The following is a 59,143-nucleotide window of genomic DNA, read 5'->3' as shown; positions in this document are numbered from 1 at the left end:
TTTTTTAACTCTTAATTGTCCTCACAAATTTTTTTCAACTCTTGGTTGCCCCCACATGAGCAAAGTCCTGGCTTCGCCTTGAATACGTCTCAATCTCGGACGAGTTTTAAAACCATGGTCAGGGTCCTCTTCTCCCGGCTAAATTTTTAATAATATTTAATGATATTTATATATATATTTTTTTAAACATCAAAATAGATACGAATAACCTTAAAAAAAAAAAAAAAAAAAAAAAGATTCTTGTGTGGTAATGAGGCAAAAGTGCACACTCGACGAGGTCCATTACATCTCCTTTCCCAAACCCATCAAATTTTCACTAACTTTCAGGGATGCGGGGGAATCTCTGATTTGGTGCATATGGCAGCTCTCTTACGCCCATTACATCATGCACGTGGGAGTGTGTGGGACCCACCCCACCAACTTGTCTCTTGGTTGATGTTCCCCCACGCACACGTGGGACCCATTCGATCGTCCGATAGTTATCGCGGACTATGGAGAGTCAGTAGCTTAGCCATTAAGAAAGCTCCGTCAGAGGCGCATAGTTTGAGAAACGCAGGAAAAAAAAGGTGTCGATGGTGTAATTCAGGGAGTTGAATTTGTAATTTTACTCACGTCTCCATTTCATAACACGTGTTAATTTGTAATTTTTAACAAAAAAATTCTTGAATATCTGCCAAATAATTATCGAATCCGAACTTGGTCACAATATGTGGAATCTTCAAAAAGTACAGGATCTATTTCCGTTAATGAAACGGTCGTTTAGTTGATCAAGTTGAAGACCTACGTATTGAACGGTTAGGATGTGGTTAGTCTAACATATGGGCCCACTACTTTGGTGGGTCCGAAGATTTTTTGACAGATTTAAAACGGTTGATGACGCAACATTTATTATATCTAACTGTTTATTAAATCTAGTCTTCAAATTCAAACTCATCCACCGCATTTCAATAATCAAAAATCTCTTTATTATCTTTTGTTTGTCTGTTTGTCTAATGTGTAGGATTCGCACTTTAACATGCTTTTGTTTCCATTTGTGGTGATAACTTTGGACAAAAGTTTAGAGAGTTACGATTGTCCTTCCAACTTTTACTAACGCCACATCAACAGTGTGTAATTCTTTGATTTACATAAGAATTAGTGTGGTATTAGTATGGTATTAGTAAAAGTTAGTGTAAGAATAGTAGTTCTCAAAGTTTATCACTTTTTTACCCTTTTTTATTGCAAATCATATACAAAACACAAGTGGTTCTTCTTGAAACTCTGATTCTCAAATACTCTCTATCAGAAATTCACTTTTCTTTTCTTAGATGAAGCATTATTCGCTATTATGTTCAAAAGTATAAACACAATAAATATACAATTATTAAAAATACATTAATTACTTAATACCAATAAGTGAAAATATTGACCAATAATTATTTGATCATGGTTAGTTGAAAGTTATGTCATTGATAAAAGGGTAAATTACCATTTTGTGAGCTGAACATGATGAAATTCCCATTCTAGTGCACTATTCATTTTAATTCTGAAAAAATGCCAAGCGAGATCGCAGGTTTTTTAAAGTGACTCTCTCATTGATAAAAAGTAACGAGATCACATATTTTCTTTTTCTCTTCTTTTTTTCTTTGAAAAGTGACAATCTCATTATTTTATAAAAGCAATGTTCTCGCTACTTTAAAAACCTACTATCTTATTAGGCATGTTTTCAAAATTAAACTGAATAGTGTGTCAGAACGGGAATTATGTCAAAAGTTGTTCACACTTTGGTAATTATCTCTCAATAAAAATAACAATATTGGTGATACTAGTTTAACCATAACAATGGTACACAAGCTATGTTAGATAAATAAGAGATGCAAAAGTGTCAACCACAACGAAATACAACAATGACTAAGTTATTGTCTCAAGATATATTTTTTAACATGGTGCTCTCACGTTTTTGTTAATATTTGACATATTGGTTGTGTTTTTAGATTGAAAAGACGTCTCTTGACCCTTGTCTTCATTGAGAGACTAGAAATTCAGATAAAAAACAAATATGGTCTTGATCCAAGGTTTTGAAAATAGGTGGTTGTTGAATTCCCAAATTTAAAATCAAGATTTAATGATGAAAAATAACTTTATATTTTTTTTCCTTAAAGTGGGGATCCACGTCATAAAATTCAGATTGATGTTGTTAATTTGTTACTTAACACACTATGAAATGGATCCTAACTGTGTCAATTTTTTAATCAAAAAACATGATCTAATGCCACAAAGTCATTAAAGAAAAAAATTCAAGCATTTTGAAAAAAATAAAATCGAAAACAAAAATGTTAATTTTCACTGTAGACACCCCCAATTTGAACGGTCTCTCACACAAAATGACCCAAAAAATAAATTTGAATATGTTAAAAATAAATTTTCCAAGAGATCAAAGGAATTTTGGATAGAGGTTGAAGGTGAAAAAATTTAGGTCATTTCCTAGTAGCCTTTAGGAGTAAATTGAGGTCAAGGGATGTGTCATTAGATTGACACAGAAAGTATTGAAGGCGCAGCCAGGATTTTCTCTATGAGAGGGTAATAAGACCTTTATAGATTTAAATATATATATATGCTATTGGCACTCCAACTTTTACTTATTACACTCTAATTTCTTAAATTATTTATCACCCTCAATTATAGATTAAAAACACAGTCTTCAAACATTACCAAGATTTGACACAAATTATAATCTAAACATTAGAAAATATTTCATTCAAACAATTTTAATAATTATTTACGATTACAATTAAGATTCATATAAAATCTTAAATCCAAAAAATAAAAATATAATAAATAATAATAATAATAAAAATCTTGTTGGAGTAACATTGAAATGTACATCGATTCTGTCATTCTGATGTGGTGGTACACATAATAATGGGGACAGGTCCAAAAATTCATACATCCCCAACAATAACAAAATAAATAAATATCTAACCTAACCTACCCTACTAGACTAATAGTCATAGCTACTCTCTTGTTTAGGGTATGTGTAAACCAAGAAGACACGACTCCCGTCCCACAGAGAAGGGTTGAAAATTGAAATGGATGTGTGAGTTTGTTTTCTACGAAAGACACATGAGGTTGTATTTGAGTGGTATTATTATATTTCTTATTCAACGGTAGCTGCGAGCCTGCAATTCTCCTATAAATTATTAAATATTAAAACTTTTTGTTGTTTCTATTTATTTTTAATATTTAAAAGCTGTGTTGAGTGGTCTTTTTCAACATTGGCTGCGATTCTTTTATCTACTTTACTACATCATCATATCATATTAAAGGAAAGAAAAAATTATTTTTTTCATACACCATTCTTTATTAATATTAAGTATCTTAATATTCTTAAGTGTAGAGTTGGTGAGTCCCACACCTTTCCATTTCTTTTTTATAAACTTATTTTCAAAAGTCATTGTTAATATAATTATAAATATATAAATATTAGACTAATAATAATGTTTGAAAGAAGATAGTTTTGAAGATCAACACATCCTAAACATGGTTTCATATCTCTATTTGCCATCTCGTCTCGTTCATGGACAAGTCCAAGTTGTCTCAAATATAAATCATTTAACTTAATTTATAATTATTTATTCATATATATATGGAAAATGTTCAGCACCCTAAGTTTTACCACACACTTTAACAAACGTTTTTTGTCCTACATGGGTTAGAAGTTTTGGAATGGGCTGATTTTTGGTGAGGATGATCTCTATGATTAGAAGATCATCCTCCCCAAAAATCAGCCCATTCCGAAATGTTTAGCCCCATGTTTACAAGTTGAAAAATCGTGGATCGTCCATTTTTTGTAAATCATTTTTGATGGGGTTAGAAGTTTTGGAATGAGCTGATTTTTGGTGAGGATGATCTCCTCACCATAGAGATCATCCTCACCAAAAATCAGCTCATTCCGAAACTTCTAACCCATGTAGGACAAAACGCGTTTGTTAAAGTGTGTGGTAAAACTTAGGGTGCCGAACGGGACCCTAAATATATATATATATTATATATATATATATATGAAAATAATTATAATTTATTTTACAAAATAAGGTAGATTATAAGATATTTTATCATAATATTATATTTTATTTAAATTTAAAAAATAATAATTATTAATTAAAATATACAAAATCCCGCTAATCTGATCTTAGATAAGATTTTCAAAATCTTGTTTGAGTTATCTCATTCATCTTGAGAGATTCTATATAGTTGAGATGCCATGTCTATTCGTCTCGGACGAGATTTCAAACAATGGTCCTAAATTATTTTCTTTGCCAATATATACATAGTTATATTTATATTAAAATAATTATTTGATTAACATAATTTTTTTTTTAATACTCGAGATGTACTAATTTGAGATTTATGTTAATACTAGATAAATAGGATTAGTCTGATTTCGTATAATTTATACTCATGCCGTTGAATAAATCTTAATAAATCCTACACTATTTGCCTCGTATTCTCCGAACATTAACATATTTTCTATTACTCCATTAGCTTATCATCCTTATCCTTTTCAATGAAAGACAAAATAGAATTCATTTTTTGGAATTAAATGTAGAAACCATCTGCATTTTGGGAGATTACTAGCATCTTACCAAGTTTTGGAATCATTATATGCATTTTTTGCTAAATAAGCGAGGTTGGTAGATGGTAATTAGAATCATATTATGTATGTGAGTCATTCTAAACTACCCTACAACATTGCGCTCGACACTCAATTGACATGGCAAATATGCATAGAACTATAGATTATTTTTTTCCTTGAGATACAAGGAAAAAAATCAATGGTCCCTTGCGCACTACCACATTAGTTCAACATTTTCTCCTTATATATCAATCATGTTAGTGGGACATTTACAACTGATAACTATTTTTACATAAACTTGGACACTACTTATTTTATGAGATCCAATGTCATCTAACAGTATTATCGAAAATATTAAAAAATGAATAACATCCGGGTGATTGTGAAAAATAATTGTTAATTTTAGATGTCCAACAATGTTTTAGAGAGAGAGAGAGAGAGAGAGAGAGAGAGAATGTCTGTAGGGCTTAAAATAGTACGGATTTTATTCGAAATCCAAGTGATTTGAATCTGAATTTAACGAGTTTGATTTCATCAAGTGTATTCAAATTAAAATATGATTCGGATATGGATTGATGTCCCTTGACCTAAGTTGGATACAATTTCATCCCTATGTCCATCAAAATTTGAATGATATATTACTTTACAAGATATATTCTTATTTTTTTAAATCATTTTTTCATCAACTAACAACGATTGAGTGTAATGGTCAAGGCTTTTCTTTAGAATAGAGATATTTTGAGTTTAATTTTAGTAATTTTATTTTGAATAATCTTAAATGATTTGACGTTATTCAACCCGAATCAATAAATTTGATTAAATTGAATTCAAATATAATTTTTAATAAAAGTGAAATGATTCGAATATAATCTTAGTCGGTATGATCCGAGCCCTATGTCTACGTGTCCACCAAACAAAATCAATGATACAAATTGATGTTAGTATGGCTTACAATAATGATTACTTATAACAAGTCTAGGCTTAAGTCGAGCCGAGCCAAGCCAAGCCTTCTATTAGTGTGGTAAAAGAAACCACTTTTACAAACCACCTTTTCTCTTTTTTTTTTTTCAATTTCCTTTTCCATCTCTTTTCAAAAGTAATTTAAAGAAGGAAAGTAACTTTTTTCTTGCCTCTCTTTATTTTCTTTCTCAAAAGCTATTGAAAGAAAAGTTATTTGTTGCTTCAAAATTTTGATAGAACCCCCTTGGAACACACATGGTTTATTTATTTATTTATTTTTCTATCACACCCTTACTATATAAATTCAATAAGGATAAGTAATATTTATAATTATGTGTACACCACCACATCAGAATGTACAATCGATGTACATTTTCTATCAATATTTGGGATATCTTTTTGGTACGTCATGTCTAATTTAAAGAAGAGGGTTCTACCAAAATTTTGAAGCGGGCTGCCCACTTCAAAGTTTTTTCTTTGAAAGAAGAAACCTAACGTTTTTTGTTTTTTCCTCCCTCTCATATGGTCAGGTTCTACATGAATCACTCATTAATCTCTAGAGCCAAAGTAGTACATACGAAAATAAAAATCAGGAGGCCATTGAACATTAAAAAAAAAATTATTTGCATACTTTTACCCACAAATTGTTTTTTCCTCTCTTTAGCGAGTTTTCCCTATAGTGCTTTTAGACAATTAGGAGAATTCTTTGTCAGCTAAAACGAAAAAAATAGGCAGTTGAAAATTTGTTTAACATTGGAGGTGCACTGATTGTCCATTTAAAAAGTATTGGATCATAAGAAAAAAACATTTTTTTCAATTTTTTTTATTAAATAAGATCTAAGACCTAAACACTAGAGAGGGTTGTCGTCTAATTTTTTTCACTCTGTTTTTTCGGATACTAATGATTTTGCGGAGGCTCATTTAGGTATTAATGGTCGAGAGAATTGGCTGCTTTTTGCTGAACGAATCCGTAATTAAAAAGAATTCTTATCCGTCCCAAACACTAAAGTTCCAAAATCGGAACGTGTTCGACATAAATTTAGCCGTGCAAAGGCTTTTCCAAACGGAGCATTAGTGGGACTGGAAGAGCTAGAGTTGGGCCAAGGCATGTGGGTCCCATCTCTTGGGCATGTGCAATGCATGCACATCACACGCAGCGAGTAAGTGAGGGTGCATCCTCGCGAATGGCCCTACATAATTATTCCTCATATTGAGTATCAAACTCATAACCTACTGATTTTCATTGCTTATCAATTCAAAATTGCCATTGAGCCAACTCTTTGAAGTTAATCTTTACTATAATAATGAGAAAAGGTGGAGTATAAGTGGTTTGACACTAAAATTTGGATCTCACAAATGCCCACACCTTTACATTTTAACTTATTTTGATAATATATATATAAAAAAAAAAAAAAACAAACAAACTAGTAATTAGTTTTCAAAATTATAAAAATATTCTTATATTAGGACTTAAAATGATATAGATTTTTATCTAAAATCCGAGTGATCCGAATCCGAATTTAGTGGGTTTGGTTTCTTCAAGTATATCTGAATTAAAATATAGTTCAGATATGAGTTGATGTCCCTTGACTCGAGTCGGATTTAGGTCGAATATGACTCCATCCTTATATCCGCCAAGATCCGAATTATATATTACTTTGCAAATTGTGTTGTTATATTTTTAAATCATCTTTTATCAACCAACAATGTTTAGATGTAGTTATCGAGGCATCTCTTCAAAATGGAGAGGTCTTGAGTTCCATAGCAATTTTATTTGAAAGAATCTTAAACGAATTAACATTATCCTATCCGATCAATCCAAATCAATGAATTCTGTTGGATCGAATCTGGATATAATTTTAATGAAAGGAAAACAGTTCGAATATGATCTTAATTAGTATAATTCAAGTCGGATTTGGATCCGAATAAAAAATCGGATATAAATATGGACACACTCATATTCAGACCTGACCCGACTTGTTTAAGCCCTATCCTTATTACAATGTAATCTTTAAAAATAAATAATTAATTAATATTAATATTTCAAATTACAAATAAACCCTTAAGATAGATACATGTGCGTTTGTTGTACATGAATTCACATAGCCTGAAAGCAGCATATTTAGGGAGTTGTATAACCAAATAGTAAGAAGTTGACATTGTCTTGACAGACGTACACTGGGAATATACAGCTTTTGATTGATTTGTTATTTGTTTATTAAAATTTACAATTTGTTTAATAATGTGTTGAAGATAAGGGCGTAGAAATGATGTGGTTTGGATGGAAGACGCAATTGTTCCACATCTTAACTTCATGAAATGACTCATCTAAAATTATCCAGAGACCATGATAAATCCAAAGTAAAATAAACTTGACTTCATCACGCCCCTTGACCTAGGTCTTCTCGAAAAGACTTCATCTTCAATCTCTAGTAAAAAATCACTTGATTTTCTCCCAAAAAGCATGTCAGATTTAACCTTCTTGTAAAGTTTTTAATTGTCATCTTCCACCTTAAGATTTCATTTTCTTCCATTCAAACCTTAACAATAAAATAGGGTTTTTGGGTAGAAAAAAAATTCAAGGGTTTCTACAAGATATTGAAGATGGGGTAAAAATTTGTACTTTCCCTCTTCAACCTTCACACCTAAATACAAGATATAATTTTTGGTAGAAAAATTAAGGGTTTTCTATAAGGTTGAAGAAAATGTTCTAGGAGAAAAATCAAGGGATTTTGGTTAAGAGGTTGAAAACAAGGAAATTTAGCTCATTTTACATTAGAATCTCAAATTAAACCTAACTTTGCAAACACCGGGAGATAGGTAGCTCAAATATTGAACAAAATGTGGAAGGGTATGTCTAAATCATCCTATTAAGTCCCAAGAGAGTGCTCAATCCACACATTTATCTAATACAACTGCCTCACTTATTCTACCAAAAGAAACCCCAAAACATAACCAATCTTTTGAATCCATTGTAGACATTTCCATCGTGGAATTAAGCCAATGGCATAGTAACATAAATTTGTAATTAGGAACTTGGGGATTAATGTAAACATAGATTATCTTACAAATGATTATAAACCAATAATAGAGTACATATTATACACCCTTAATTTGGATTCTCATTGAACATCCAAATATAACACTCACCAAATTAAATTGTACATTATCCATTAGCCCTATGATATGCGCACAGCTGAGTACAAGATTACTAAGTCATAGTCCCAACCTAAAGAAGAGATTGCAACAATACTATGTTTGTTATATTTAAATTTTTGTAATGTTTCGATGCTCAGCGGATCAAAATTTCCAAGCTGGAAATGAATAAGATACGCAAATTGTATTATATGTTAGTTATGAAGCATGTATAAATGAAACAGGACTACAAGGATCTATTACAAAACTGATAAGAAAATAGTAAAAAGTAAAAAATCTGTATGTCAGCACCTGATTTAAATTATCCCGAACAATACAACAATTTTTAAGGGACCAAGCATTTTTATTAATAAAAAGTTGGGATACTGACCTGTACACAATTCTTCCTAGGTCACTTCATTTTAACATGTCAAAGTGAGACATACTTTGATGTTTCGCCTACATGTCGCATAAGTGTCGCACCATGTTGAGTACCTGACGGCCATCAAGTGTTGGTACAGCAAACATTACAAAAGTAGAGGAAACAAATGCTTGAAGTTGCGACTACACCAAACCCATGTCAGTTCACAGTATTTTGAGGTCAGGATGAACAGCTTCAAAAGTCCAATGTGTTTATCTTGCCATCTTCCTTGGCTACACTTCTTCCTGTCTGTGAACTGTTAATTTATAACCGACACAAGAAACTAAGACAACATTAAGTGATGAGTGAAGAAGAAATGATGTCTGGTTTGAGACGAATCTCTTAGTCTTACCTATGCAACTGCTGAATGAGAATTCGGTTATTGTCGCTATTCTTCGGAAGCATATCTTCTGATGTTTCCATGTGTTCTAGAACCAATGTTTGAGTATCAAAATGCATGGAAGATGCAGCCATGATTTTCATTTTATTCTTTTCCAAAGCACAAGGTTGGGTCAGACAATGCAAAATAGAAAAATCGAACCTAGAAAACATGTACCATTTTATGTTGGCAAACATCAAACAAGTTGTAAACCACTATTTAAAGTGATCTGGCACAGCTCTAATTTCAATAGATGTAATTCTATAGGAATCACGATTATGACTGATTAGATAAGACAGTTTTCAGTTTGAGTGCTTTTTGGGGTATAGAAGAGCTTCGAGAAACTGTGTGGCTTTCAGTGAAAAACAGCTAGTGTGGACATTTGGCCATATATTTTTTGGACATTAATGTAAAACACTAGTGGTATTCTGGGAGTATTTAAGTCAATAACTTAAAAAATCATTGATGTTTAAAATAAAAAATAAAACATTTTTTATATTGCTTTTGGATTCCACAAATACCAGAAGCCAAAAGTGGACAGCTTTAGCTTCTGGCCCACAATTGGATTTTGACTTTTAAAGAAATCAGAAAGCCGAGTGCATACCAACAATAATTTTCAAGTGAAAAGTACTTTTAAGGGGTGGGATTCCAAAAGGCGAACTGTGAGACTCATGATGTTAGAATACGCAAAACCATCCACTATGGTGGCACGTGAGCTACAATAGTACTGTATCCAGCCTCTTTGACCAAACATAGTAGTGTGGCTAAGAAGAATACCTGACGGGTTCCTTGAGTGATGAATGTGTAATTGTTGTTGAGGTAATATCTCTTCCCTGTAAATTTCCTTCACAGTACAAGTAAAACACATGATGTTACTCATGACCCTGAATGACAGTATTCAAAATGTTGGATTTAAACCTACCTCAGAAGTTGTGTACAGCTGAAAGGGTCTTTGGTGAACCTGAATTTGTGAGTCCAAACCATATGACGTATCTGGAATAGTGATATTTGTCATACTAGGCAGCGCGCCTGTTCCCATGTTCATATGTTCCAGCATTCCATTTCCCTCGTTGAAGCCCATTTGAACCTGAGGCAGATGTAGAGGTTCCAGTCCTCCAGGCAGGTATGTAGGATGCAAACCCAAACCATTCCTCATTGATAACATCTGTGAAATAATCAACAATCAAATGGGACAAGAGAGAAAAAAATGAATTGGCTTCCAATAAACAAGACAAAGGCTTTGGAATATATTTACAGTAAATGTATAGGTACGGGTAGCTCAAGCTTGGTGTAGAGAAATCGATACAAGAACAATAAATAAAGAAAAGTAAAGCAAGATGCAATCACACACAAAACACGGAGATTTTTACATGGTTCTCTCAAGATTGAGGTACGATCAAACCGATTCCACTATGAAGAGAAAATTCGCAGTTACAGATTACACCCTTCCACAAAAAATAGACATGTACCCCTCCCCCCAAGGAAAACCTAACTAGAGTTTTACATCATAACAGTGAAATAACGAAAATACCCTTGTGAAAATTTCTTTTGGAACACTCACCTTCCGGGAAAAGGGGCCAGTACCCCAACGAGCTCAACGGGCGAGACACGTTGCTTGATTAACAGTACCTCCTTATTGACCAGTACCATCAGGCTCCACAAGCCACAACACTAGGTATGTGGGATCAGGTACCAAGTGTCCAACCCATTTACTTATAAAAATCTTGATACGGGGTTATGGCCATGTAAACACCATAAAACATGAAAGTAATTTGAGATAAAAAACAAAATGCACAAGATGAAAAAGGAATTCAAAGGGAGGGATTTTGATGATTAACAACAGATAAATATGAAAAGAAAAAAAAAAAAAAACTAAATAAGAAAAAAAGAATTTAAAGAGTGTACCGACATTCCCCAATATAACAAAAATTTGGTAGTCCCCACAATTGGCATGTGTTGTCAACTAAGCAAAACAAGCAAGAATTAAAAGAGGAACAAGCAGAGCTTACTGAAAACAAAAAAGAGGGCGTGGTGGAAGCAGGGACAATGGATGCTCTATTAAACTGTGTTTTAAATAAACTGTCTTGAAGCAAATGCACAAGTCTTGGTCTCAAGGCAGAAGGCTCGGCAGGTTCGTAAGGGACTTATTCCTCAACCATCCGAGGCTTAAACCTTGAAGCACGAAACATGAGGCAAAGATGAGACTAAGTCCTGACTGTGCAAACATGTATTGTTTACATTTGTCTTTTCCGTTCTTTCCCCAAACACTCTTGCCAGTGATCTTCAACCACAAAAGAACCCCATTTAAGATGTTTTAAACATCTTCTTCCTCACTTATACAAGAAAATCTGACGAGTGGACGGGTATCTTCAGTTATAAATACTTACATGTACTGCATTTCTATGCTTAGAGAGGAACCAAAATGCTTTTTTTAAGCCTGAAATGAGCTGAATAATGAACTCCTTCCCACTGATTGTTCCATCTTTCCCCAAATATAACCCTCCCATTAATCTCTTATGCCAAAACAACCCTAATGAAGCTGAGTAAAATCATCTTCTTACTCTTACTTATATTAGAAAATATGACAAGGATAGTTTACTAGCTTTTCCATGTTATTATGTTTCTATGGTATACATTTAATTGTGAAGTCTAAACTCATAATAACTTGATCTTTATGTACAAAAGGATAAAGATTTCTTACATTGAAATAGACGAGCTCTCAAAGTCATGTTTACTTGATTTATAACTGAAGATACCCAGTCCACTCGTCAGATTTTACGTATCATTCGTGATTTAATCGCGAAGTTCATAAAAGTCACGTATTATTAAAAAAGTCGTGATTAAATCAGTGAAGGAAAAAAGTCACATTTTAATTGCGACTTTTTCAATAAGTTGGAGACTTTGGTGACTATATTTTGGGCTCCCTGACAGATATTCATGTTATCTGATTGCAGTGAAAATCAGGAAATTGTGAAAAACTTCTCTCTTTATGCAGGCAAACTAGAGCTCTGATGGCCAAGATCTGGAAGGAATCCTGGTACCCCCTCCCCCCCATGGAATATTACTAGACAGAAATAGTGGATAACCGTGATAATATGCAGGATTGGACTAAGTCGACATGTTGCAAACCAACCTCTGATGGCCAATGTAATACCCAAATACTATTACGCTGTGAAATCAGAAAAAAGACGGCAAGATGATCATCTCCCCAACCTCAAGACTTTCAAGATCAAATTATTTGGCAGCCGAATTCTATTGGGACCTTCACCGAGAAATCTGCATGGAAACTGCCTGACTCAATTGGTAGAACATCATTTGTGATGAGATTTATCCCTAATCAAGCTATCAGTGCTTAGTTAGGCTCTAAGAGCAAATTGGTTGGACAACACGATCAAGTGAGAATTGGCAACTATTCCAATATATATAGCAATGCAAGATAAAATGCCAAGGTTCTCTTTTCAAAGTGCAGATAACCAGTATGAATTAGCAAGTTCACGTCTTCCAACTGGTGGCAAGCATCTCTATTCTAAGTGCAGTTCTTATAATCAAATATGGTCCTCACCCTCTCCATTTTTCAGTTTTTTGAAAGAAAAATAAGGGGCTGGAGTGAAAAGTTCAATTGCTGAAAGTAGCTTTTTTGTGTTTGATTTATCATACATGGACTGCATTGAATAGAATTTTCCATCAATACAACTGTACAAAACTAGCATTCTTAAAATTAATATTGTGGGCAATTTTTTAGGTAGCATATTCCCAGAGATTTGAATCGCAATTAATGTTGTCTTCTCCGACAAATTTTAACACTTTCGGTCTCCTTCTCCCTTCTCTGATGCATTGTCAAACCTCTAGTTGTCTTCTCTGACTGCTTAACTTGCAAAGACATCCGTGTGGTGTCAGCCAAAGGGGTCGCTATTAATGTCTTCTTCTCCAACAAACTTTAACACTTCCATTCGTCTTCTTTGATGCACTGTTGAAGTTGTGATGTCAGCCAAGGGGCCTCATACGATCAAGTTAGTAACTTGAGAGTTGCATAGCAAAGAGAGAAAGTGTAAGAAAGTATAATGCTAAGTCTCAGAGTTAGAGTCTTGGTCCCCCGAATGGAGGAGGCTCTTCTATTTTATAGAGATAAGTCAATTACATTAAATGATGAGGCATTAAGTTTGAAATTTAACCACTACTCCACTAGTCCATGACATCTTGGATTAATTGTATTAATGATCCAGTCTTGGTACTTGCAACTAATAACGGGATTGGTCTTAACTTTGTAATTGTCCTAACTTGAGAGTGACCCAGTTTCCCGAGTTCACTCAATCAAGTTATGCTCTTACGGTATCTTTGGGTTAGGTGCAATTGATTGTACTTGAGTTAAATGAATTGGGATCAATTCCTCTTAACTTCCTTAGAGATTTCCACTTGGGTGGTCTCAAGTTGGCTCAATGAAGTCACCCCTCGTTTGAGCTTCGGTCAATGCACTTTATCACTTAGTAATTGATACCCTAAAGATAGTGTATAGTTGGAGAGGGCTTATCCCATGTCTTGATGGGGATGAGAAGAGAAGTTATTGTAAGAAATGAGAGAGAGAGAGCATGGGTCAAACCATAGATGAGAGAGAGAATGGTTAAGGTAGTATGATGGCCGAGCCAAAGGGGTGAGAGAGAAAAGATAGGGTTAGAGCTTCTTACCCATGCATAGAGAGTTTGACCACTTCAAGAGGGTCGAGCCACCTATCCATGGGATAGAGGGATCAACTACCATGTAAGAGTTGAACCTCCTATAACATGGATCGGAGGTTGACCTCTTGGTTTGGCCCTCTTGAATGGGCTTGAGTTTGATTTGTTCGTATTGGACTCGGGTAGGATCTCTTCGTATCTCAAGGAATTGCTTTCCATTTCTAGGATTGTTTTGTTAATCTTGGGGAATTGTCAAATTTGATTCCTATAATGCCCCTCTTAGGATCTTGATCTTGATGAGATCCAAAGTTCTAAGAATAACTCTCATTCCTTGGGATTACCAAAAGTAAAATTGTTGCACTACCATGTAGTCGTCAGTTGGTAGACTTGACTGAGGTTGGAGGCCTGTTTCGTTCTTTTGTCCTTATGGTTGTAAGTAATTGGTTGGCCGATTGGTCCTCATTTAATTCATTTGTTAAATAGGATACCGATGCACGCTTGGCACTTTGTTGACTTTTTGATTAGAGGGTTGTCTTCATGCCAAGTCTGCTAATATGGAATTTGAACTCCTAATCATGAAATTGCCATCTTGCCAAACCTTTGCATTGGAAAATGGTTCCATGCAACCCAGATTAGGTGAAAATTTAATTCTTGATCGTAGACTTGGCATCATGCCAATCCTTCGAGTAAGAGATGGCCCCATGCAACTCAGATCATGTGGAAAACAGATTTTTGATTGTAGACTTAGTGTCATGTTAGCACTTCAAGTTGGGAAATATCCCCATGCAACCCTGATAATTTGGAATTCGGATTCCTGGTAGTAGGCTTGGCGTCATACTTCTACAAGTTGGGAGATGCCCTTATGCAACTTGGATGATGTGGAATTTGGTTTTTTGATTGTAAACTTAGCATTATGCAGACCTTTCAACTTGGGAGGTGGCTCCATGCAACTCGGCCGAGATGGAATGTTGGCTTGTTGCCTTGCCAACTCCTTGAGCTAAGTTGCCCTACGTGACTATTAATCACTTTGAAATTCTTCTACCTTAGTATGACATGGGGGCCATAAATGGTTCTTAGTTTTTGAGGACTTAAAACAGTAAAGAGTAAGGATGAATAATCCATCTTTACTTGATTGTAATTGATTTCGTTCACTCTGAGTGTGCTTGAAGATTCATTTCGTCAAAGTGTTGAGGGGATGGAACTTTGAGCCTCATACTATTTAGGCTTCTCATTTCACTTGTCTTTTGTCTTTGTATTGAGCTTCTACATCCTCTTTTGACTTGGCCAGGTTAATTCATTTGAGGCTTGTAACACCACAGTTGGTGTTTGATTGGCTCTTCCTATGCTCCTTTAATTTTGAATATTTTTCCGCTCTCAACAAGAGGTCTTCCATATTTTTTAGCTTGTTTTTACCAAGGATTCGTAAAGCTTTGAGTTTGTTGGCAAACATCTGCGATTTGCAATGCTGGTTGTGAGTTCATCATAATTATTGATCTAGAACAACTTCCTCTGGAAGCGTTGTGCATAGTCTCTTATAGATTCTCCATCCTTCTTGAGATTGAATAAAAAGTCAACATCATTCTAATAATGTCGGTTGAATATAAATTATGCTAGGAATGACATGTAGAGGCTAGAGAAGCTATAGATATCTTAGGTGAGATGCAGTAGAACTAAGATAGTGCAACTCCATGCAAGTTTGACGGAAATACTCGACAAAGAAGAGTATATCTTCCTTCTTCTAGTGCCATGAATTTTCTATAATGGTACAAATGCTCCATTGGATCACTGGTACCATTGTAGGGGTTGAACTTAGGTATAGAATACATTCTTGGCATGTCTTCGGTCTAATGACATTTGTGAATGGAGAATCCTTTAAATCCTTGACTACTAAATGAGCAAGTTGCTCCCCTAACTTTCCTCTTCCAAAAGACATTATAACGTTTAGTATTGGCACTGATTGTTTGCTTTTCTGGTGATTAGGTGTAGCTGCCTTTGTTTTTTTTCCTCTACAGCTTGTTTATTGTTTAGGACTGTTTTTTGTGGAACTTGCCTATCCTCATGTTGAGGAATATTAACATGAGTAACATAATTTTAAAGGGGATGAACCTCTTTTTGGACAAGAACCTCAGTCGCTCCTAGAGCATGTTTTGACTTGAGAACATGGTTTGTAACCTCGCATTTTCTTTCCTTAGGGTGGTTACAACAATGTGTTGTTCTTGCATCCAATGTCATTGCTCCCATAGAGCTTGAAGAACTTCTTGAGTTATGGGTAGGTTGGAGGCATTGGCCATAGTTTTTTACTGGTGGGAACGATGGATTTTTCTAATAATTTCCACCAAAAAGTGTGGGCATTTTTTAGATTGCACACCCCTTGAGATTTGAGTTGCAATTAATGACGTCTTCTCTGCCAAACTTTAAGACTTTCAATCGTTTCTCTAATGCACTGTTGAACCTCTAGTTGTCTTCTCTGTTTGCTTAATCTGTAAACACATTAGTGTGGTGCTGGCCAAAGGGTAGCAATTAATGTCGTCTTCTTTGACAAACTCTTAACATTTTCGGTTATCTTCTCCAATGCACAGTCAAACCTGCAAAGACATCATTGTGATGCTAGCCAAAAGGCCTTCGACAATCAAGTTAGTAACTTGAGAGTAGTAGAGCAAATAGAGAAAGTATAATGATAAGTCTCAAGGTTTTAGTGTTGGTCCCCCAAATGGAGGGGGCTCTTATCTGTTATATAGCTAAGTCAATCGCATTAAATCATGAGCATTAATCTTCAAATGTAACTACACCTCCACTAGTCCATGATGTCATGGATTAATGGGATTAATGATCCACTCCCCTTTGTATCCACAACTGGTAAGGGAAGTATTATTAACTTTGAAACTGTCCTAACTTGAGAGTAATTCAATTTACCTTTGGTCTAGGTGTACTTGATTGTACATGTGTTAAATCTCATTCATTGAAGATTGCCACTTGGGTGGTCTACTTTAATGTAGCCTCTTATTTCGAGTTGACTCGACTAGTGTCACCCCCTGTATGAGCTTGGATCGATGCACTTTATCACTTGATACATGATACCATAAAGACAATGTATAAATGGAGAGGGTTTATAACATGCCTTAATAGGGATGAGAAAAGAAATTATTGTAAGAAAGAAAAGATAGGGCATGTGTCGAGTATTGTGTTATTTGCCTCCGCTAACAAGTATCACGTGTTCATGTATCGCTCCCTAGTTCGACCCATGACCCTCTTATATTCATAGTTGCGCCTTCCCAATCAATTCGGTCTTTTGGGGTAAATGGTTTGTCAACATGGTTTCAGAACGCTACGTTCATATAAGTCATGGGTTTGAGTCTCCTTGAGGGAATTTTCCACCCTTATGGGTGAGGGGGAGTTTTGAGTATTGTGTTATCCATCTCCGTTCCCAGGTGTCATGTGCTCACATATCGTGCCCAAGTTCGACTCGTGACCCTCTCATATTCATAGTTGTATTTTCCTCATCAGATCGGTCTTTTGGGGTAAATGGTTTGTTAATAGAGAGCATGAGTAAAACCATAAATGAGAGAGGGAATAGGAGAGTGAGGTAGTCCAAGGGCCGAGCCATAGGAAAAAACAAAAAGTGTGGGGGCCGAGCCAAAGAGATGAGACAGAAAAGATAGGGGCTGAGCCTCTTATCCCATGGATAGAGGATTAGACCACTTCAAGGGGGCTGAGCCACCCATCCATGGTCACATTTGGTTCCTACAAGTATATTTGATGTCCACACGAGATGCATCTACACAATAAAAAACTTCATCGACAAACCAAATTCAAGGGATTTCCTTCTCAATTGGCAAATCTAAAGCACTATCGTAAATCGTTCCCTCAATAAGTGGTCCTCTTTGATCTCATTCATAATTGCATCTATGAAATTTGAAAATGGATGCTGGAATGACCAAATATAATTCAAGCAAACCCTTTTTATCCTCTGGTGGATTTGTTGGCAATATTCATTGGGAACTATTGAAATTACCAACGTCTTCTATGGTATCCATGAGGCCTAAAATCATAAGTGAGCTATTCAACCAAACAGACAAAAAACATGCAATAGATATAACTAAGCAAATTGATTGCTTTTCTTTGGAGGGTATTCCTTATCCAATGCATATTGAGAAATATGTGATCTTTCTTATCTTGGGACATCAACCACATTTGGTGTAACCAATACAAAGCTACTGATTTTGTCACTTGAAAATATAATTTTTCAATTGACAACATTTTGTTACCCACAAATTCTAGTGGTATAGATATATATAAATGTATTAGAATTCACCCATGCCTACGACATGAGCATATCCTCTTTAGGGTTAAGGGAGGTAAAAGTGGAAAAAAAAATAAAGTTGGGGGGTATTACTAAAAAATATGAGGTTGAGAGGGTGCTAAAATAATAAAGTAAGTTAAAGGAGTAAAAGAGAAAATATAGTAAAGTTAGAGGGGATGAAGAATAAAAGCAATAAAGTTGACCCCCAAAATTGTAACTCGATTGGATGTTTATCCCCACATCACTGTAAAAACGACGGGACGTTTGTCTCTCACAAAACTATAGCAGTTGTGGGTTCTACAGTTGTGTTTTATTTTATTTATATGTATAAGGGAATGCTAATGTCCAAGACCTCGTGAGGATGTTAGCATTCTCCACCACATTCACTTTCTAATAATACCCTTGCCCATTTGTCTTATTGTGAAAAAAACAAGGTATGCGGGTTTTTGTGCAATGGCATTGTTCTAAATATAAAAATTTTACTAACATATTTATAGAAGTGTTGTTGATATTAATTGTCAAAACATTTATTGCAAACAAGACATTTAAATCCAAAGACTAAAACGCCCTTAGCATTTATTATGTAAAAGACGAACATACTCTTGTCTTTTTAACTAAAAGACAAAATGGGTAAGTGTATTATTAGAAAGTAAATGCGGTAGAGAATGCTTACATCTCCATGAGATTTTTGATGTTAGCATTCTCCTATATACATATATAATCAGTAATATAGCAAACTAGCTATGTTCCTTCTCTCTTTCACTTTCGTTAAAGCGGCTTTCTTTTCTCTATTTGCCTCAAGGGATGAACGAAATTGACTACGCATTATATATATAATAAAACACAATTGTAGGTCCTACTTAGCAACGATTTTGTGGGGGGATAAACGACCCCTCGAAGTAAAGTTTGTGGGCTCCAACACTACCCATTTTATCATCTTTCCTCTTCACCCCCTTCAACTTCATTGTTTTTCCTCTCCTTCCCCCTCCCCCCTCAATAATCTCTCTCCAATTTTACTATTTTTCCTCTTTTATCCCTATAACCCCAAAGAGAAAAGGTTTTACTTTTTTACCCTTTCTCTTCTTCTTTCGAAAAACACTTCAACTTTATTCTCTTTCTTCTTCTACCATTTTCCAATATTACCCCTCCAACTTTAGTGTCTTTCCTCTTCTCTCCCTTTTTTAAGAATACCTCACCAACTTTATTATCTATCTTCTTTTACACCCCTTAACCCCAAAGATAATGCTTGTGCCATATGCACGGGAAAACTTCAATATATGTGTATATAACACGCAAGAACCTGCCCTTGGGAGGGGAACAACAATTGGAAACGGTTGCTAATACACTGTAGGCTGAGGAGCAAAAGGAGGAATCCACCTGAGGGGCTCGCGTTTGATTAGCAAGTTGGTGAGGCAATATCTTACCAAGGTGATGATCAATTGCTAGTTTGAGAAGATGATCAACCACACTGGACTGGGACTGAGACACGGCCTAGACTCCTAAGGGAGGCAACAATGGGGAATTTTCCACAATGGACCAAAGCCTGAGGGGAAATGCTAACACCCAAGACCTCATTGGGGATGTTAGCATTTTTCACCACATTCACTTTCCAATAATTCCCCAATCCATTGACTTTTTTGAAAAAGACAAGAGTATTTTGGTCTTTTACATAATAAATGTTTGTTTATATAATAAATTATTATCTTCTACATAATAAATGTTAAGAGCATTTTAATATTTAGATTTAAATGTCTTATTTGCAATAAATGTTTTGGCAATCAATGTCAATACACTTTTATAATATGTTTATAAGATTTTTATATTCATAACAATGCCATTGCACAGAGACTAACATACCCCCATCTTTTTCACTAAAAGACAAAATAGGCAATGGTATTACTGAAAAGTTAATATAGTGGAGAATGCTAACGTCCAGGTCTTAGGCGATAGCATTCCCCATATGTGTATATAATAAAACACAACAATAAGACCCACAATTGCTACAGTTTTGTAAGTGACAAATGTCTCATCATTGTTGCAATTTAATGAGGGTAAACATCTCATGAAGTACAATTTTATGGGACACATTTTATTATCTTTATTATTCACCATCTCTGACTTTATTATATTTTCTCTTTTACCACTTTAACCTAATTTATTTTTTCCCACTTTTACCCCTTCAACCTCAATTTTTTTTTAATACCTCTCCAACTTTATTTCTTTCCACTTTTACCCCCTTAACCCCAAAGATGATGCCCATGTTGTAGGCACGAGCGAACTCTAGTATATAATAAAACACAACAATTGTCTTCCACAATATTTATCCCCCCCCCCAAATAAAGACCGGTTTAGATTCAATCTCATGCGCATCTCGAGGAACAATTTCAACTTTACTCCTTTTCTCTCCTTCTTTTCCCAGAATATCCCTTCAACTTTATTGCTTCTTTTCTTCTACCCCTTCTTATTTACCCCTCCAACTTTATTGTCTTTCCTCTTTCATCCTTAACCCCAAAGAGGATGACCATGCCTTAGGCACGAGCAAACTCTAGTATATATATTATAATAAAAAAATAATAGTGATGAACTCTCAAGCAATAAAATTAGAAGAAAATTTACATCCTTACCACTATTACATATATCGGCTCTAGGTCCTATTGTTTCTGATCTAATTTGGGTACCAATGGATCCAAAAGCAATTTCAATTTAGAGTCTTACTAGTTTCAGTTTTTTTTTTGGATAAGCTGGACTTGAACCCCACAAACTCAAATTTTCGATGCAATTTGACAAACCAACTGAGCTATGTATCTGTCTAAGCCCACCTACTAGCTCGAGTTACAGTACTGATACAAATAGTGTTCCTAAACTGATATAAGCATTGAGCACTATCACGTCTTCTTGGCTATTGATTAAGTGGCCATTGAAAACCGTAGGGATATGGAGAATAATGGAGGGATATGTGACCAGCCTAGAGTTTACATCCTATTCAATGAAGAGTCGGCTTTGTAAGTAAATAAAAAAGCATTTTTTATCAAATACCACACAAGTGGCAAGTGTTAGGGTTGGACCGACTTCTCATTGTTGTTCCCATCTATGGTTAATCCACAAGGAGTAAATTTCCCATCCATGTGAAATACTCTCCTTTCCATAACCAATTTTTTTAATGTCACTTACTCTCCACCCTTTAAATTGAAGGATGTGTAAATCAGAACATATTTATTTTGGGGGGTCAAACTTTGTATGGGTCTCAATACTCTACGAAAACTACATAAATGTCAAACTTCATGGCAAGTCCCATTTCTCTCTCATCCAAGCCAGCTACATCATTTTCTTTAACTCAGCTGCTTTTCTTTCTTTGTCCTACAGCCCTTGCTATTTTATGTGAAAGCAGACCAAAAGCATTGTAATTTTTATGTAGGAAATTACATTTCCTAGATGTTATGTTTTTCATATTCAGATGACTAGCTCTAGTCACAGGATTTAAGACCTTTCCTAAGATTAACAAGGTAGGGAACCAGGTTACACAGGCAACTTACCCATTCTACTTAACTGTCGCCAACATATAAAAAAACATTGCTGACATCAATAATAAAAATCATTTGCATCTTCAACAAAAAATTCCAACCACAACAAGATATCAGACGATTTGACTTTCCAGTTTACTAAGTAAATATCTCAAGTACTCTTTGTCCGAAAACCTCATCAAGAGGATTTTATCATCTAGACTTACCCATAGCTCAGTAGGTTGACATATTGCAATTCAACTTTGAGGCTGTGGGTACAAGTTCAGCATACCTAACCCAAAAAAAAAGTATCTTCACTATGGTACATTATGTCCCAATATGGTACCTTTACTGTAGTTACAGGTATTGTTTAAATATATATTCCTTCAATTATCAAATTTCCTTAAGAAGTCAGCAAAACCTATAGAATGAACTTTGAAGGTTGTTTGCAAGGGAGGATATATACATCCACAAAGCTTTTCTTCTATCTTACAGATTTTGAGCGAAATTTCAAAGGTTTTGCAGCACAATTTGGAATATTTTTCAAAACTCACAAGGTTGCAATTTTTGAAACCTGCGTCAGAATGTCAATCCTTCACAGTCCTTCCTACACTTCTAATCAATTTGTTTCGGATTCTTTAGTCAACTATGGATTCTGGACCATAAGAGGCCTTGTTAGGAAATACCATAGTGAGAATCACAACTGTCGTTTTGTTTCGAGACAAATTGAAAGAAGTATATTTTCTTAAGTTTAAAATGTTAGGAGTCACGATATCAAGGTGCTTGAGTTGCTGGTCAACGATTCATCTAAATTCGTTAATTTCATTAAAGTTTTCTGATCAAATTTCCTGTTTATAGACATTTTAAAAACTTTTCATTTGTCTAGAACTTAATGGGAGAATTGATAGAAATTATTCAAAACCATTTTTCACAAATATAGAGACAGATGGACTGCCCTATGAGCATGCTTAATGCCAAATTAGCAATGCCTATTATTTGGAGAGAGGAAGAGAGGAGGGTCTATATTTCTTCCCAATTTGTGCTCGTATTGAAAGAGTCCAACATGAATATCATGTTCAATAACTCAATCCTACAACGCTTAGACCCATAGCTCAGTTGGTTTGACAAATCACAAAGCAACTTAAAAGGTCGTGGGTTCAAGTCCAGCTTACCCATAAAAATAAAAATAAACTCAATCCTACAACAAATTCCCAAGACTGTGGATAACATCCTCAAAAAGAAAAATTCACTCAGATACACTCAACTTTATGAAAAGTTGGCTTGAAAATTCTGGATTGTTAAACTAAGAGAGCCGCTATTGGCACCCCAACTTTTACTTGTTACACCCCAATTAAAACAAATCATTGTGGAGAATTAGTAAAAGTAGGGGGATGCCAATAAAAACTCCTTTTTTTTAATGTTCGGATTTCTATCTGCTAGATTTAGGATTTTATATGAGCCTAATCCTAATTGTAAACAACTGCTGAAGTTGTTTGAATGTGTTATAATGCTTTGTAATGTTGAGGTAATACTTAAACCAACCTTTTGCAATGTTCGAATGATGTGTTTTAATCTTAACTGAGTGTGTAATAAATAATTTAAGAAATTGGATGTAATAAGTAAAAGTTGGGGTGCCAATAGCAGCTCTCTAAATTAAACAATTGGTTTAGACCAACCTTTCCATAAGGTTAACAATGTTGGAAAGAATTGATGTTCCTAGGGGAAGTATTGACCTAGATCTCGCCCCTACCAAGAAAGGGAGATCAACGAAGAGATGACCCATGCTACAACAAGAGAGGGAGCGAATGGAATATTTTGGAGCAAAGGGTTTAGACCATCTTTCCATGATTGGGGTTTGAGATCCAAAGTATTCTCTTTTCTCAAAGGAGATATTGAGGATGGAGCCCCCCGAAAGTTCTCTCCATTGAGGTTCACTTCATTTAATGGGACTTTGAGACCTTGTTGGGCACCTCCTTCCACTCTTTAGGCATCAGCTTGCCTTGTGTGACGGGGACGATAAGTTGAACGGTAAATTTTTTCCATCAAGTTTGGAAGGAAGCGCCTTGCCCTAGTTTCATAGGCTCTCGTTTGGATCTATCATGGTCTTCCAAGAGCTTTACATTGTATTCGTATCTCAATACATGAACAACAGACAGTAAGGAGCAGACATTGACACTTTTTCGAGATTAAGCAAGCTCTGGGAGAAATTATTTAGGACTTTATGTAAAGGTTATGGGATGTCAGAATGGTGGTAGAAGGTTGTGACAACAAAATGGCCATTTTAGTGTTTCAAAATTCAACTGCGCCCGACTCCCACCTGTATCACTCATCAAGAACAAGCCAATGAGCATTGAGGAACTACTGGTTCGGGCCAAGAAAGATTCCAAACTTGAGGATAAGGATGTTGTAGACACCCCAATTTGCACGAACCCATTAGAAAAATCCAAAACTTTCTCGAGTTGATTTCAATTTAGAGTTTAAGCCCTCCAACGGGCCCACATTGCCACTTGGCACCATTTTCATGCATACATGCATCATGTTATATATTTTTGCATGCTCATACCTTGTCCCTAATCCTATCCAATTTCACACCCACCTTCCTAATCATAGACCGACCCAATTTCACATTCACTCTCCATTAACCAACCCATTATCCATAACCTAAGTACATAAGCCAAATCCATACTAAACCCATTATCAAACCTAGCCTTAATACCCAAAGTCCATAACCCATTATGCATACCTTAAGTCTATAAGCCAAGTTCATACTAAACCCACTCTCAAACCTAGCCTTAATACCTAAAGTCCATAACCAAAATCCAAACCTAAGTCCATTCTCTTAAACCCTCTCAAAAGGTGACACATGTGGATCTCCCATAAGCCCTCAATACTCAATGCTTTAATCGAATTGGAGAGTCAACTCTCCCTTGTGAAAACCCAAGAATACCCTTATCAAAAAGTGTGGTCAAACCAAAAAGATACTTTGATCTTTGATAAAAATCTATAAAGTTGAGAGAACTTCCAATCATACCCTCAAAAGATGGAAATCTTCAAGTATATACATGGAGTTTTCCCATTAGTCCATTTCAAAAATATAAATTCACCCTTACTTTATGAGTTATTTACAAATGAACCAAGGTCTACCTTTCACCTACCACTTCACCTTTACACGTCACTCCCTTACTCACCTTCCCAAAAGTATTTTTGTTCTCCCATTAGTCCATTTCAAAAATATACATTCACCCTTATTTTATGAGTTATTTATAAATGAATCAAGGTCTACTTTTCACCTACCACTTCACCTTTACACATGTCACTCCCCTACTCACCCTCCCAAAAGTGTTTTTTGTTCTCTCACCTTTATTTACCAAAAAATCAAATATCAAATAATGTTTTTTGGATTTCTTCACAAATGTCATCTTTACCCTCATACAAATGAAAAATCCAGAAAGAAATAACCTAAACCTCATGTCCATTCCCTTTATTTTTTGAGTTTGACCACTTTATCCCTAAAAGTTCTCCAAAAACTCTATAAATAATCCCATTTTCCATGAACGATTCATGCTCTCAAGCCCCCATCTCTCAACCTAAAACTCTACCAAAATCCCTACTCATTTTTTCATCTACCAACTTTCAACTTAACAACTCTCATCTTCTACCCTCAACTAAATCACTCAACCTTCAAGTTCATCTCTCAAGATTCAAGATCATTTACGAATATCAAAGGGGCAAGGTGGGTGTAGTAGTTTATTTTTTATAACTTTTTTTTAACTTACATCTTCTTCTATCCCTCTCTTCTTCTTTTTAGAAGCCTTTAGAATGTAATGGAGAGCCTTCCTTCATCCCAAGTAGATTGAACTTCAACCTTGGGCATGGAATGCTTGAGGCGGTTTGGTCGAAAGGATAAAGGTTAAAGTCCCTTTTAAACCTATTTTCTCTCATGCATCATATGTACACTATGCACACACACACACCACACATGCTTGGCCATGATGAAGAAACGTGTAACTCTCTCGATAAGATTGAAACACTAAGTTTCTAGCCATGCATGCATTAAGGTTATGGATCTAAGGGAACTCCATCCATGGAATTTCTCTAAAATTTTAAACTAACACTTCAACTCATATAAAATGTGATGACTCCATGGGATATCCTGTTCCATAGAATATTTCTCATGTCAACACTAGCATTAAACCCTCTTTCAAAGAGGTACATACTCACCATGTGCACACACCCATTTCATGCATCTCATGCATTTTATTGTTATGTTAATTATTCAAAAATAGCCAAATTTAAAAGGTAATCACCTTAAGTAGAGAGGATGGGGTGCTTAACACCTTCCCCATTCTTTAATCGAATCCCCTTACCTAGATCTTAGGTAAACCATACATTTTCCATGAATAAAAGTCACTAAAATGTCATGAAAAATGACTTTCCTAAAAAATCGATTTGAATGCCCATTCACACCCATTTTCAAAAAAGAATGGTGGTGACTCCAAACAATGTAGCATTGAGGTTCAAAGATGAATATTTTCATGTCTATAGATGTTAAGCAAGTGAAGGTGAAAGGAAGGCGCAGATGCACAAGTTTTCTTCAACAAGTTGCTCTTGAGAAAAAGAGAATTGCCAAAGGTGGGGGTTCAGACATGATGAAAAGCAACTAAGAAGAGATAGACATTTCTCATACCACAAAATTTCCTTGTCTCAAATTCTACTCGAGAAAAGAGAAGCCATTCTTCAAATGGTCGTTTATTAAAAGAAAGGGAGGCAAGGGTAGATGCTCCCTATTGCTCATATCACCAAGGCCAATGTCCACATGACCAATAGATGTTAGCATCTATGGCTCCACATTCAGCACTTGAAGGAACAAGACCATTGTCAAAAGTACATTGGGAATGGAGCAAGACCCATAGGAGGGCAGAGTTAGCACCATAATCGAGATTCCAAGTGCAAAAGCTATCACCTCACCTCCCTAAAAAAAATATCATTTGTGTGATCCACGGGAAGATCTCATACTCATGGAGCGAGTTTGATAATATTGAGAGGAATGCAAAATCAAATGAAACAAACAGAAGCATTAATCCCACAATCTTCTTCTTGGCCAAGACTTGATTGTGGTCGATTTTCCCCACTTCCGAAAAGACTGAAATCCTAAGGGTACTAACAGATTTGGGAAGTTCAGGCATTTTGTACCTAGCAACTTTTACTCAAATGGATATTCCAGTCGAGACTTTACAACCATCTTTTGTGCCACCAATTGGATTTGATGGAGGGGTCACTCAACCAATCGGAGAAGTGACTCTCTTGGTTACAACATGCCCCATCATCCTCCAAACTAGGTTTGTGGTAATGGATGTTCCCTTACCTTACAATGGGATCCTGGGTAGCTATTGAATTCATCGTATGGGGGGTGACCTATCCATACTAAACCGGGCCATTCGATAAACTAAGAAAATGCAACAGTAGTTGAGTTGGTTTGGGCATGTTTAATGAAGGATGATTTCAATTCCACTCGAAAGAAATATTCAAGTTTAAAGTCTTTAAAAAGCAGGAGATAGGCCCAAAAGAACTTGGACAGAAACAATGAAAGTATATATGAACCCACTATTAATAATAAAAGACTTGGTTTTGGAAAAGTGCAATGGAAGAATAGGATTCATTTAGTTGACCCCAAATCTTTGAGATAAGGCTTGTTGAAATTTTCTAAATAACTAATTGTAATGAAGACTTAAGTAGAAGATTAAATGTCATTATCGTGATTCATGCTGTCATAAGACCAATTCTACTCATCTGGTATGCCTACTACTCAATCTATTAGAGATTCTAAAATTGATTATCTCACCCACAAATTCTAAAATAACAAATGTCACAACTGAGTAATTATTCCACAAAAGGACATTTGGTTTGCCTATTACTCATTATATTAGAATATTTTTTTAAAATTTTTTTTTTTGAAATTGGGCTCCAAATCATTGGATCATAAGATTCAAAAAGACCTTCCTCACAATTGAGGGGGGGAAACGAAAGTAGGAAGAGTCGGTCTTCTCTGGAGATAGAGGAATCAATCTAACAATAGTGCCATTCAAAAGCAGTCTTCTACAGAGGAAAGCCAATTAAGAGTACGTAGAGAGGAAAGATATCCAGAGATCATTATCTCATTTGATTCCAATGGATTAAATAGTAACCAAAAGCATAAAAAAACACAAACAAAAACAAAATGAAGGGGAAAAAAAAGTCCATGGTTCCCCAATGTCATATAGACACAAAGTGTTTCTTCATTGTTATATAATATGCAATTAACCACTAAATGTTGACATGTACACTAAAGATCTCAATCATATTGTACTTTATCCAACTTCATCACTAGTCCTAATCATGGAAATCTAACTAGTTTGAACTTGGAACTATCAATTAATATAATTTCTGCACATGATTACCAATAAATACCTAAAAAAGACACGAAGAACTACATACTTGAACCTGAAGTTGAAGTTGTTTGAGATATTCAATGACTTCATCCAACATCGAAGCCTTGTCCGTCTGTTAAAAACAAAAAGCAAAAAACAAAAAAAAAAATATCAAATTCAAATAGCTCACTCGACAACTCAAATTCAACCAAAATTTGACTCAGACAAACAAAATTACCTTGTTAGAATTCGGAATGAGTCTCTGCAAAGCTTTCATTTTCTCATTGATTCTACTCCTCCTCCTCTATCCAACATTTCGAGGCATCAAGACTCGAAAAACTTCAAATCACAATTCTACTAAAAAAAATTCAGAAACAGAGCCATTTATGCGCCAATTTCTTACCTTTTCCGATAAATTATGAACTTCAGCCGCTCGACTCCTTCGCTTTGATGCACGCGAAGGAGCACGATTCGAAGGTTCCTTCCACGCATCAAAACCCTCTCCTTCCTACATTCAACTAATTTGATCCAATCAAACCTTGATTGAAGGAAGAACAAAACAGATTCAACAAAATCTCAATCGAGAATCAAAATAAACCTTAAAAACCTCGCTTTTGCTGTCGAAATCATCAAGATCGCTCTCCGCAGCCAAGAGATTTCTTCTCTTGGAAGACGATGACTCGGTGGCGAACGCAGATGTTCCGTTCTTGACTCGGTGTTGCTCTGAGTCGGGTAGAAGTGGTGATCTGCATGAACGGTGGATATTGTGGAAAAATACAGAGATTTCGTCAGATTCAAGAGGTGGAGGAGAAGGGAGAGGGGAAGTGGAGGTGGCTTCGTCCATCTCAGCCATACAGAATCAGAAATCAGAGGAGAGAGAGAGAGTGGTGGAGCAGGTGATGGTGATGGTGATGGTGATGGCGGTGATGTTGAATGTCTGCAACTGCAGAAGAGACCATTTGAAGACATTTAAGTGCGTTTTTGACGTCTGAGAGACTGAATTACTGTTTCTTGACTCTTGTTTGTATAATAATAATACCCCGTCCACTGTTTGACGAATATATGAGATACCCTTGTGTTTGCAAACTGATGACATGTAAACCCTTGACCTCAGTCTTTGTGTATTTATTAACATAAAATGACCTATATGCCCTCATGACCTCATCTTTAAAGATCTTATATTTTTATTCCCAACATCTATCTTCACCATAGTTACAAAATTCATCAAATTTTAATTAGAGCAAATCATCTATTAATTGATTGAGTCGAGAGAATATATATTTAAAAAACAATTTACTACAAATTCCAAGATTGTTTTAATAACTCGACAATTAATATGTAAAAATTATGAATTTTCAAAAACAAAATTAATCAATTTTTGGACATTTCTCCCCTTCACCTAATTTTTTTGGCCTATCCTTTGCCCAAATTTCTTGAAATTTTCTTAAAATAATTGAACCTACTCTCACCAAATAATTATCCAATTCAAATTTTGTTAGAATAATCTTGACCTTATCGGGCAAATTTTTTGCCTAACCCTTTAATCTTAAGAATAAACTTAATGTAACCCTCAAAACTCAAGAACAAAATAGAATTTTTGAAGTAGAAAGTGAAATTTTGAGTAGAAAAATAAAAGGTTCTCAACAAAGGATCAGGGCAATGTTGAAAACAACAGATTAAAGATAAGGTTCAATGATTAAAAATTAATTTACTATAGAGGTTCAAGAGCTTGAAGAAAACTGGTTTAGGGAAGAAAAATCAACGGTGTTGACTATAGGTTGAAGAATGGGGTATTTGTGTCATTTTCATTACTCTATAGGAGAAGTCTGAAGTCAAGGGGCATTTCATCAATTTGGAAAGAAGGGCTAATCTCAAATACTCACCAAAATATGGAGGGGTATTTCTAAAACACGCTAATGCTAAATCAAATCTTTAAACCCTTGTTTATTATCAAATTAAAATATTATAAATATTCACAAAATTAGGGACATCATAGTATAGTTCCGGAAGCATTGGACTTATGCTACTACAGGCGCCATAAACGACATTTTTAAAATTGAGGAGAAATAAAATCAGTCCAAATAGATGATTGTAACGGGCATTGAAATCTACGTCTGAGATGGTTTGAGAAGGATACTTTGACCTAATGACTTCACGCATGATCGTCTGGAAAATATTTTATGAAAGAAAATTAATTTCTTCAGATAGAGATTATACATTGGTGGTTGAATTCTTTGCATTGGTGGACACTTGATTCCTAAAAGCCTTTATTTAAGTTTAAGGGACTTGAGTTCCTGAGGAAAATGGTAGTGAGCAATAAAATTTTAAATTGCACACTAAAAAAATGTCAAAAAAGAGGGTTGGTTTTTAGTTTTGGGGGGTAATTAAAATTGATAAAATAGCATTTAAAGATGGAAAACTCATTTTCCTAGGGTTGGGTTGGGGAAAGATTTTTTTTTTTTTCTTGGGATGGAATATCGCTTTGGATAGTTATAGGCGAATGTGCAATCATACACCTGAAAATCATCTTTTACACAGAAAATTCATTTTTCTGCCCATTTTCCATGCACAATCATACATTCCTTAACTTTTCAGGTAGAGAAATTTTTTGGGTGGAAAAGATTTGGTTGATGTTTTGAAATTTTCAAGCAAAAGAAAATTGTTTCTCTCGAATGTGTTGCCCCATATTATTGGACAAACCATCCTTCTATTATATATAGAAGATCACCTTCAATTTTTAGTTATTGAAGTGAGGACCATGACATGCTAAGATATTTTTCCACCATAGATGCGCACATAGTGTGTTTTGAGATGCCTTTGCTCTTCGCACATGCGATCAAAGGGGAACTCAATTTGAAATTGGATCAGGTCTTCCCTTGCTCGGGTTAATTTGACCTCTTATTTCTCCTATATGAAATGGGTCATTTTTCACAACGTGAGAATTTGGACTAGAGTCGCCACCGAATTTTATGATGTATAGAAATCATAAGTATTGAATGGGTTCGGCAAGAGGACATCAATGTACTAATTGAATTTTTTCTTCTTTTTTTTTTTTAAGTGGGATGCTTTTTGAGAACAAAAGAGAGGGGACAGAGGGGGCAGAGTATAAGTCTTCGCCGAATACCCATTACTTTTCTCCCCAAAACCAATAGTGTTTAAACAACACTACTCTTCAACCTATGTACCTACCTCAAGAAGATAGGAATTTTAGGACGAACAGAATTTTCATAGAGAGGCTGAAGTCAAATGGATTAAAAGATGAGGTTGAACCAGTTCAATGAGATTGAAGATGCTAGATTTTTAATAGAAAAGTTGAGAATTTTACACAAAAAGCTAGGATTTTAAAGAGATTGAAATGGTTGGGGATAGAAGATGAGGTCAGTTAATTTTCGATTTAATCGTCCAATTTTCCATGTGGACTCGAACAAGATTTTTAAACTATGGTTTCAAATAAGATCAAAACTGGTCTACTACTTTGATCGATATGGGTTCCAACATAAGGGCTCCAATCTCATCCCCATAACTAGGCTGAGACATGTTTAGGTCGATTTTAAAAAAACCAACCCCATACCATTTTTTTTCAGAAACCAATGGCGCCCTCAACCAGAACCACGGGCCATGCAAATGAGGATCCAAATATGGATCGAATGGCCACAATTAACGGCCTCCACATCCACCACGACCAATCTGAATTACATAACCATAATTAATTAACTAAAATCATCTATAGATGTTTTTATATTATTGAAGTTCACCATTGTTTAGGTATAATCCTATACCTGGTTCTTCTCACTGCTCATGTATTATATCCCACCTTCATACCTCCAAGACAACTATAAACCGAGACTTTCAGGTACCAAACTACATGTATTATCCCGCTTTCTGCCATCAATCATTCTTTAGCCGTCCCTTATCGTTCCACCTGGCCTGAAAATTGTTGGTTTTGCCACACTACGCAAACCTCTAACCCGTCCTTCAGACTAAACAACTGCCATGAGCATATATTAAAGGGTAAAAAAAAACTAAAATAGTTCATGAAGTTTTTGGATTCAATAACAGCAAGAACTCGCAGACTTTGGGCACACCAACTTGATCCAATCCGAAACAAGTGAGGCCGAAAGTCGATGGGCTTCTTGCTTATATACCCAAGCCCGTCAGTTTACAAATGGGGCATATGTTCTTGTTCATTAGCCATTGCTTAATGCAATCAGTATGGAATTCATGCCCGCAATTCAACGCCCCAATGTCCTCCCCTTCAACATATTCTTCCTGCAATAGTAGGCATGGTCACCAAGTCGGAATATGAATTTAAAACAGTAAGGGAAAACTTTGTAAAAAATGGAGAATACGGGAAAGAAATGAGGGAAAAAAAAAACCATATATATTAAAAATTGTGAAGAAAAAAATGTACTCATAATATAATGCATAATACATTAGACGATTGTCCTAAGTTTTACAATAAATTCTTTAGCAAAAAAATAGTATTGAATATCCATGTATGATAACATGTTTCAACACATAATTATACATTGTATAATGACTTACAAAAAGGACTACCAGTCAATGTATCTTTTGAGCAAAATAACACTGTTAAAAAAATTTATAACATTAAGTCATTATCATCAAATCCTACATTAAACAATGAATCAAAAGCACAAACAACCATAAGGCCATAGAAATTAACCGTAGGCATACAAAAAAATTGGGTTTTTTTTTATTTTAAAAAAAAAACATGTTTAAAACGTGTTCAGACAAGTACAAAACACGTTTAAACAAGACTTTTCAGGGATCAACCATGGCGAATAGTGAGTTCAAACAAAAGCATGGCTGGGCAAAACTTCTGATAGAAGATCCAAGTAATTCTAACCTGACAGATACAGCATGGTTCAGCTTCTGAAGAAGTTCCTTCATCATTGATCAATAAATATTTGTGTCGCTTTAGACAAGTTAAAATAGCATGCTCACCCAACCCAGTATTCACGAATCCTATGCGCTCTTCCAATGCCAATAGTTCCTAAGAGACAAATACATTGTGGTTAGTGAACATAGCTCCCATCACAAATGTCTAGAAACTGAGTGCCAATAAATATGTCATATTTACCTCATAAGACATGTTGTCAACGTCAAGCCGCATGTCTCGGTGCCTATCTTGCAAGTTGGTCGCTCCCATAAGTATCGACTGCTCAAAAATAAGAACATCCTGGAATTTGTCATGAGTGGAAGTCAAAGGTCAAATCTAGATAAAATATTAGTACATGGAGCGCCTTTGTGTCCACGAGCCAACTACAAAAGACCCGGGGGGTTGCTTTCACCGCATTCCAACACATTAAAATGTGCTCTGTGCTATTTAAGGACTTGAAATGTTGATTGGTTGTGCATCAAATAAAATGGTTCTCTCTACACTCAAACTCGGTGGGATCAGTGATCTACGATCTGCGGGGATTGCCAAAATCTAAGCCCAGTGTCATCATAGAACTGCTATGTTGATGTGTTACCAAATTTGACACCAGTGAGGGAAGTCCCGAGAAATTGAAAGAGCAACTAAAACCAAACCGAAAGAAATAATACAAAAGTAGGCTGACCAAAACACATAGTTCATGGACACAAATGCAAGTGTCAAATTCTGACAAGGGTACAGAATCTTTCTCTCATTCCGTAAAGACCAAAAGGTAAAATTCTTGGACTTTTCATTGAATTTTGAATAATTTAAAACAGAATGCTTCTTTGTAAAATCTATATAATAAAACACAATGGTTGACCCCATTCTCTTTATCCCCCACATAAAGAGGCGTTGGGAATTAATCTCTCTACAAATCTCGAGGACAACTTTTAACTTTGTCACCTTTCCTCTTCTCTTCCTTTCCAAGAATGCCCCTTCAACATTCTCTTTCCTCTTCTATCTCACTTTCCATTAATACCCCCTCCAACTTTATTGTATCTCCTCTACTACCCTTTTTCCAATAATACCCATCCAACTTTATTACCTTACCTCTTCTACCCCCTTAACCCGAAAGGTATAGCACGGGCAAACTCTATATAATAATAAGGCCTTACTTTTTACAAATATAATACTTATTTGTAAAATTAAATTATATACAAAAGTAGGAATTTTTACAACCTAATCAATTTAATTTTTTTTGGGATTACATACCAGATAAAAGAGAATATATTATTCAATTTTTACTACCTAATAAATTTAGTAAAAATTAGATATTTTTACTCACTTACTATATGTATAATACACCCAGTAGAAAAGAGAATATATTATTTAATGATATTTTTTATAGGCTTAATGTTGTGTTTTCTCTACATAAAATTTCAATGGAAAGGGTAGAAACTATAATCTATGAGAAATGCTAATCACCATCCTGCAAATGGGGGGTGGAAGTGATGTCACATCCATGGATTGTCAGAATCAGAAAAACATCCTCATATACAAGTATCCTTTTAGAAAAGTCAATGCAACTAACCTAAAGAGAAGAAATTAGTTTTGCAATGACAGAAACCATAGAGATTCTATTAAGGAGCATAAATTTTTTATGGCAAGCCAGAAACCTGTTTTGGGGATTCTATACCAGATAAAAGGGAGAAATCGATTCAGGAAAGATGATACCCATTGGGACTGTAGTTCAATTGAGAGGAAAAATAATGATGTTTGTTGCTGTGGCGATGGTAGTTGATGCATCTAGTTGAAGCGGCGATAAGATGAACACCGCTGGTCAGTGACAGTCATGATAACTAGGGAGTTAGAACGTTGGTGGATGGTTCTGCAAAATACGGGTTGTTTTGCATGGGGAGAAAACCCTAGTCAATGATGAATGATGAGAGGAGGTTGTCGATGAGGTCACGATTCAATCGAATCAAGAGTTTATTCTATTCAGCCAACCTCCTCATGTTCCTTTTGAGGGAGAGAAGCAAATGAAGGCATGTGGGTCTCTCCAATAGACCGAATCAAGACAAAGTCATGGTCGAGTAAACAATAACCAAAATAATGTAGAAGTGTACAAAGTTTAGACCCAATGGGGGGCAAGTGATAAAGGTTACAACTTAATGGAAACTTGCTAGCAACATAGTAAAAAAATGGCATCTACCAGATTCACACACCATGACGTGGAGTATGAGCACGATGCAACTAGCACCATTCATAGAAAGGAAGCAAAGTACATGAATAATAATTCATTGCTTATATCAAACATCATCAACGGTTTATATAGATGATCAACCAACCTGTTTCATACTATAAAAAGAATGAGAGCTTAAAAAATGCTCACTTCTATTAACCTAATCAAGGGTTTATATAGAATTATAGAAGATTATAGGAATCCAATAATGAAAACCAACTCATCTTAATCCTATTTTTGTATTGGTTCTTACTAGTTCAATCTAATAGGAATGATACTAATATCTATTTAATATATCTATATAATAAAACACAAGGATGGACTCCCTTTATCCCCCACATAACAGGGGTTCGGATTTTAACCGCACTACGAATACCAAGAACACCTTTTAACTTTATTGTCTTTCCTATTATTTTCCTTTCCAAGAATGCCCTTCTAACTTTATAGTCCCTCCTCTTCTACCTCACTTTCCAAGAATACTCCTCAAACTTTATTGCCTTTCTTCCACTACACCTTTTCCAATAATGCCCCTCCAATTTTATTGTTTTTCCTCTTCTACCCCCTTAAAGAGAGTGCCCGTGCCGGAAGGCAAGGACAAACTATAGTATATGTACAACATACACCAATAATGATATAGTGCATCTAATCTACACGTAATCAATATCTACTACCCCTAATATTTGTGCTGTAACCAGCCAAAAATGATGTGCTATGTAAATTGTTATACTAGGTTTTGGTATATAGTATAGAATCATATATGCATAACAAAGATAAAAGGTAAAATCTGACCTCAAATCTCATGCCATCACCATTCCTCCGGATGAAGTCCAAGACATTGCGTATCTATTATAGAGAAAACAATTGATATCATTAGCCAGACCATCAATGTATTAGTAACATTAAATTATAAGTAGGTCCAATTAAATTATTACATCGAAACACACAGAATATAATATAATATAATAAATAAATCTTGAGCATCGATGCTTGTTTTGAATCAGAACCTAATTCATGATTTGTCTCACTTGAAGATGCCCAAGGTGAAATAAGACCCCAAAATCCCTTAATTTAAAAATAAGCAGCAGTTTGGAATTGGATAGCTAATTTTCTCTAGAAAAAAGATAATTTTTTGCATGAAAAAGCTTTCAAAAATAACTTCACTTCACGCAAAAATGGCAACCCAACAAGCCATAAGCATTTGGCACTCAACTCACATTTTCGATATAAATTGATCTTTTACTAGTATTTTACCACGCAAAAAAACCTTCTTTCTCCATACCCAAAATGACATTTTGCAATTACTTTGTAAACTGTGATTAAGTTCCAAAGTAAATTCAACTAGTTTACTTACATCTTCAGATTTTTTTGACATAAATAAAAATGAATTGTAGTGCTGTCAATGGGGCAGGGGAGCATCCCAGCCTGCCTAAGACAGGCTTGCAAAAGTCGAAACCGGTATTAGTATATGTGACCACAACCACCTCACATATGTCAATTTATTAAATAATATATTTAAACATATTGACATTTAGATTATTAGTTCCAACAATTACCTTTTTTTATAATTATGAGCCATTATCATGTCATTTACCATAGATAGATTACAAAATTAATTACTCATAATTAATAGAGAAAAGTATACTCGCAAAGAATCTATGTCTACTAGTGAATGGACAAACTTTAATCGATATAAATGGAGAATCCAGTATATTCACCGGTGATCATAGAATGCATACTTCATTAATTATGATTGGTATCTTGTCTTTGAAACCAACATTTACAATAGTTGTCACTTAACACAAAACGATAACTTTAGCAAATGAATTGGTTTTCTTTGGACAAAGATACACACAATTTTGCTAAACACATGCACTACTCCATCCAGACATCCAAGGTGGACAACATTGAATCCCATTTTTCAATTGAACTTTACTACTTAATACCTCGATCCACATCCATTTCAGCTTTCGTGTCATCTTATAAGGGCTTCCATGCTTCAACCTAAGAAAACACTGTTCATGGATGCCATAATTAATATTTAACGTTTACATATATGCCCAAACCATCTCAATTGGCTTTCTCTCATCCAATAACTTATTAGAGCTACTCCAAAATGCTAATTTCTGATTTTCCTTCCTAGTCTTTCCACTAGGTTACTCATCATCCCCTTATCTATTACACTCAATCTATGACCCCATAAAGCATAGATAGTCCTATAATTTCCTTTAAACCTACCCTTTAATTACTTTTAGGTCAAACAACCCTTTGAAAACACATTTCCACTATGGGCAACATCCTCTTTAAATGACATCATGTCTTGCACTTTTAAGTTTATATTACATACAAAATATCAAGACCTTGATGAGTATCTTTAGATCTCCTGTCTAACGTTAGAAAGTCTAAATCGAGGATACCAATATGTAACATTGGGGTTCAAATTCTCCCATATATCCTGCACATATCATAATGTATCTAAATATATGATATCACAACTTAAAATGTGAAATGATATTTTGATTTTCTAACCTGGTGTTTAATATCAAAATATTTAAAATGAACAAAAAAGCTCCAAAGTACCCAAAATTTCACAAGTGCATAGTAAAAGGTATAATGAATGAGTTAGATCATACTTTTAGCCCATCTTAGCATCAGAAATAAATGCACCTTAGCCTACAAATAGACAAGAGTAAATAATATTATACTTACTGAAGAAGAAAGAAACAACACACAATAATTCTAAGCTACAGAAAAATACAGTAATACATTTGCACCAATGTGACCTGAGTACATAGGAGACACTATCTGGGGACATCATTGACACAGCACTTATACCTAACAAATGAAGTGTCCGACACAGGTACGACATTCATTTTGAGATTTCTGGGTAATATGGCACTTGTAACTTCTCAACCCTGGACCCCTCTAGACTACCCCCTTTCTACTAATCTCACTATCTTCTTTCCCAAAGCTTTCACATAATAATGATAAAAAAATAAAAAAACCCAGAAGGAAAAGGGATAAAGGATCTCCTTCAGCAATCCACGGGAACTCTTTAAACCTGTTGAGCTTCCATTAACCATTTTAGTCATGTCTTATATACACTCTTTTTTTTCTTCTAATAGACGATATGAAAATAACAAATGCAAAAGTAGGAATGTAGATTATGCTGTAAAGAAGAGAGAATCTAGTGAGTAAAACTACATTCCTCCAAGATTACCATTGAAAGGAAACCTTTAAATGCAGAACTGTATGGAAATCAGAATTATTCATCCTCACACAAATTGCTTGGATTCAATTTCAAGGAAATTGGAACGTTCTCTATGCAAAGTAACATGTTATAAAAAATTAATTGTGCCACATAAAAGTACGATGTTATGCTGCCCTAATACTACAATGGGAGTTATAACTGACATTTTAAGTGAAAAATGTGGCATCCGAGTAACAACTCCACATAAATTGCAAAACATCAGTAAAAGATGCATATCGAGAACAAACCTCAGATAGTAGCCTGCTTCTCCCATCACCGGCAGCAGCCAAAGACCTAAATGGCAAAGGAAGACCATCACCTTGTCTAGGCGTCCAGATTGTTGATCTCGCATAAGGCTGATGATTCCCTGGGTGACCAGCTTGAGCTGAAGGAACCATCTCTTGTGAGGAAGCCGGAACTGAACGTACAGGTGGGAAGCTGCTACTTGAGCCCCCAGGCTCAGAGCCCGCGGATGGAATAATCACAGATCGACGGACGACTTCTGATAGTTGTCGCGGATAATGGATGGGAGGATTGTTGTGAGACACCCAAGGAGGAGGAATGGATCGATAAACCCCTGAACTAGATCCAATTTGAGATGAAGATGCAACATTTCCAGGAATGTTTATAGTTCCATTGGTTAAATTCCAATTTGATGGGTCTTGTGCAAAATTTCTCAAATCAGTTACTTGTGAAAACATAGGATTTTCCGAAATATTTCTTGGCATGCCTCTTGAATGTACTTGTACTTCCTCTTGTGGCACAATTCTCTCTCCAGGAATAACCGAAGCACCTGACGCACTACCAACCCTTAAATTTGAATTTCCATTCCAAGGGGAAGGGTGCATGTTTCGTTGCAAACCAGGAACATGTATGATATGAGGCTGACTCATAGGAGAAGTAGTATTAGGTGCTGTTGGGTGGTTAAATGGGAGAGGTCTAGAAGACGATTCATGAGGTAACATTTGATGAGGTAACATTTGATGGGGCAACATTTGATGGGGTAACAATTGATGGGGTGAATGAACATGAGAACGCCTTATTACATTCCTTGTCGATGGTAGATTAGAAGGGGAGGCTTGATGTGCAGGATTGATGCTCATATAAACATTTCCTTGGGAGGAGCTTTCGGCATTTCCTGCTACACTTAAAGTTGGATGGGAATTAGTGGCTTGACGTGCAGAAAAGATACTCATATAAAGATTTCCCGGAGAGCTTTCTGCATTTCCTACCATACTTGAAGTAGGATGGCTATCAGAGGCGACTACTCTCACACCAACCCCAAGTTGCGGATTCAACTGCGGAGAATTAACAGCAATGGGATTTGCTGTCGAGGTAGAAATGCTTGAGCTACTAGCGGCATTTATATGAGCAGGAACGGCATTCCATACACTGTTTGCAGCTCGATGAGAGCCACTTGGACCTCCATCTAAAGACAGCTGTCTCGAAACTCCACCTTCATGGGCCTTCCTCTTGCAAGATAAACGTCGGCCATCCAATGAACTACTACCTGGTCTACCATCACTCTCATCTGTTAAATTCCCAGTATTCCCAGCAGAAGGAATATGCTCAGTTTCAGATCCACCTGGCTTAGAAATATTTGATTCCATGGTCTGATCGCCATTGCCACTGCTGCCCGAACTTGCGCTTAAGTTTGGGTTCTGAGGAATGTCAGAAGAACTCAAATTTTGCAAATACAATGGCCCATTTGGATCCGGGTTGCTAGAGCGGTTTCCATTCAAACTTTCCAAAGAAAGAATATTGGTCGGTTCATAACGCCTTTCTTCCAACTTGACTTCATCATGGGTGATTTGACTACTCCGGTTCTCACTAGAACTAGGTTGCCAGTCACTTGAGCTCCTCCCATCACAGATAACAGCATTCATATAAGTATTGTTTGCATCATTCTGAGATCGCTGATAGTCTGGTAACAGGCTGTCTACTGGATGTAGCCTGTTGTTCCAAAAGTGTGGCTGATTCGCACCAACGTTACTTGTACTGGATCCATGTTCAAACTCAAATGTATCAGGGAGAGAGTTAGTAGTACTCCTTTGCCCTTGCATTAGGGAAGCTGTGTATTCTTCTTAAAAAGTTAGTGAGGTGGCGAAGAATATAATACCACTACAACAGTGTTCACATTCAACAATTCTCTGATAAACCTGAAATCAGGCAACACGTATACAAAAGAACAACATTTAGTTTGCTAGTTTAATAACTGTAAATCAACACACAAAATTAAGAGTGACATAATTTGGAACATCAGTGAAACAAGAGAGCTGCTACTGGCATCCCAACTTTTACTTATTACACCCCAATTTCTGAAATTATTTATCACACCTCAATTAAAGATTAAAACACACTCTTCAAACATTACAAAGGCTTGTCTCAAATTAGAATCAACATTACCAAAACATTATACACTCAAAACAATTTCAGTAGTTGTCTACAATTATGATTAGACTCGTATAAAATCATAAACCCAAAAAATAGGAATCTAGCAAAAAAAAATAAAGGAGAGAGCTTCTATTGGCACCCCAACTTTTACTATTCTCAACCATTCACATATTTTCTTCATTTAAGAAAAAGTTGAGAGCTCTCTAAAACAAATCCTAGTACATTGCAAGATTGGTTAAAAAAAGCTAGTAGTGTGACAGGGAGGACAACAAAAAGATTGGAATCATCATCATCACAATAAAGCAAGCCTTTTGTCACAACTACCTGGAATAAGGGATCCACAGCATTCAATTCTATACAGGATCACATTATTAATTAATGTGTACACCGTCAAAAATATTAGAAGTGTCTAATAACCATGATTTAAAATATTGTGCCATTTCAGAATGTATTGACAAACTACGTAACATTATTTGAAGATTCGGATATGAAACATATCTGGACTTAAAGTTAATGAAAATGTTTTAGTGTGTAATGATTTGTCTCGAAATGTTTTGGCCAAAACATTCGGATAAGAACAGGAACATAATGAAATCAAATCAGAAATCAGGAAGAGAGGAATATTTGACGTGCCCTCTATGTTTTTAAACTGATGATATATCCCTTGACGTCAGTCTTCTCTAAAAGACAAATCAATTGTCTTCAACGTCTAGCCAACAACCTCAATTTCTCTCCCCAAAACCCATCATACGCAACCTCAAGGAGAAAATGTGTACCCTCATCTCTAACCTTTAGATTCTATCTCCTTCAACCTTCAAACCGTAAGAAAGATAAGAATTTGGGAGAAAAATGGTGGATATATCAACATGAAACAGTGTGATATATATGACAAAAAGTGTTGTAAGTTATTTTTCTAAATGATTTAGAATGTTTTGTTCTGTTTCAGTGAATGTAAAGATTTTTACTTGACCGCAACATTCCTCCAAGTCAAAATTTTAAACCTTATCAATACAATCACAGTCATTAAATGAATGTAAAAGTAAAACCATCTAAAAGTGCAAAATAACTAAAAAAGCTTGTAGCGTTTTCAATTACATAGCAACTAAAGGAAAAAAAAAAAAGGACATGATACAAGCAAGACTCGTGTGTCAAATCAGTACTGAAATTTCAATGGAAGTGTAGCTCCAAGTGCATCGATAACAAGTTAGCTACTCTTTGTGTTCATCCATCAACATTGGAAGGAAACCCTAGTTGCAATCTACTTGGTCATGGTATGGCCGTATGGGTACAGATCAGATTTTTAATTTCTGACTATCAGAAGATATAATGAAGAACGAAGAAGCACTTAAAAGCATCAGAGAAGTAATTAAATGGATAAACAAACAGAACATGAGATGACAACAAGACAAGAAATTAAGAGAAGATATCACTTATACTGGTAGATCTTGGAGTAGATGGAGCAATTAACAACATAAATTATAGTTGAAATGAAAGCAAAATGCTTGTCGGTACTGCAGCATGAATAGACAAGAGTGAACTCCTAAGTACTGAGATCACATGAAATCAATCAATTGCATCTCCTTCAAGGTAACTTGTCATCACATTTGTATCCATATTTTGTTGGAGAGCATGAACTATGATTATATGTGGATCGGATTTGGGGTATTCTATGAAAGATAAGTTAATTTCAAATAGGTTTGTTAGACTGTAGAAACTGTAAACCCTCTGCAAAAGGTTGTGCATGAGGTAAATTCAAAGATCAATATACTAGTGAAGTATGTGGGAGGAGATACAACATTGCATCCTCGTAATCGACGATATTAGGTTATATCTACATTTGCTATGGATGATTTCAATTTCATGTAAGAATTTGGTCTAATTTTGTTGTGCATGCCAGTTGTTAGCCGAAAAATGGCTTTCACTCATATGCATGCTTACAAGTTCTTGCAAATGACATACATCCAAGATCAGTTCTCCAAGGGGGGAAAGCTACTATAGATGGCAACAACAATGATAAAAATAGAGCAGCGTAGTTAAGGGTGAAAGGCTACTTAAGGCGCAAAGGCCTGCTAGTACCTAAGGCATGAAGCAAGGCACACGCTTGAGTGAAGCAGAGCATAACAAACTTATAAAATTAATAAATTAAATAATGAAATATGAATTCTAGATAAAATATAATTACAATACATATAAATATGAATTTTATAAACAAGTTGAAGTATTCAACACTTAAAAAGGAAGAAGGAATATCAACAATAGAGAAAAGATTAGAGAGAAAAAAGAACAATAATCAAGAAAGAAAAAGTAGAATCTGGCCAATAACTTGTGTTGTTGCTGATATGATACAACAACTAGGATCAAGGTTTAAAATGTCGTATTGGAGGAATTTTTCCATTAAAAAAAAAACGATCCTATATTAGTCGATACATTCTTGAAACATTCAACGCGTGAGGGTCTTATCGGTCTTGGCCGATACTAAAACATATCGACCGATACATTTCAATATTTTGAACCATGACTAGGACTATCAATGGACGTGTTCTGAGTCAAGCTTGGTTGATCCTTGACCTGGCCCTAGAAAGGTGGACTCTTCCAACAAGTCTTATACCCCCATCGGGCCTAAGTCAACTAAGCGATAACTTGTTCCTAATGGGCTTGAGCCACTAAAAATGACAAAATATAAAATTCAACAATTTTAATCATAAAAAAATTATACTTAAAAAAAAAAAAAAAAAAATTAATGTAAAGATGTGAATCTAATATGAATTGGTGTCACATTTAAACAAAATGCATTTATTACTTCAATTTTTTAGTGAGGCGTGCGCCTAGTGTGCCTTGTGCCTCATCAAGGCGTGTGCCTCGATGCGCCTCACTTACAGTGCATTGCCTCACATCTATTACGGCATCTTCGGTGAGCCCCGCCTTGAAGCACGCCTACTAAGGCTAAGTCACCTCAAACAAGTCTTCTAGGATCTAACAAGACAAACCCTTCCAAATGGAGTCTTGTGTGCTTTAAGAGTTGTTTTTCCAAGGACTTTCTCTAAATGGGATCTCAAGTGCTTAGAAACATGTTAGAAAATCTCATATAGATTTTAATTTAGTAGACCTCCTCAACCTACTTCACCTATTATGTAATAATATCTCTATACTTATCAAAAAATAAAAAAATAATTGAGCTATCACCCACATGGTTTCAAAACCGATATTCCAAATCAGATCGATAGCCACCGATTCTTACTCATCTCAAAGCCGTATGGGATCTTATGAGACAAAACCCTTCCAAACCAAATCAAAAGGTTTAAACATCAATTTAAAATGTATACATATAGTTTTAAAAATAAAAATAAAAATAGAATGGTTCATAGATTCCACAATCACAAACCTTGTGTTTCATATTAATCACAAACATTTAAAATCATAAAAAAACATTTTTAGAATTTAAAAAACAAATATCAAACCAGTCAACAATGCCAAGTTTTCGGGAAAAAAATGGATGAGTTCTCCAAAAACACTGTGGATTTTGACTCCTCAATTTTGTTACAAGACATTGAGGTATCCAACTCAAATTGAGTATTTAGCCTTGGCCCTAGTGTTTTTTTTTTTTTTTTTTTCTTTTGTACCTTGGGTATCCAACCCTCTTAGAGCACCGGACTAATCCCACAAGGCACGTATGTCACTCCTTCCACGCATACCAGGTGTACTAGGATACGTCCCAGGGAGTGGCCACCAAGGGGGGGAATTGAACTCAGGACCTCTGTTTCCTGAGGCGTAGTATTAGCCATCTCACCTAGATGATTCTGAGTTTGAAAACCATGATCATCCAAGAATCTGAGGATTCCTACCCAAGGTTTTAAATTGCAAAAAGATAAAGTTTTTACTAAAAGATGGATAGCTGCCAAACGCCCAATTCTTCAAGCCAACTTAGTTACCATCATCCCCAGGGTTAAAACCTTCATGTTCAAACAGATAAACACAAAGAGAACAAGATTGGCAGCAACAAATACCATCAAAATCCAAGACTAAGAACCCATGCATGCATGCATGAGTACAGAGTACCATCCACATCCACCATCTTATAAAAAGAAACACAAGACATTCAGAAGCTGGTTAATAAAAAAAAAGTGATCTTTGATGATCATCAAACCCAACATACAAGATACTTACAGAGAGAACAGGGTTTTGCAGCAACAATTACCATCCAGATACAAGAACTATGAAACAATACATGCATGTGTGAGTAACATCAACATCAACCAATTTACAAACAGAAACACAAAATACATTCAAAAACTGCTTGATAAAAAACCAAAAAAATGTGATCTTTCATCATGATCATCAAACCCCCTCCATGCATGAGTAGCTTCTACCATCTTAGAAAGAGAAACAAATAAGACATTCAAAAACTGATTAATAATAAATTAAAAACAAAATTAAAAAGTGATCTTTCACGATGATCTTCAGTGAGAATCGCAGAGCCAAAAACCAATTTATTTTTTTTTTCCAGCAAATTGATACTGTCGAAGACCAAAAACAGGAGATTCAAACAGTCCATGGGGGCAAAATAGAGATCGGGGGAGTAGAGGAGGGGAGAAAACCCTAGATGAGTCAAACCTTGCTCTCATTTCCCCTCCCCCCTACCAATAAACACAAATTTCAGCAAAAATTACTAAAAAACACAGAATCATCATCCATTAATCCAACAACAAAACAAGCAACAATCCATGAAGAAAAGGCTTCAGAAAACGCACCTAAAGAACCCAGATGAAGATCAAAGGAACCCAATCGACCAATTAATCGATCTTTTCAAGGAGAAAACCCGAAACCTTCAGAGAGAGAGAGACATGGAGAGAGACTGACAAACAAAGGGAAAGAAGAAGAAGCGGTGATGGAGAAGGATTAGGCCATTAGAGAGTAAAAAATTCCAATTTGTGATGTAAACTAAGTTGTCCTCAATGTTCTCTCTGATAAATAGATAGAGATAGGCCCTCTGTTCTCTCTCTAAGCTCTGACTCTCTCTCTCATTTAAACGCCACGTCTCTGGCCTCTCTCTAACCTCTTCACCCAATGCGCACACCAGGCTACCATGCGGCCTCCTCTCTGTCTTTCTCTTCTTCTACCTAAAACGGTAGATTCTCCAGATTTTGGATGAGTTGTGGCGTGTAGGAAATTTATTTAATGAGAGTAAATTTCATGACCCCTTCCAATGTATCAACAGCTTGGTATGTATTAGGAATAAGAAATTAAATTGGTATGAAATTTAATGATAATGTATACAAAAGATGAAGATTAGGATGGATTTATGATTTTGGATATTTCAAAAAAAAGAATGTATTAAAATTATTTAGATTCAAAATTGTTGTAATGTGTAAGAGCTAATAAGATAGAAAGGGTATTTTAGAGTGATCATTTTAAATCGAATGTAGATGGAAGTATTTTTTTGAGTGACGATAGGGTGAAACAATGGGAAAAAAAACAGAGGTTCGTAGTTTAGGGATTTTGAGAAATGAAAGGTAATTTTTTATTTTGAATGTTACACAATGTCGAGGATTTGAGATTATTGTGGAGCTAATCAGAGTAAAGGACGTTGGTTAATGGCTAGTAAAAAAATCGAACATGAATGGAAGTGTTTTTCTGAGAAATGACAGGGGAACAATAAAAACAGAGCTCCTCCGTTCTGCAACATGTTTGTAATTTTGAATTATTACAGAGGATATTAACGACGTTGAAGCCTAGAGATTAGTCTTGAGCTAATTGAAGTAAACATTGGTTCATGGCCAGTAAAAAAACTGATTGTTATTGGGAGTGTTTTTCTGAGAAATGACAGGGGGAACAATAAAAAACAGGGCTCCGTCGTTCTGCAATACTTAAAATTTGCCCAGGAAGATAAACCAAATTTTCATGCGACAAACATTGATCGATATTACTTAGATCAATAGATGTCCATATTTTGATTTGTTGGATCATGTTCTTGAAAAATACTATGTTTTTCTTTCATAAAATCATACTGGGTTGTCTGTGTGCGAAATAATGGTTTAACCCTTGCTTAGTTTAGTCTCAGTTATGTCGTGCCTTTTTAGGATGTATTGCTAAGCAGGAGTCTTTCTCCGATTATTGCGCATAATTTTAAAAAACGGTTATAGTGGTGTCCTTGTATAACAAACCGTTATTATACTGTTCAAATAGATATCGTAATCGACAAATAACGACAATGCTTGCTTGCAGTTAAGCTGTCATAATTATCCCTTTAAATTTTGGTTTTATGGTATGTTTTTATACTGGTAAAATAATATCGTAATCGACAAAATAACAGCAATGCTTGCTTACCGTTAAACCGTTATAATCATCCTTTTAAAATTCGGTTTCAAGGTATGTCTCATTATCCTATAGTCCCTGGCATCATGTTGCAAACCAACTTCTTCGTTTCTTCAAGGCACGTATCCACTAATAGCATACCATTATTATACTGTTAAAACAGTGTTGTACTCAACAAAATAATCTACAGTTAAATTGTAATAGTTATCATTTTAAAATTTTATTTTATGATATGTTTCATTATCCTACACTCCCCGACGTCCTATTGCAAACCTAACTTCTTCATTTCTTCAAGGCACGTGTCCCACTAAATTCGAAGCAATTGAGGAGAAATGCATTAAACATAATTGCAAACAAGAGGTATATAATATTTTATTTACTTACTATAAAATTACAAATCATTTAAAAAAATTCCACAAATTTTCAAAGTTTGCCTTGTGATCCTAACTCTTGCCAAGGGTATGCACGTGCATTGCATTTGTCCCTAAGTAACAACATTCTTACTTTCCTTTTTTGAGATAATAAAATTTGAGAGATCTACCGAGCGGACCTAAATGTCGTATTTTTATTACAAAAACTCCCCTTTACTTTATCAAGTTTGTTACTTAACAAATCTTGGAATGAAATCCACATCATGATAAATGATTAAATACCTATAATATCCTTAGTTCAATATATTCTATGTGAAAACATGGTCAAGATATAATAAGCATTTAATTGAAACTTGGAGGGTATTACAAGTATTTAATATTTTCAAAAGATGTGAGTTCCACCCAAGATTTGATAACTAAGATTTTCCCTACTAAATAAGGAAAGTCTCCTCACTAAGTAAGGAAAGTTTCCTCATCGCATCAATTTGTGACTCCAAAAACATAATCTGAAGCCAGGGGATTGTAGACAATAAAATTCTAAGATATTCAAAAAAATATTAATTTTTAATATTAAATTTTAATTTTAAAATTAAGAGTTTTGATAGACGTCCATTATCAACATCTTTGATCAAGCTTAAAAGAGATTTTTTCTTATATTCTAATTTTTCAAATCCAAGTTTTTCAATGAAACCTATACGGCTATGGTGTTGGATTGCTAAAGTGGTAAGCCATGTGGCTCTAGGAATCCTTAGTAGGATTAGAAATCTTACTTAGTTAGGCTAGCATGGTTTATAAGATAAGGTTTGTTGAGGAACAAACTTAATAAAGTAAGGGAGTTTTTGTAATAAAATTGTAACAAATAGGTTTTTCTCGTAAATCTCTTATAAAAAATTTACAAATAAAAAAAAATCTATTAACAGAGGAAATATGTACAATAATTACATTACTTTTGTAGCCAACATGATTGATAGTAACAAATTGGGTTTATAAAACCATCCATCATGCTTCATCAACAAATTAAGTATATCAGAATTTTATATAAAATTTTCATATAATCATTCAATATTGATAGATTCCTATAGAAATCCAAATTTCTCCTTATTGGTTCTCTCCAATCTATCCAAAATCATAATACATTCATAAGATCAGGCGAGCAATTTTACCTTATCTCCAAAGCAATTTAAATTGATGACTGTATCTCAAATCCAAAATCAATTGTTTCCTGAAAAATATATCTGTAATCACAAACAGTCAAATATTTCTTCAAAGTTCTATGAAATCATTTTAACCCAATCCCAAAGTGTAATAATATCTCACAACTTTGATCAAGAAAGTGAGATTGTATATTCCAAATTAAAAATCTAAAAGATCATTTCATCTCACTAATGGGGAGCATCCTTTTAGGCTTTCAAATATGTTAAACCTATCAATAATCTACAAATCCCTTACACCTATTGGGATTATCAAAATGCATGAAAATTTGTTATTCTCATACAAAATTTCAAATGATCTCATTCTTGATTTCTTCAATTTTGTCAAAAATTCAATAATCAAATCCCATGTTGGATATATTCACAATAGTGATAATATTTTGGAGTCATTATTGATATCATCAAATTCCTCAGTTTGAAAATTTATTCAATAATAATAATTTTAAAGTTGAAGAAACGAACTATCAAAATATGTTTTACTTTGCCCGTATCAATTGTCCATGGATTCTCAAATGAAATTATTCAAAAGAATTGTTGTATTGTTTTCTTACCTTATTTCGAAACACTTACGTAAAATGGTGGGACAAATATGATTAAAGTAAAGTAATTACTGAATCGCCTTAAAAAAATTTATTTCCATCAGAATTTTCAAAGTTGATGAATGCCTTAATAAAATCACATGCCTAAGCTACAGTTTCCCATACAACAATTCCAGCATCATCGCCTACAACAATTTTTCTCCAAGACCTTGCACTAACTATCAAACAAATGCAAAAAAATCTCAAATGAACTACAACATCTCAAAGTTTCAATCTCTACCAGAGGATCGATAGCAACACAGTCTTATTCAGATTCTCATCAAAGTATCACGAAGACGAAGAACACTTCACTTATGATATATACCATATTTAATGTATGTCCAAAAAATTTGTATGTAAAAAGTATGTATGTGAAAGTTTGTTAAAAAACAAAAAATAAAAAAGAGGTTACGCGATAAATGGTGTTACTGTTCACTCGTGCGATAGTAAAAAACCGTCACAAAGTCACGTGATGAATAGTGTTACTATTCATAAATAGTAATGTGTATATTTCGAATTTCAAAAGAATTCAATTTTTTTGAAATTTGAGAATCTTCTGGATTTCAAATGATTTTCAATCCTCTTACCAAAATCTTTTATAAATAGATGGAACCATTTTTGAGAGAAAACATAGAGAAATAATTATCATCTTCACCTACTTCTCTTTCCTTCATCCCTTCTTTCTTCACTTGTTTTCATAATTCAGTTCCCATCTTTCACGTAAACCTCTGTCTCATCATGCCATCATACTCTTTTAAAAATGAAATAATCCCAATTTAGCAAAGATCATGTAAATCTGTATCAAAGTCAAGTTTCAAAATTTACCCAGAAAAGTCTATAATTTTACTTCAAAAGTTCAAAAGAATGTATATTTTAAATTTTATATACAACTTTCTTTGTATTTTGTAATCAATTTTTATTGTCAAAAATACAAAGTACTATATCGAAAAATAGCTAAAAGGCAATCAGGTCTGTCCTGATTTTAAAGGTAGTAACCCTAAGCAAGAAATTATGCTAGGAACCTAAGAATTTGCTTTTATACGGATAGAATATCAATATTTCATATTTAGATTTCATATTTTATTTTCTCTTAACTGTTTTAAAATTTGTTCGTTAAAACAAGTTAATTTTAAAAAATTTAGATTTAAGTTTGAGGCTTCCTAGTCGGGTAATAAAACTCACAGATATCATTACTATAAGAATAGTAGTAAAACCTTGACCAGTCACTAGAAAGAATAAATTTAAAATTCAACTTGTTTAAATGGAAATTATTTTAAAAGAAAACTACTAATGGGCAATATTTCTTCATCAAATCCGATTAAAATAATTTCAATCAAACAAAATGATGAAATTTCATATGAGAATATTAAACAATCAATAAAAAATTGAATAGATTTCAAAAGTCCCTACACATGAAATTTATAAAGATAAATGAAAATTAATAAATGACTATCTAATAAATACAATAAAATAATCTATGTCAATTTCTACAAAAATGAAAAATATTTATTTACTTCCACAAAATTTATTAGAAAACTTCAAAATAAAAAATATAATTATATCCATTTGGGTTTTATCCAAGTAGCAATAGTACCATTTACTAGAACATGCCTCAATACTTCTGCTTTGGCCCATGTTAGAAATTGAAAACACATAAAATTTTCAGATCATTTAATATGAATGATTCAGGCACCTTACATGATGGTCCTTATATTTCAATTGCTTTCCAAATTTCTCTGTCTCCTTGACAAATCCAACTATTTCAAAATCTTTAACTTTAGGTGTTCAAACTAAAGGATTTAATATGCCAAACGTTGAAAACATCACCATAATTTATAGAATTTACTATAAATTTATGATGCATTTAATTTCAAATGTAACATATCAAAGTCAAATAAAAAAATTAACTACACTGTTTCTAACAAATTTTAGAAATACTGTAATAACTCAAAAACAAATTCAATGGGATACCATTGATCCTAATAGCTCTTGAAAAATATAATAAGTACAAGAATCTCTCCCAAAAGAAGATGATCAAATAGAAAGTATTATTGAACATTCTTGACTAACACGTTTTTTCTGCTCTTAAGGATTTATGTATCTTAGTAAGAGTGTATATCAAAATGACACCCTTATTGATGGATTTCTATTTTAGATAGTTAGACAGTTCATATCTATTGATCTTGTTTTGTATTTTATTATATTTTTGCATCGTAGTAACCAATGGACAATGTACATATCAATTTAAGTTTTCTAAAAATATGGATTTATTAAATTTATAAGATTATGTGAGGATCAACTTCTTTAAATAAGTCATAGTGGTATTATTTAGATAGTTGTTATTGCCACAACAACTTTTACTTATGCCATATTTATTCCTATGTAAATCACCAAAGAATTGCACATAGTTGGTGCGACGTTAGTGATTTTTTTTTTAAAGGTTCTCGGGGTTAAGGCAGATCCAAACCAACTACAACCTCACGTACATCATACCTCTACTATCCTAATCAAGGTTTGACAAAAGATCACTAGAAAATGAGTTATAGTCAAGCTCTTTGCAGCCCACAATTGCTTGAATAGAGGTGATCAAATCAGTAGCCCTGTTGGCTTTTCTAAAAAGTGAAAGGACACATCTGGAAGCTAAGAAGAGATCTTCTAATTGCCAAAATCAAATGATGAACTTGCCAAGAAATGCTTCATTTCTCGTTGGAGATGTTAATAGCCACTAAGGAGTCAGATTGCACCAGAATCCTTCTACAATCGAAAGCAGTCGCTAAAAGGAGCCCTTCTAAAACACCTTGGAGCTCATGATGGATGACCAATTTAGGGGTGTCACACTTTACAACAACCACCTTGACCATACCTGTGTGGTCTTGAATAATAGCACCATACCCTCCTCTCTTTGAGGAGAAATCCCCAAAAGTTGGCATGTCAATAGTAACTCTCTTTATTTGACTTAATTTACTTTCACTGTGATAAGCATGTGAATGGTAAAGAAAGTTTACATTCACTGTTTTAGCAGCTTGATATTTTACTTGCATGATATGTTACTTTACTCACGGTGTTAAGTTCATTTAAATTAGTAGTTACCCATAGTTGATAAAAATAATAAAAATAAAAATGGGAAATCTATTGCCACACTAACTTTTGCTAACGCCAACTCAATTCATACGTAGATCACCAAAGAATTTGCACACATTTGGATTGGCGTTAGTGAAAGCTAGTGTGGCAATAAAAGATTTTATTTATTATTTTTCTCAATAATAATCATTATTAGCTTGATAACCAGTGCGAGTTTCTAAAATTTTCACGTTTGGAAGCACAACTAACAAGAGTAGATAACTCGTTGACTTTCTAATTCATTTGTCATTAGTGTAATCCAACTTCACCATGAAGGGTGAAAGTTGCGAACATTTGTGTGATGGCTCGAGGAACAAGTCCATTGCAACAGGTACTCTCCCTCGCCCTTCTTCCCCGAATCTGCCACACTCATCTCTCATGTTATTCTTCATCCCCAATCTTAATCGTCTCTCTCGTTATTTTTCTTTATCAAACCTAGTTACAATCCATGCCCATATATCTTCTGGTCACCTCTCTCTCTTTGTTTTTCCTTTTTTGGGATTTAAAACAAGGACTTCTTCTTCTTCCTATTTTCAAAACCCAAAAATGAATATAAGAACAAAAATCAAACAACTGTTAAAAGATCTGATGGGAAAAATCACTCCGACGAGACGAAAAACAAACTTCAACAAAAAAAGACGGTGTTAAGGTGGCATTCGAAAATTTGACTTTGAGAGATGATTGGATGATTCATGATTTAAGGTTCAATTATAAGCATGATGACAAAGTTGGGGTTTGGAAATAATCCAGCACTAGAAAACATTGGAAAAAAGATCGATAAAGTTAGAAAAACATCGGATAAAAAAAAAAAAAATTACATTGTAAAATATGTAAAAAAAAACATGTATTTCAGATACTATATGTTAAAATAACATTTAAAAATACTACAAATAAAAATAATTTGAATTTTCAAAAAATTCATTGATTAATCGTGTTTTTTTTTTTTTTAATTAAAGATTTTTTGAAAACTTTGCAATGTTCTGGAAAATTTGTGATTTAATTGACAACATTTAAACTCGTGATTTAATATAATAGTGACTTTTAAAAAAACACGTAAAATTTTGTCAATATGATTAAGCAATTGGAGTGGAACCCTAATACTTGGTTTTTTTTTCCTCTCTCGATGGAGGTGATGAAATTGAAGTTCCAACTCTAGTAAAGCAACTAAACACCAAAGTTAAAAAAATAACTTTAGTTGTTGAACTTGTGAGAGTTAAACTCCTGGAAGTCTAATTCTCACCCTCAACTAATGTTTTCAAACACACCCTAGTAAACAGACTCTTCTATATATGAAAAACACTTTCCTTATTAACTTAGTAATATTTTAAGTCGTATTAAAGGTTATTTTACTAGAATGGATTACCACATTGGCAATCCAACACCACAACACTATAGATTTCACTAAAAATCATATCACACCCCCCACCCCCACCCCAACCCCAACACACACACACACACACACATATATATATATATATATCAATTCTTTTCGAGCTTCATCAAAGGTTTTGAAAATGAACAACTATTGAACTTCCATGCAACTCACAAATTTAAAACCAAATTCAACAATGAAAAATAAGTATATATTTTTGGATGCTACAAGGTGAGTCCAAGGACTTTTAGTGAGGCTAGTTAGATTGTTTATAAATATCATGGTTGGTTTGGAGCATGATAGACAACAAGAAGAGAAGGTTGGATAACAACTTAAATAGGGTTTAAAACGGGCCGGATATGTGTCTACCCATATCCATATTCAGATTTTTAATTAGAGTCCAAATCCAGACCCGACTCGGATCCTATTAGCTCAAATCATATTCGATTGAATTAATTGATTTTGAATAATTTCAAACAATTACAAAATAATTTATTAAAAATTATAATTTAAATGCAATTTAAACTCAATACCTCTCCCCTATTGAAAAGGGGCTTCTTTGACCACTACACCTAATACATACTTGTTGATAAATGATAGTCTAAAAAATATAAAAATATAATATATAACATACAAAATAGTATATCATCCGGATATAGGGATGAACCTGTATCCGACTCAGGTCAAGGGAAATCAACCCATATTCTAATTCGGATATACTTCAAGAAATCAAATCCGTTAAAAATCGAATTCAGATCACTCATATTGTGGATAAAATTTGACCCATTTTAAGCCCTAAACTCAACGATACTAATTTTCATCAAGTGCCATTTTGGTAATTTTCAGTGAGTCTCTCAAAAAAAATCGTCAAAGGGCATGTGTGTGACCTCAAGACGGTACTTCATATGCCACATCCTGACGTGAAAGTGTGTAAGAACCATAGATGCTTTTTAAATCATATCTCGGGGAAAGCATCTATGGTTCTACATATTTAAGGTCAAGACGTGCGATATGAGGTACAATCTGAAGGTCACTTCAGCATTGTTCTTTTAAGTTCTTTCTCAAAACCCTAGAAACTAGAAACTAGAAACTACTTTATAAACAACGTCGAACACAAATACACAAACCCCTTTCCATTCGTTTCTCTGTAAGATCTCTCTCTCTCTGATCCGTTAGGGGTCTTGATCGATCAGGAGACATGAACCAGCCAATCACGACCTCCATTGAATCAGTCCAATGCTTCGGGCGCAAGAAAACAGCAGTAGCAGTGACGCACTGCAAGCGCGGCAGAGGTTTGATCAAGATCAATGGCTGCCCAATCGAGCTCATCGAACCAGAGATCCTTCGTTACAAAGCCTATGAACCAATTCTCCTTCTCGGTCGCCATCGATTCGCTGGTGTCGACATGAGGATTAGGGTTCGTGGTGGTGGTCACACTTCACAGATCTACGCCATTCGTCAAAGCATCGCGAAGGCTCTCGTGGCTTACTACCAGAAATACGTGGACGAACAATCGAAGAAGGAGATTAAGGACATTCTCGTCAGGTACGATCGGACTCTCCTTGTTGCAGATCCGAGGCGATGCGAGCCCAAGAAGTTTGGTGGTCGTGGAGCTCGCGCTCGTTTTCAGAAATCCTACCGTTAAGAGGTTTTTAATTCTTTTTAGAGATTAGAGACAAATTGCTTGTTTTTTTTTTATATTTTTTTTTTAAAGTTTTCTGAGAAATTTAGATTAAGATTGAGATTAGGGTTTTGAGTTTGATTGAAAGTAAACTGCTAAGTTTCTTCGTTTCAAGAACTATCAGAGTTTTGAATTTGATGGTTTAATGGATTTTTATTATGTCATTGTTTGGAATTCTATCTATGGTTTTTAAATATTGGACAAAACTCAGGACAATTTTTAGAATGAGTGATTTACCAAAACATGTACTAAAGATTGAAAAATTACCAAAATGGCACACTCTTCATTTTAATGTTGCAATTGGTAATTTAACCTTTTCGGAATTAATATATTTTCGTTAAAGTGGGGAAAAAATTCATTGTTTTGTAAAACATAACTTTTTTTTTTAACCCTTTTACTGAAATAGTGAAATAAAACAGGGAAAGTATCTACTGTTTATAGAATAAGAAAACTTTTTACTGTTTTGGTAAAATATTTTAATTCCTAAAATGTTATTTTACCGTTTTCAGAATTAAAATGAACAGTATGTTATTTTGGTAAATTTTCAATTTTGCTTCTCCGTTTTGGGACTTTGCTCTCTTAGAATCATGTATGAACTGGTCTTGGTTAATGATATTTTGGGGTTATAGTATCTATTAATCCATTTTGTAAAGGAAGCACAAATATTACTTAAATCTAAGCATATATTTATTAGATTCATCTGATGTTTTGGACGTCTTGTTCTCGTTGAAGATGGGATGATTCGATCTAGTCATCTTGGTTTTGGTGGGTGCTGGGACAAACAGAAAAACTGAGATTCAAAATCATGATTCACACTTTGTTTTATTAATTGTTTCGTTTAGATTATTTATGCCTTGGCTTAGTACTTGGGTAATTGGTTGTGTGTCTTGAGATTTTATGGTTCTACATGCTATTTTTCTTGAGAACTTGTTAGTCTATAGTGAATAAAATTTTATTGGTTATTTCCTTGAGATTCTCATTACATCTTAGTGGGAAAATGATTCACAAAAGAAATAAATGATGCATAATGAAAAAACACAAAAACATACCGTTTAGGGAATATTGGTTGCTCATGGTGCAGAATTTTCTACCCTTTAAGACATTCTTCCTGCCTCTTTGGTGCATATGTTTGTATTTACGTTTTCTAAGAAAAAAATTGGCTCTTGAATGGCATGGATATACAATGTTAGAATTCTCCTCTGATTACTTAGAAACACAAACCATTGGGAAGTTGGGGTTTTGGTAGCATTAATAATACATTTGGCCTCCCTCTAATCTATACACCGCGTGATGATTGGATTGTCTATCATGCTCTGATTTCTAGGATCCACGGTTTGGCCCAAGATATATGACCCGACCATCATCCCCGAACCCAAAGTTGAATAAGAAGGTTAAAAATTAATTTATTTTAGGATTCTCTAATGCATTTGGATTTTGGAGTAATGAGTTGCAATTCTGACTTGTAGTTTATATTTGTGGGATTTTAGCAAGTCGACATATGTACTCTAAAATAGAGTTGATAACAGAAGTCGGTCTTCCAATTGCACTGATTTCCTGTTTGTTAAAAGTTCTACTTAAGCCAAGATCCCACGGCCACCCGACCTCTAGAAAATTTGAAGCAGGAAATAGATAGGACTTTCTTCGTTTGAAAAGGGGTACACTTCTGGGAACTCCTCCACAAGAGGATAATGACCACACCAAATATCTTCTTAAAATCTCACTCTATTTCTTCTTCCCCAAATATTCTAATTGACCTCTCTCACCATTGGTGGGGCCTTAATGATTTTAATGGGGGAAATAAATTGAGTGGTCAAAAGAGAAAGAAGAGAGAATGAAGTTGTTTAGAGATAATTAGAGATAGAAGAAATGAGATGAAATAATGCAATTAATTGAACTTTAAATGGCTACCACAATGCCTTGGTTTGTCCACGATTTTTTGCATGGCCACATGACAATCTCTAAAGGCCACCCCAAAACCCCAAGTTTTCTTTCCTTCTAAGCGCACCCTATTTCTTACATGCCAAAGAGAACAATTCTACAAGAAAAAAGGGATTTTCCTTCCGGAGCAACTATTTGGAAATCCCAAGTAGCCCCTTACGCACCCCAACCTTAAAAAAATTACTGATTTTTGGTAGGATGCAAGAGAGAACTTTTGATGTGCAAGTCTCCCAAAGTTGCGTTCGTTTTCTTCTTGCCTTCAACCAAAAGACACAGTAAGAACATTATGAGAGGAAGGGGCAATGGCATGTGTCATCCAAACAAAACAATTACAAACCCTATACTTGCAGTTTAATACCCATCTTTACTTGCCCTAACCCCCTCTCCCATTCCTTATATTTGCATCCACACTTTCTTTACCCTACAATTCTCCATCTAATGGCATCTCATAACCATCCATCTCTACCTTAATTTTTTTGTTGGTATAGGAATTTATTGATAAAGTGGTCGGGAAGACCAACTAAAGGTTGCAAAGGAACTAAACTAGGGAAAAGGAATATAACATATCCTATCCTATCCCATCTAGCAACAAAATCATCGGAAAACACTTTCCTAAACTCAACAAACACCTTACACCATTAAAATAAATAAGAAAGGATCGAAAAAGACACAAATGAGGCTTCCACTCCCCTTCTTAAAAAACATCTACTATTTTGCTCCTTCTAGATCCCCCAATAGATTGCAAATAGAGCAAATCTCCAAAGCACTTTCTTAGCATCCACAAAAGAGATTCCCCATTCTCGCCCAGATTGAAACAAAGCCGAAATTGAAGTAGGAAGACAACCCTCCACTTCGAATACGCCAAGGAAAAAATTCATAGTGGTGAAGCAAATGATCAATAGACTCTTCACCTCAAAGGCAAAGCAAGCAAACGTTGGGCCTTCACACACCTCTTATCATGAGTTGATCCATGGTCTGAGACTTCCTTAGTACGACACACCAAATGAATAAGGCCACCTCAATGGAACTTTTTGGCCCCACACGTCATTCATTGGGAAGCTAGCACTTGAAGCTACTAACAACTCATAGAACGAGCCTATAGAGAAAATCCCAGAACTACGGTCATATCTCGTCTTGTTTGTAATTCTAGCCCCATCAAGACATTGTAACAGTCATGCCACCTCTTCCAACTAACATTCCTTCTAAAACCTAGATCCTAACCTCATATTTCCCTATCAACGTTCCAAAAAGAATACACCGGTAAAGCCCTTCTTCGTAGAAAGTAAAGCTAGATGAGGGAACGTCTCCAATAAAGAATTCTTGATGCACCAAATATCTTCCCAAAAATGAACTCTCCCCCCAAACCTACCACAAATCTGATTCTCTTCTTGAATTCCGGGGGAACTTTAAG

At 34.8% G+C, this 59,143-nt stretch overlaps 3 protein-coding genes across 16 annotated transcripts; 1 reads left to right on the top strand and 2 right to left on the bottom strand.

The window, feature by feature from the left end:
- Positions 1 to 8,890: 8,890 nt before the first annotated feature.
- LOC147403816 (transcription factor SPATULA-like) lies at positions 8,891 to 29,409 on the bottom strand. 12 transcript variants are annotated; one of them, XR_015177608.1, is made up of 8 exons: positions 28,986 to 29,403; positions 28,791 to 28,895; positions 28,626 to 28,691; positions 28,455 to 28,520; positions 10,433 to 10,675; positions 10,288 to 10,343; positions 9,484 to 9,620; positions 8,891 to 9,380 (listed from the first exon to the last, which is right to left on the bottom strand). XR_015177608.1 is itself a non-coding variant. In XM_086439557.1 (8 exons), exons 1-7 carry the CDS (start codon positions 29,238 to 29,240, stop codon positions 9,520 to 9,522), a joined length of 831 nt encoding a protein of 276 aa, XP_086295683.1. In that variant the 5' UTR covers positions 29,241 to 29,404; the 3' UTR covers positions 8,891 to 9,380; positions 9,484 to 9,519. The 12 variants fall into 12 exon arrangements, 8 of the variants coding, with proteins under 8 accessions (XP_086295683.1, XP_086295682.1, XP_086295680.1 ...); XM_086439557.1 differs by having other exon boundaries at positions 9,484 to 9,559; positions 28,986 to 29,404; XM_086439556.1 differs by having other exon boundaries at positions 8,891 to 9,387; positions 9,484 to 9,559.
- Positions 29,410 to 32,079: 2,670 nt separating this feature from the next.
- Positions 32,080 to 46,314, bottom strand: LOC147403815 (putative E3 ubiquitin-protein ligase RHG1A). Of its 3 annotated transcripts, XM_086439549.1 has the most exons (7): positions 45,898 to 46,314; positions 45,314 to 45,360; positions 39,004 to 40,914; positions 36,298 to 36,351; positions 33,489 to 33,587; positions 33,255 to 33,401; positions 32,080 to 32,656 (listed from the first exon to the last, which is right to left on the bottom strand). In XM_086439549.1, the coding sequence occupies exons 3-7, from the start codon at positions 40,816 to 40,818 to the stop codon at positions 32,525 to 32,527; spliced, it is 2,247 nt and encodes a 748-aa protein (XP_086295675.1). In that variant the 5' UTR covers positions 40,819 to 40,914; positions 45,314 to 45,360; positions 45,898 to 46,314; the 3' UTR covers positions 32,080 to 32,524. The 3 variants fall into 3 exon arrangements, with proteins under 3 accessions (XP_086295675.1, XP_086295674.1, XP_086295676.1); XM_086439548.1 differs by lacking the exon at positions 45,314 to 45,360; XM_086439550.1 differs by lacking the exon at positions 45,314 to 45,360 and having other exon boundaries at positions 33,489 to 33,566; positions 45,898 to 46,311.
- An 8,900-nt stretch (positions 46,315 to 55,214) lies between these two features.
- On the top strand, positions 55,215 to 55,958 carry LOC147403814 (small ribosomal subunit protein uS9). Its single transcript, XM_086439547.1, has one exon. The coding sequence runs from the start codon at positions 55,312 to 55,314 to the stop codon at positions 55,756 to 55,758; it is 447 nt and encodes a 148-aa protein (XP_086295673.1). The 5' UTR covers positions 55,215 to 55,311; the 3' UTR covers positions 55,759 to 55,958.
- Positions 55,959 to 59,143: the final 3,185 nt, after the last annotated feature.

The sequence above is a fragment of the Akebia trifoliata genome, chromosome 4 (genome assembly GCF_017979445.1).
Source record: "Akebia trifoliata isolate Shusen 1 chromosome 4, ASM1797944v1, whole genome shotgun sequence".
In the NCBI taxonomy this organism is placed as follows: Eukaryota; Viridiplantae; Streptophyta; class Magnoliopsida; order Ranunculales; family Lardizabalaceae; genus Akebia; species Akebia trifoliata.
The sequence above is the reverse complement of the archived record's forward strand: the minus strand, read 5'-3'. Positions and strand labels throughout refer to the sequence as shown.

Coding starts and splice junctions, on each gene's coding strand:
- LOC147403816 (XM_086439551.1), bottom strand. CDS start 29,240: ATGGCTGAGATGGACGAAGCCACCTCCACTTCCCCTCTCCCTTCTCCT. Junction 28,521..28,625: donor TCATTCCGAATTCTAACAAG/GTAATTTTGTTT, acceptor TGTTTTTAACAG/ACGGACAAGGCTTCGATGTT. Junction 10,676..28,454: donor AACTTCAACTTCAGGTTCAA/GTATGTAGTTCT, acceptor ATTATTTCACAG/ATGTTATCAATGAGGAATGG.
- LOC147403815 (XM_086439549.1), bottom strand. CDS start 40,818: ATGCAAGGGCAAAGGAGTACTACTAACTCTCTCCCTGATACATTTGAG. Junction 36,352..39,003: donor GAAGCAGGCTACTATCTGAG/GTTTGTTCTCGA, acceptor TCTCTATAATAG/ATACGCAATGTCTTGGACTT. Junction 33,402..33,488: donor TTGACAACATGTCTTATGAG/GTAAATATGACA, acceptor TTTGTCTCTTAG/GAACTATTGGCATTGGAAGA.
- LOC147403814 (XM_086439547.1), top strand. CDS start 55,312: ATGAACCAGCCAATCACGACCTCCATTGAATCAGTCCAATGCTTCGGG.